The sequence below is a fragment of the Hoplias malabaricus genome, chromosome 7 (assembly GCF_029633855.1).
Source record: "Hoplias malabaricus isolate fHopMal1 chromosome 7, fHopMal1.hap1, whole genome shotgun sequence".
Classification (NCBI taxonomy): domain Eukaryota; kingdom Metazoa; phylum Chordata; class Actinopteri; order Characiformes; family Erythrinidae; genus Hoplias; species Hoplias malabaricus.
Genome location: NC_089806.1, coordinates 1680571 through 1752659, shown reverse-complemented (window position 1 = coordinate 1752659; position 72089 = coordinate 1680571). Strand labels below are relative to the sequence as shown.

The 72089-nt window shown below is 40.2% G+C and overlaps 2 protein-coding genes and 1 pseudogene across 2 annotated transcripts; all 3 read right to left on the bottom strand.

The window, feature by feature from the left end:
* Nucleotides 1-7457: 7457 nt before the first annotated feature.
* On the bottom strand, nt 7458-33278 carry LOC136701962 (NLR family CARD domain-containing protein 3-like). Its single transcript, XM_066676766.1, has 11 exons — nt 33235-33278; nt 31299-31448; nt 30114-30230; nt 28566-28620; nt 27643-27835; nt 22726-24484; nt 21479-21652; nt 21074-21247; nt 19106-19279; nt 18659-18705; nt 7458-7999 (listed from the first exon to the last, which is right to left on the bottom strand). The coding sequence occupies exons 1-11, from the start codon at nt 33276-33278 to the stop codon at nt 7458-7460; spliced, it is 3429 nt and encodes a 1142-aa protein (XP_066532863.1).
* A 3489-nt stretch (nt 33279-36767) lies between these two features.
* LOC136701657 (NACHT, LRR and PYD domains-containing protein 12-like) lies at nt 36768-65436 on the bottom strand (annotated as a pseudogene).
* LOC136701651 (stonustoxin subunit beta-like) lies at nt 48303-52971 on the bottom strand. Its single transcript, XM_066676293.1, has 2 exons — nt 51652-52971; nt 48303-50994 (listed from the first exon to the last, which is right to left on the bottom strand). The coding sequence occupies exons 1-2, from the start codon at nt 51671-51673 to the stop codon at nt 50438-50440; spliced, it is 579 nt and encodes a 192-aa protein (XP_066532390.1). The 5' UTR covers nt 51674-52971; the 3' UTR covers nt 48303-50437.
* Nucleotides 65437-72089: the final 6653 nt, after the last annotated feature.

Genomic DNA, 72089 nt, shown 5'->3' with positions numbered 1-72089 from the left:
TATTTATAGGAGCTCTTTTAGGGCACTTGATAACACCAGCCCACTCAGCTTTAAAGGGTTCTGTATACTTCACACACACACACACACACACACACACACACACACCAGACCTGCATGTGTGCCTGTGTGATGTGTGTGAGCTGCAGATTAAGGAATCAAAAGCTGCAGCATCATGAAGAAAGAATAAGCCTCAGGCTGCAGAGAAGCTCACGTTCCAGTGACACTGAATGGAGCCAGGCGTCTCCTCATCTACAACACACTCCATCATCTGCACTGACCTCCACGGACTCAAGAGATTAATACGGGAAAAAGATGATGATGGTGTTGTTGAGGAATTTCAGCTCAACTGATGTCCCCTCACGCTGACTGTCCCCTGTTTAAACGTGTGGTGTAAGGAGGTCTGTCTCTGTCTCTGAAGAGCCTTTGGGGTCTCATCCATTCATCCATTCATATTCTATTATAGCTCTTACCTAGTCACTCACACACACACACACACACACACGCACGCACACACCTGTGGGTAGTTTCACACAGTCATACCACCTACCAATGTGTACACAGACACAGGGAGAACACACCGCACTCCTCACAGACAGTCACCTGGAGGAAACTCACGCAGACACAGGGAGAACACACCACACTCCTCATAGATAGTCACCCGAAGAGAGGAGCCCACCCTGGACCCAGAGCCCTTTCCGCTGTGTGGAAGAGACACAAGGAATATTTTGCATTAAATAAATAAACAAATCTACTAGTTGAAGGCAAGACAACACACGCTTCTCTTTCTGTCTCACTCTCTCTTGCTCTCAGACTCACACACACACACACACACAAATCAAGTTCATCAAGGACTTGCAAGAAAAAAAACAGGAAATTATAATAACAAATAACTATCTACAAAAGCAGTGGCTTCAATAAGAGTTTTATTTTTAGCTGAAAATACAAAAAGAGCTCCCACAGCCAAGTACACACACACACTCACATACACACACACACACACACACACACACACACACACACACACACAAACACACAACCAAATACACACTTCTCACAGTTTTCACAGAGAATCTGAATAAAGAAGAAGACATCAGCTGATAAAATAAGAGTTTGCCTTTTTAGTCTGAACACAAATAGAACCCATAATGTTCATGTCTCCTTTCATTAGCTCCTACACTACAGTTTTCAGACTCTATCTCCTCCTCCAGCACCTGGACACATCCGGCTCAGACCCTCCCCCCCAACACTGAGAACCTGGGAATAGGAACCGGGGACATTTAACTGGTGCAGTTCATACCAAAGAGTTGTACTGCTTTAGAGGGGGTAATTTTCTGTGTACATTACTGTTCTTATGTGTGTAAGATGTGATGGGATAATTTCCTTGGCATTGTACCAGTCTCATGTCAGTCGTTCCCCGGGTGTCATGCCGTTCTCGTGTGGGTCGTTCCCCGGGTGTCATGCCGGTTTCGTGTGAGTCGTTTCCCGGGTTTCGTGCCGGTCTCATGTGGGTTGTTTCCCGGGTGTCGTGCCAGTCTCGTGTGGGTCGTTCCCCGGGTGTCATGCCGTTCTCGTGTGGGTCGTTCCCCGGGTGTCATGCCGTTCTCGTGTGGGTTATTCCCCGGGTGTCATGCCGTTCTCGTGTGGGTTGTTGCCCGGGTGTTGTGCCGGTCTCGTGTGGGTCGTTTCCCGGATGTCGTCCCGGTCTCGTGTGGGTTGTTTCCCGGGTGTCATGCCGGTCTCGTGTGGGTCGTTCCCCAGGTGTTGTGCTGGTCTTGTGTGGATCATTTCCTGGGTGTTGTTCCGCTTGTGTTAGTCGTTTCCTGGGTGTTGTTCCGCTCATGTGGGTCATTTCCTGGGTGTCATGCCGGTCTCGTGTGGATCGTTCCTCGGGTGTTGTTCCGGTCTCGTGAGGGTCATTTCCTGGGTGTTGTTCCACTCGTGTGGGTCGTTTCCTGGGTGCTGTTCTGCTCATGTGGGTCATTTCAGTGTGTACTGTGACAGACTGAGGATATTATGAACAGCTGAGAGCTACAGTAATATAAAGTCAGTTGGTTTAATGTAAATCTGTCTTCCAGCTTTTAATAGAACATATCACTATTGTAACCCTTTCATGCTCCACTGTGGATTAAAAATGAAAGTTTTTTTAATGGATGTACAGCCATGGGTGTTTATTTAATGCAGAAAGCCATCTCTGGTCTTGTGGTGAAAAGTTGTGCAAAAGAGTCGAGTGAATGAGCAACTCACTGTACATTTGCTTTTCTAATACTGCTACTACTACTGCCACTAATTATTTTTATTAATCATTGTTCCACATCCTGCGTGGTCCAGGCCTAGGCTTAGTCCCTGTTTGAGAAACCGAGGAAATGTTGAAATCACAGGTCTCTAATATTTAGTAATTAAACCCACAGAGTTGATGATAAGTGATGTTTTTTCACAGCCATCCAATTAGAAGTGAAATCCTGGACCGAGCAGCAATCTGTTGATTAGCCAATCAGCTGCTGAGCCTCGTCTCCCTGCTCCTAATGAAGCAGGACTGACTGGATCTGATTGGAAACTCCTTTACTGTAGAACTCAGGGAGTTAATGAGACTCTGCCGCTGAGATTTCCAGCTCAGGATTATTTCTGGATTATTACTCAGCAGTGTGTCAGTGCGCTGGGAGTTTACTGCCATTCCTCAGCTGCGCCAGACTTTTAACACCACTTTAAAGAGAGAGAGATCAGAAAAAAAAACCTCACACTCTCTCCCCCAGCCTCCTCTGAACTGAGGGGCATTAATCAGGAGTGTGTTCTTCTCTCGGGAACAGCCTCTGATCTTTGGGGAAGGCTTTACAGCAGATGTCTGAACATTGCTGTGAGGATTCGATTGTATGAAGTCACATAAACATTAACGAGGTCAGGGGCTGATGGTGGAGGGTTAGTTCTGAATTAAACACACTGCTTTAACCTCTCCCAGTGGCACTGGCTGGAGCTCCATCACTCCAGAGAATACAGTTCCATAGTCCCATCACAGGGGTGCAAAAACCCTTCTGACAGACTAGTGTCATTAAGAGTATCCCAGTTTGTTCCCGATGTTTCTATAGAGATTAAACACGCAGTGACCACAGAGGGTCAATTAAAGCTGCAGGACTTCCTTGTTGTATTTACAGCATTGGTCTGAATATAGACCAACATCGTCTTACAGAAGCTTACACAACAGTTAAGGGTTTGTCTTCTTTTCCTGTAAATCTTACTGCACTGGGGATAAAAATGGTGTGTTTCTGACAGTAGATACATCTGTTAAATCACACTTAACCAAACCCAGAATATTATCATTGAATTATGCTGGTTATGTGCACATATCTACACTGAAAAACAGTAAAATAATGTTCTTAAATATACCATTATTCGTCATGATACACTGCACTACACACACACAAACACACTTAGACTGTGAATACACACATGGCAGCGGGGAGCAGTTGTGGGTTCAGTGTTTTGCTCAAGGGCCCCTCAGCCATGGACTGAAGGAGGAGAACAGTGCTGTTCCTTCACTGCCACTGCTCCCAGTTTTCCTGCGGATCATGGAAGTCAGTGGGAATTGTAGGAACTCAGCCTCTTCTGTAACCATCAGACCAGAGCTGCCTCAGGTACACAGTACAGTGGAAATCAGGGTTTTAATGCGTATAAACCTTTAACATTTACACGTATATGTACGTTAACCATGGTAACAATGTTAATGCCATTTTCAAATATGATGGTAGTGTTTTTTATTATTTTAAACAATATATTTCATATAAGTATGTAGTTCGACATTATTTAACATAAATAAAACCAGTCTTCACTGACTCCTGTCTTTACGGGTGCCCCCAGATCTCAGATTCCTCTCCACAGAAAACATACTGAACCTTAATTTAACCTTAAGCTGCTTTGTGAAAACATCAGTTGTAAAAAGCTCTATATAAATACATTTTGATTTGATTTAGATAATAAAGTCTTTAAAATTAGAACACCTCCATCCGGTAAAAAAAGGGCGAGAGAAAGAGAGAGAGAAATAAAGTGAGTCTGGTTGAGTAAAGAGCAGAAGAAAACTCTAAATGAATGAAGCTCTTTCAGTTTAACTCACACCGAGTCTGAAAAGAGAAAACCATCTGCTCCGGAAGCAGCCGTGAGAGACAAGGGTTTTCTGCACACAGCTGGAGGAGAGGGGGCTAATTTCATCACTTCATCATTATCACTCTCTCAAAAGCTTTTCACACTCCATTTAAAAAGGTTTGAGGCGGATTTAAAGGGCCAGAGGTGTCCAGTTACTAACACACACCTGATTCCAGAGGCGACCTGTAAGGGCAGGGTTTATCTTCTGCAGTAATATACAGCACTGTATTCATGTCCCTAGATTAATGCTGTGGTTTTTATTAAGCACTTACTGCAGATTCACTGGAACCCATAAGGAGCTGCAGTTCATCTTCTGTCCACCAGATGTAGGTGTTTTATTAAACTGCCAGTAATGGAGCTCTTTTCAAAACAATTCAGAGAGCCCCATCTCGTCATCTCTAGTTTTTAGAGGACATTTCTGGTCCCACCAAGCGTTCATGAACACACAATTACATAATTTCCTTATGGCGCTGTTTGACAATTATATTTTATTTCTACTAAAATAATAAACATTACATCACATAAGTGTGTGGTTAATTGATGTAAGTGACATGTAAACTTGTATTTGCACTGTACGCTAATTTTAAATGATAATATATACACCATTAAGCTGTGCCCTGAGCTCCACATTTACATGGATAAAGGAAAAGAAAATACAGTAAGCCACAGAATAAACTAGTTTCTTTAATAAGACTCTAACACCGAGGACAAGAAAAGTGTGAGTCCCATCTTCTACTTGGAATATTTTACATAGAGTTTAACCACTAGATCATCAGCAAAAACACACTAATTCATGTGTTATCATTTTTCTCACAAACTACATTATTCATTAACATTCTCTCTCTCTTTCTCTCTCTCTCTCTCTGTTCCTCGTTTTTCTATTCTCTGTTGTGTTCCTCCACAGCGGTTCTGAAACACATCATACACATTCCACATTTATCAAAACACAGGGTGAACTCTGATCTTCAGAATAAACTTTGACCATTTGTAATCACCTGTGAGTGACAGTGGAAAAGGAAAAAACTAAAGTGCACTGTTAGTAAAACCGACTGATAACAGAGGACTATTGACTACAGAGGTGTACTGCTTATTCACACTTTCTGCAGAAATCAAGGGCGTTAAACAGAGTGTATCCTGCTTTGTTGGAGAAACTGTCTCTACTGTCTAGAGGAGGCTTTCTAAATTGTGGATCATTGCTGTGTGGACTTTATTGCATTTAACAACAAGAGCATTAAATCAGGGGGTTGAATGATCACCAATATGTTTGTGTTTATCTGCTCCTGAGAGTCCTAGTCTATTCACAGCATTTCTCTATAGGGAATGAACACACTCGGTGTGTGCTTTTACTGTAGATGAACGCATTTAATAAAAGCGTGTCCACAAACATATTTCCTGAAAAAAAGACAACCGGGTCACTGACTGAATCACAGACTAACCCTCTCTACATACAGCCTCTGTCTTAAAAACCAAACAGACCGAAACAAAAAGCTAAGCAAAGAGCTAAACAGAAACATAGAGAGCAGAACAAAAGCTAGACATAGGGCTAACAGAGAGAGACCTAAAGAACAGCGTAAACAGAGACTTGGGACAATAAACTGAGCAAAGTGGATGAGGCCCAGGTACATGGAACCAATAATATATTAACCCTAAGCCAACACAAAACACCTGTGAGTAATCAGGACAGGTGACAGGGGTGTGGTTAACCAACAGGAGGAGCAGGAGAGTATATGGGGGAAAGAAGGGAAAGAAAACAAAGAAACATGACACCAAAGCTACGAAAGAACCAAGGAAAACAAGACAAGACAAGACAAGACAACAAAGGAGGGGCTGAACTTCACACCTGAAACAGTTACTTACAGTGAACTCCTTGTTCAACCAGACAGCCTAGTAACTAACAGAGTCTAAGTCAAAGTAAATTAAAACCCACAGCCTAACTTACTACAAGCAGAAAGACAAATCTGCACAGAACCCCGTGTTACTGGGGACAACAGTCACAGCAGCAGACTTCTCAGCCCTTTCAGCTTACTGTGTTTCCACTGCCATAACTCATACTGCCTCCCAGTGTTACCTGTCATAGGCTTAGGATCAGACCCACTGCCAGCAACAAATCATTAAAGGGAACACAGACGATTTGGGAGAAGACCTGTTTCCAGTGCACCGACAGACTGGAAAGCTAATAAATCGTGAGGACATTTTCTCTGAAATTTATAAAATGTAAAAAGAACCTCACTTTTAAGGAAGTATTATTAAAATATTATCATGTACCTAATGGATTCTGGTCACCTGTGCTTCATTCCTCACAGGTGATATTCACTCTGCCCTGATTGAAATGCCCCCTCACTTGGTTCATCAACATGAACACTCCACTGTCACCCATCATCTCAGCCACTCCCCTCACCAGTGCACATGCTTCCCCACCATTGTAGATAATCACTCCAGTTTCTAGTGATTTATCCCTTGCCAGTACAAATATCAGCAGGGCCTCTGTTTGTGATTTGACCGTCATTCCAAGTGTGCTGCCATCACAGAGTGTCACTTTAGCCCTGTGCATCTTATCCTGCAAGTACACATGTTTTCTTGGCCTTCATTATGCCACCAGACTTTCCTCATAGTTCTTGCCACATCCCACTGGTGCTGTCTCTTCACTCTGCCTCTACCATTGCTCTGGTGGGCACCACTCTGCTGGATCAGTGTCTCACTGGTGGCTCATTCCTCAGTCTGTCACAGCAGTCCCCCTCTGGACGGATATGGGGACCACCACTGAGACTTGGCTTGGCTTCTCCCACTGAACATGGATCTTGCATCATGCTAGTTTTGCTTTCTTCCAGGCATCTTTCCTGTCTTCTTCCAATGCTATAGAGAACAGTGTTTTAGCATTGCTCCAGCTTAGCAGCAATAGTGAACATAGTGAACAAAGTAACAAGTTCAGTTTAGGTCTGCTGTATGCAGGATGCTGGGAGATGCCCTCAGCTCACATTAAAGCTCAGAAAGTAATTGTTAGACTAATTACAATTTGACGTATCAGTTTTCTACTTTAAATCTATTAAACACACACTGTCTGTTCTTGAGTCATGGTGATAAAAAGATTGTTTTCACTTTAATAGCTCTCCCACACTACAACACTGAACAGTTTTTACTGACATACATTTTAGAGACAACACATTTGTGTACCACAGAGAAAGTTAATTTCTCTCATAAATGCTTAAATAGATTAAACTGAGCAACAATGAAATGTAGTTTATTAAGACATCTACAAATAAATTAATGTTTCTTATACACACACAAATCAGTGTTTATGCTAAAGCTGAGGGCATGTGTGTGAGAGTCTACTCTATCTTACACAGCTGCACTGATGAATCAGATAAATAAACTCTAAACCCAGCGTAGAGGGGCTCAGTGAATGTGGAGGTGAGGGTGTGTAAGTGTGTGAGTGTGTGTGTGTGTGGTGAGATGGTGTAGAAGGACAGAGTGCCGGACCCCCAGTCCAGATACACTCCGACTCTGTTAGAGTGAAAGGGGGGGTGTATCACAGTGTCCTTATTATTGTGTCTGACTCTGTAACTGTTCTCAGAGCAGCTCAGACTCCAGGAGAGTTCATTAAATCCAAACAGACACTCACTACCAGGATTTTTCCTCCTGATTCCTCTGTATGACACTGATATATCAGCCCCCCTCCCACTCCACTCCACCTCCCAGTAACAGCGTCCAGTTAAACTCTCCACACTCAGAACTTGCCAACACCCATCAAATCTCTCCGGATGATCTCGATACGGCTGAGTCTCCTTCACACTCTCCACCTTCCTGTTTCCCTCAGACAGAAAGATAGCAGTGTGTGCTGTGTTTGGATCCAGAGTCAGATCACAGTAATCTGTACAAACACAAACACATACATATGAATACATCTTTCTGATTTATATTTTTCTGTTTTTGGGTTGATTTGTGTATGTGTAAATATTTTGTGCCTGTGATTAAATGTTTGTAGGTACAGTTTTGTGTTTGTTCGGAGTGTATTAGAGTGTGTGATTTGTTTGTGTGCAGCTGTGGTCTAATGGTTAGAGAAATGGTCTTGAGACCAGAAGATAGATGACTTGAATCCTTTGGATAGTCAGGAAAATTGTGGTAGGGAAAGTGAAGGAACACTTTCCTCCCCTCCCTCAATTCCCCTTCAAGTGCTGTCTGAGTACTGTCATCCTAGAATCAGAAGTCATGATCAGAAGTCTCTAGTGGTCCAGAATGTGTTTGTGTGTGTGTGTATACTGCCACAGATGGGTAAAATATTCAGTTTGTTGAGGCAAAATGTTTGTTGGACATTGTGTATGTGTGTGTGTATACTCATGTTTCTGAAATGTCTGGATACTTATTTATTTATTCATTGTCTGTAAGCACTTATCCAGTTCAGGGCGGCGGTGTGATCCTACCCAGAATCTCTGGGTGCATGGTGGTAACACTCCCTGAAGTGGGCACCAGTCCTTCACAGGGAAACACACACTCACACAAATTGACCTACAAATGTATTTTTGGAGCATGTGAGAAATCCAGAGCACACAGAAGAAAACCCATGCGGACACAGGAAGAACACTGTGTATTTTTATGCATGTGTTATATGATGTATTTGTGTATGAGTGTATTTATTTGCTTGTGTTTGTGTTTGTGTGTTTATGTGTACCAATCTCATTTCCAGGAACAGGGGGGCAAAATCTAATGTAAACATGCAATGAGTTTGATGCCTGCAACTCTTCCCAAAAAAGTTGGGATGCAAAAACAAAAGAGTGGTGAAGTTGTGTAATTCTACAAAGAGGGGAAGAGCTAAAGAGGAGCATCTCTAATGATGATATGAGGAGTGAGCATTAGTGTGTATACAGAGCGTGTGTATCTTGATCATTTGTGAACATACTGTTTATACTGAATGACATATGTACATCTTTTTCTGGAAAAGCCTTGCTTATTTTAGTAGTGTGTGGGTGTACATATTTTATTTGTGTTTGTGTGTATGCGCATATATGTACACATCATACAGACAAAAATGTTTGTGTACATGTGCATGTTTATCTGTAATGCACACTGGGTAGTGTTGTAGAAAACAATTTTATTACTTTGTGTTTGTTGACAAATATCCTTAAATGATGATTAGTTAAATTAGCATACTCATTGTGTGAAATCCTGTACCCTATATGCATGTATATGAATGACTAACCAGTATTTACATTATTAATTACTTACACATGTAGTTAAACATTTTTGCTTGATTCTGCACTACTAACTCATATGATAATTACTCCTAAAAACATATTATAAGCTAACTTCACTATATGGCATGATAACTTGATATTTACACACAGTTTTAATTCTTAACGTCTAACCTTGAACAGATGTGCACTCCAGGATTGTAACACACTGACATCATAGTGTTGGGCATGGAGGCGCTGATCTGTAGCTTCTTCTTGTGGCCTTGAAGTGTATTTCTAACTCCCTAAATTTTAGTCTCTAGGGAAAAAAAGTGCTGAGAAGAGAGGCCCATTGTAAGCCTGACCAGATAATGAATGTCTTCAGGGTAACAACAGGCACCTGAATATTGCACGTGAAGAGCTGAGTACTAACACGTGAAATCATGCATATTAATATACGCTAATCAGCCAGAAACGCCTCACCACCAGGCTATACGTCATCATGGGTATAACTTTTTGAGTCAGATGATGGGAGGTCAGAATTTTCACTTGGGAGGGGTATTAGACTGTTCTCAATGTGTGAATTCTCCTGGATCCAGTATTTTGGTAAATAAATACTTTGATTTGCTTTGAACTTCACTCGACTGGTGTCTGCGACTCTCTCATAACGGACATGCCTCCCCCGAAGAGGGAGAGTGTATTTTGGACCTTTTTGTTATTTTCTCATTAGTTGGTAAATTTTAAATACTTTGAGAATGGTCCAAAGAAACATTTTTATCTTCAAATTGGTGACCCCGACGTGCGGGAGGTCCAGACGGCGGACAACTTCGGACTCCTTTCCACTCGCGGCCGCAATATAATAAGGTGGGTGTGCAGACCCTGTTTTATTCAAATTCTGCATATTGGACATTTTAAATTGGAGTGGTGTGGAGCCCCGAAGGTGGTCCGGAGTGGGGTATTGAGCAAATCAATTTATTTTGAATATGTTTTTATAATTTTTTATTGGTTTATACATTTGGGGTTGCTTGGTTATGGAATAGATGGATGTTGTGCCCATCATGGTATTTTAAATTTAATTTATAATGGTATAGATGGATGTTGTGCCCATCTGAGACAGAGTGGTGGCGTCCTCAGCTCGGAACCTGACGAGGTTTCGTGTTAATTGCCTGGTCTAAGGGTAGGCCGTGAGAGTTCGTCTCCTCAGAAGTATATTCATATTCGCGGATGCTGTACCCGCGAGCGGAAGCTGTTCCCGCACATTTATATTTTCGGATGCTGTTCCCGAGTTTGATACTGAGCGGAAGCTGTTCCCGCCAGAGTTTGTGGTGTATTTTAATGAAATTTGACTGTGTATTTTGTGTGTTATTTTTTGGGGCTGTTTGCATGACTGTTGTGTACGTTTGTGCTCGCTAGAGGACAAGAGGAGTGTCTTGCTGTCTATGTGTATGTGTCAGCTGAGTGTGTGTCTCTCTCCCCCTCCCTTTTCCCATCTTCTGTAACTATGTCTGTGTGTTAGCTGAAAGAATTTTTTTGGAAAAAAAAAAAAAAAAAAAAAAAAAAAAAGGGAGAAAGTGGGGGACTGATCAACCACCTTTTCTTCTGCGGTTGCTTTTGAGTGTGGGTGTGTGGAGATTTCTCCATGGGCTGTAAAGAGCCATAAATTTTACGTGAGTGTGTTTAGAGAAAAAGGGGGGTAAGGACATCTCTGTTTTTAGAGTGTCAGAGAGAGAGTGTGTTTAATGAGAACGGAAAATGTCATAAAGAGAGATTTAGAAATTAATAGGGAAAGAAATTTGTAATGGTATAAATTATGAGCTTCGTTCAAGGACAGTTATTTAAAGAATATGAACCTCAATAAAATGAGGGGTTTGTTTATCTATGACAATGAGCCTGAACGGAAGACGTTTTAAAACAAAATATATAAAGTTAATTAAATGAGCTTTCTTGGAGACTATACATTAAGAAAATATAGACAATGAGCTCCAGAAAGACGTTTTTAGAGGTTGAGAATAGGTGAAAGGAGAGCAAGGTGTAAAGCTGAGTAATTAATATGATAAATTGGGGAAACTGTAAGGTTTAAGTATGGGAATTAAAGGGAAAATTGTTAATTGAACACTTGCTCTAATTTTGAATATGGTTTCTTTGATATTGTATTTTTTAACTATGGTAGTTTGTCTAAAAATTTATTTTCTGCCACGGTTTGAATTTTTCGTTCATCATAACATATTTTGTAACTTGCTTGCTATTTCTCCAGTTCATAATATTTTGCTTTAACTTGTTATAATATATCTTGTGATTTCACTGTGGTTTGTGGACTGTTGTTTTTGTTCCTAATATATAGTCGTTGGTTTAATTCTGTGTTGAGAGATACTAGTCCTGCTTTTCTTGCTTTTTCCATTTCCTACTAATTTTATTTCATACATTGGCGTGTTATTTCATTCTGACTAATAGGCTTTTTTGGTCCGTGGGTCGGTTTCATACTTTATGTAAATTAGGCTTGACTTGCTTTTAAATTCAATACTGTGTTTGAAGACAAACTTATGTTTTCTATCCACCTGTGAAATTATTCACAGAGCTGAGGTGGTCCTGCTTTTATTGGCTGTGTTTCAGAACCTGACTTTAAAACTTAGATTTTTTTCTCTTCTTTTCTATATATCGTCCGAGGTTGCGAGGGTGCTGGGAAACTGTTTTGGTTCACTCTGTATTATGATGAAACCTAGCGGTAATAATTGATTTGCAAAAGAGCGAAGACTATTTAAGGTAAGGTCGAATTTTTTAATCAGCTTCTTACAGATACTATGGCTACTCCTAGAGACTTGCATAATGAATTAAACGCCATTTACGGCGTGGGGAATTGGGAATGGAAACCGTTTGTACAACAAATTGAAATTATTACTGAGGGATTAAAACTGGGAGAAATACATTTGAAAAAGCGGGATATTGTGCACAAAAGTGTGCTACAGAGATTTGAAACGTGGGCTAAAAATAAACACAGGGGAGAAAACTTATTTAATCACCGGTATTAATCAGTTGAAGAGAGAAAAAGAGCAAATATTAAGTCAGGCTGAAGTAGAGGTTAGTAAGGCTAGCCTTTTCCAAAGAGCTAAGGCAAAGAAAAGCTTGACCACAGCTAAGAAGGACATAGCGGAGCTTACAGCTATCACAATTGCGTTTCTGAGCATGACTACACAGCTTGTTACACTGAAAACACCAGGTCCGTCACAGCCGACGACAGCCTCGCCTACTGCCGAGAACGCGGAAGTGGAAAGTGAGTATACAAAACACAAGGGGGAGGTGCCTATTGCCCCGCCTCCGCCATACAACTTAGGCCACGTCCCACCAGCTGACACCATCCTGCCTGTCTTCAGTGTAGACTCGGGCACAGTGAGTTTACAGAGTCACACACACAAACGCAGACACAGAAGGGAGGGGCTGGGCTCTGTGAGCAGGCAACACACGGAGACACAAACACAAACGCACACACAGAAGATCCATTTAAATTCCGGAGGCCACGAGAGTCAATTTTAATTGCACACAAATATTAACACCGACTGTTCTGACATTATAGATACCACGGGAAATTATATAGAACAGGATAAACCGCGCCTTCACCATAAACAAACACTGACAACACCATTTAAGGACCAGATGCCACAAAAAACTAAACAAAACATTAGGATTAAAGCAGATTTAGAGGGCCATGTCACAACTGATGATGACTCTGACCATGATGACGGACATACAGCAAATGATGAGGACAGTGCAAACGGACGATGTGGTGATAGACGGATGACTGATTTGAACAATACATTGCGTATCATGGAAAACCTCATATTAGAAGAAAAGAGACAATTGGAATTAAAACAACAGACTTTAGAACGCACATGCACACCTCTGACAAAACTGACATTTTGAGAAGAAGCACTAGACACCGACACCCGCCTGAGAGGTTTGGGACTGACACTAACGTCGGCACTATGTTTCCATTAGTGGCCACTAGTACAGGAACATATACATATGTACCATTAAAAATTAGATAATAAAGACAAGGAGACAGTTAAGTTACAAAGAGAACTACTAACTGTTCAACTAGCAGAAGCCAGGAAATTTATTAATGACAATAAAAAGCAAACAAAGTCTGACACCATGATGCCTATGACTGCAGTACCACAACCAAACTTTCAACCACCACAAACATACATGAACACACAAACATATATGCCAACCCAAACAGGGCCATCACAAAACCCACCATATAATTATGGACTAATTCCATATTTGCCATATCAGCCCTACTCATGGGGCAGGGGGCGGGGTAATGGTAGGTGGAGGGGCAGGGTCCACCACCAGACCGGGGCGTGCCTAAGATGTGGAGCTTTGGATCACTGGGCAGCACAATGGAAGGCATCACTCTTTACTGACACCAGCTATCCACACCAGGCACTACACCCACAGGCGGCACCAAAACCGGAACTATCACATCTTCCTGCTGGCCAATACAGCATGGAGCCATGGGGTGGACATTGACGGGGCCCAGAGGAGCACCAGGACAGCAGGGCCAGGGCAGAACCCATGCTGTCATTAACTGTGGGGGCCTCCAAAATCACTTTTCTGGCAGACACGGGAGCCACATTGTCAGCCATCAACACAGTATTACCCGCACACCTGATGAGACCTCAGCAGGATGAGTCGGTAGACATTTACTGGGGTTTAGTGACTGGACAGACGGTCTAGTCACCACCACTAATTGACTTGTTACAACAGTGGTCGCCTTGGATTACAGCCATGGCACTTTATGTTCCTCCGCCGACCCATTCCGTGTCACCCTGTTCTATGATGTAGGGGGAGATTTAACTTACTATGAATCTTTTCAAACAGAATTAGAGGGTACAGTGTGGTCGGTTGACACCACAGGGATTTATGTGGGTCTTGAAGGGGTGGCATCTCCTGTTTCACTAACACCACAACAACATTATTGGAAAAAACTGTCTGACAAGGCGGCACCACACATTTCACTAGCTCTCCATCAGAGACAAGAGGCCAAGCAGTTGGGCCCTATGGTAAAAAGAGCAAATGAGGCCACGGATTGGGTCCGGACCCAGCTGCCCGGTGTCATGTTTTCCAAGTCCACACAGACATATCACATCACTGATAACTCACCCATCCTAGTCACATTGCACCATCAATTGCTGCCTAGACACCATGGTTGTGAGGACTCTGATTATCTACAGACGGAGGTATTATTAGTATCACTACCTGACACATTGTGGTCCACAGGACCAGATGATGTATGATAGACTAATCAGACACTTGTCTATTTTTGTATGAATATTACACAACCAATTTGGATTGCCCAATATAAACAAAAAACCAGAGACTGTGTAAGACATGTTAGCATTTTTAGGACTGACTGGTTACAGCAGACAATACATTCCTGACTTTGTCGGATGTACACAACCTCTTAGAGACATGGTGAAATCTCTAGGGATGAGAAATTTGTCTGGTAAGCTCACTTGGACGGTGGAGTCTGAACAGGCGTTTATAGATGTTAAACAAGCCTTATCCGTTGCAGTTGACTTAGCCAGACCTGACTATTCATTACCTTTTTACTTGGATGTTTCTGAAACAGACACTGTGATAAATGGTGTACTGTTTCAGAAAAAGGGGGAAGGTAGAGCAGTACTAATGTACTTAAGTGTCCCATTGGACCTTATAGAGAGGAGACAACCACAGTGCACAAGACATGTAGCAGGACTGACCAAATTAGTCCAGAAAACAGCACATCTGGTAGCAGGATACCCATTGCGCATTTTAACCACACACGGAGTAGTAGCGTACATAAACTCACAGATGTTCACACTCACTCCATTGCGACAGAGACGCATTCACAAAGCATTGACTGCACCCAACATCACTTACACACATGAAGGAGTTAATATGGCAGATGGGATGTTGGAAGGTCCACCACATGAGTGTGAGGAACAGGTAGAAAGGCAAGGAAAAGTAAGACCAGACTTACAAGCCACACCCATTCCAGGGTCATGGAATTTATGGACAGATGGGTGTGGGTACAGGGCAGATACAGGTGAAGTCAGAGCAGGATATGCAGTAGTTCAGGAAGCAAAGGGGGAAACACATGAGTTTCAGACAGTCATAGCAGAGGAAGTGAAACAAAATCCATCAGCACAGAAGGCAGAACTGCTAGCAGTAATTTCAGCACTAGAAGTGGCAGAAGGAAGGGACGTTACTATTTATAGTGACTCAGCGTACGTAGTCACAGCTGCGCACGTAGATATTCCACACTGGAGGCAGGCGGGATATGTCACAAGCACAGGGAAACCAGTTAAACACAAGACAGAACTGATGCGATTAGAAGCAGCTATACACAAACCAAACAAGGTAGCGATTGTGAAGTGTAAAGGACACCAAAAGGGAGACACAATAATAATCAGGGGGAATGAAGCTGCAGATGAGGCAGCAAAAAGAGCAGCAGGATACACGGAACCCAACAACATGCTTGTGTTGGACTCCAGTGTACCCTGGGAACCGATTCCCACAGGACAAGAGCTTAGACACATACAGGATCAGGCAAGTCCAGAAGAAAAGTCAGTATGGCTAGCAAAGGGGGCTAGCCCAAACAGTCAGGTGTGGACGTCACAAGAAGGACAAGTAGTTTTACCAATGTCATTAGCAGAAGCGGTCCTAGAAGAAGCACACTCAGTGGCACACGTAGGTAGAGAACAGACACTGGAAAATCTAAAACAATGGTGGCACCCATACATGTCAGCATTAGTGGTTGATTACATCACTAAATGTCAGATTTGTAACACTCAGAATGTAGCAAAAGCATTTAAACTAGCTTCAGGAAGGTTTCCATTGCCAGATTATCATGGACATGAGATTCAAATGGATTACACAGATATGATTGACCCCATTAGGAGATATAGATATCTCCTGGTCGTTGTAGATAGATTCTCGGGGTGGGTGGAGGCACTCCCCACTCTGAGGGAAGATGCAAAATCAGTCTGTAAGTTTCTGATTAATTGTTGGATTCCGAACCATGGGTTTCCTAGGAAAATTATTATTATTATTATTTTTTTTTTTCTCAGATAACGGGAGTCAATTCACGAGTAAAACACTGCAGTGGGTGGAGCAGTCATTGGGGCTGCGCCATAGCTATGGTTGTGTGTATCATCCTGCCTCACAAGGTCAGGTGGAGAGGATGAATCAAAATTTGAAATCCAAATTAGCAAAGATCGAACTGGCCACGGGCATGAATTGGCTTGAGGCCCTTCCAATTGTTTTAATTAGTGTCCGTAGTTAAGTGAACAGAAATACAGGGTTCACTCCTTTTGAATTAGGGAGGGGCATACCTTTTCAAGGCCCCTCCAGCGCGCTTGCGTCCCCCCAGAAACTACCTCAAGCAGAGTACCGACAGCTATATGAAGAACTAAAAGCTGTTTGTAAAGATTTCTCTATACAGGTGCAAGAAAGGAGAGAAGGAGAAGAAACGGAGGGGAAGGATCCAGAAGTGACAGTCTCACCCTGGGTCCTCCTGAAGGTCATCAAGCGGAAGTGGTACAAACCTCGCTGGACAGGACCCTACCAGGTGACAGAGAGAACCAGTTGTGCAGTCCAGCTGAAGGGTAAAGGCTTATAGTGGTATCACCTCACACAGTGCAGAGCCGCACCGACACCTAACATCAAACATTCACTGAAGGAAAACAACACCTCAGAAGAGGCTGATCAAGCAGCCTCAACCAACATAGGGGCAGAATAATCCCCTGAGGCAGGGGCACGACAAGGAAAGTCTATCCTTGCCCCCAGCGCAGATCCCTACCAACGGATGAAGAATACACTTTAACACATACACATATAGGGCTCATTGTAATCTCTTAGTCCAGAGAGTGAGTGGTAGGACAGAGGTGTCCACTCCCAACAGGAGTGGTGTAATTGCCCGCTACCACCACAATCTGCCATCACGCTCTACCTAAGTCACTCGCCAAACCGGGGGTGACCTAGGCAGACCAATCTAACATTAATTGTTTACCATTTATCTAAATGTATTGACCTGTCAGTTGGACAGGTCAAAAGGGGGAATTGTTGTAGAAAACAATTTTATTACTTTGTGTTTGTTGACAAATATCCTTAAATGATGATTAGTTAAATTAGCATTTATAACTACATACTCATTGTGTGAAATCCTGTACCCTATATGCATGTATATGAATGACTAACCAGTATTTACATTATTAATTACTTACACATGTAGTTAAACATTTTTGCTTGATTCTGCACTACTAACTCATATGATAATTACTCCTAAAAACATATTATAAGCTAACTTCACTATATGGCATGATAACTTGATATTTACACACAGTTTTAATTCTTAACGTCTAACCTTGAACAGATGTGCACTCCAGGATTGTAACACACTGACATCATAGTGTTGGGCATGGAGGCGCTGATCTGTAGCTTCTTCTTGTGGCCTTGAAGTGTATTTCTAACTCCCTAAATTTTAGTCTCTAGGGAAAAAAAGTGCTGAGAAGAGAGGCCCATTGTAAGCCTGACCAGATAATGAATGTCTTCAGGGTAACAACAGGCACCTGAATATTGCACGTGAAGAGCTGAGTACTAACACGTGAAATCATGCATATTAATATACGCTAATCAGCCAGAAATGCCTCACCACCAGGCTATACGTCATCATGGGTATAACTTTTTGAGTCAGATGATGGGAGGTCAGAATTTTCACTTGGGAGGGGTATTAGACTGTTCTCAATGTGTGAATTCTCCTGGATCCAGTATTTTGGTAAATAAATACTTTGATTTGCTTTGAACTTCACTCGACTGGTGTCTGCGACTCTCTCGTAACGGACATGCCTCCCCCGAAGAGGGAGAGTGTATTTTGGACCTTTTTGTTATTTTCTCATTAGTTGGTAAATTTTAAATACTTTGAGAATGGTCCAAAGAAACATTTTTATCTTCAGTAGACATATAAATAAATACAATAAAGTAATATTCTCTTTTCCATATTATTACGACTAGTTCGACAATTACAAATACTTTTCTGATTATTGTTCTGCACACATTAATTGCATCTTTCACCAAGTTCTTTAGTGCTCAGGACCTTTTACATTTAGTCCTGTGCTGCAAGATACTGTGACAGGAACTGTGAGTCCTGCAGGAGTCTCATTGGAATGCAGACCTCTACAGCACTGAGGACAATCCACCACCCAAAATCATACCTGCTCTGTGTGGGTCCTGATTACTGAAGAAAAGGTGAAAGGAACTACAGTTTGTAAATGTAGAACTACATTGTGTGTGTGTGTGTGTGTGTGCGTGTGTGTGTGTCTTACATTTCTTTAGTCCTGGTTTCATTCTGATGATTCCTCCATGATCATTTCTAAGCATAACACACATTTAGAAACACATTAAACTCCACATGAACCTGAAACTATCCTTACAGTCAAATATATTTTACACCTTCCAACACAAACACGTGTTTTTTAATCACAACATTATCACATTATCTGTCCATTACACACTCTATAACAACAACAAAAATAGTTATGTATCTATAAAAAAATGTGTTTAAAGCACATTAAACTAGAGTGGTGATGGAACTTAATAAAAATAACAACCTTATCCTATAGACATATATGTCTACAAGAATACATTACAACGCTTTATAAATATTTATTAAATATAGTTAGGATATAAATAAAAATGAACCTGACAAGAATATGCATCACTATGGTCAGGCAGTGTGTATTCGTGTGTGAGTGTGGGTGTGTGAGTCTCACTGTAGTTTCTCCAGTGCACAGTGTGGATCCTGCAGTAGATCAGAAAGCAGCTTCACTCCAGACTCTCCTGGGTGATTGTAGCTCAGATCCAGTTCTCTCAGGTGGGAGGGGTTTGATTTCAGAGCTGATGCCAGAGAAGAACAGCCTTCATCTGTAGTCATACACCCAGATAATCTTCAGAAGAAAAAGGGAAAGAGATGATCAAATGGATTTTATGCAGGGAAAATAATAAAGATAGAAAAGCAAAGTTTATTTATATAGCACATTTTATAAAAAAAAATAATTAATCAAATATAAAAAAGGCTTTTGTATGGATATTTACAATCAAATAAATAATTAAACATGAGATTGACATTTTCCATCATCCTAAGTGATGGCAAGCACCTCTAAGCTTTAAATCTATTCTTGGAATACCCGGTGCTAGCAAATTGTAGAACCTCCAAGAATTGATAAAGCTTAAGAGAATATTTGTTCAAGTAATTTCCAGCCTCTGAGTAAGACAGAGCAATAAAACATCACACTTTTGCTGAATAAATAACAATCATACATGAATATCTTATTTCTAATATTTTTTTCTGTTTGTTGAGCGGCTCTGTGGCACAACCTGCCACTGCCTGTTTTCCTCTTATCCCTAATGATGGTGTGCAGTATGTGATTCATGATGGAGTGCAGTTTGTATGGTGTCCTACTCTCAGTCATAACCACAGTGTGCAGCTCCACACCAACCCCTGACAACACACACATGACCAGCTAGTCCAGTTGCATCTTGTGTCCTATTAATGCCTCCTCCTCAGCACATCACAGCATAAAAAAGAGAGCTGGCAACCACAGACAGAAAATCTGCAGAGCTTCCTACAGCTGTTAAAGGAAAAATAGCTGGCTGTTCCTCTTCCTGTAAAGGATGTCTGCGTTAGCTGACCAGTCTAACATACCCCCAATTAGCACCCCAATATTCTAACGATCTCCACTTCAGTCCCCTTAATAGAGACTGGCTATGTGAGTGACCCAGCCCTATAAAGATCCACCACCATCTCCTTGGTATTGGAAGTGTTAAGTTTTAGTTTTCAGGTGTCCTAAAACATCCATAGCATTCACAATCTTAGAGTTATAGTTTTAAAGGGCACTTTCAGAAGAAATAAATTTTTGCCGTGTTGTTACAAACATATTCTCCATAAACAGCTCCTCAATGGTTTCAGTAATAAACATACCTGGTTTGAGTACCTAGAGAGGTTTCATTTTTAAAAAAACAGAAGAGGTCACAGATCCCTAGATCTTTCACAGGAACTGAATAAATAAAGCAGCTGAAATGCAGCACATACCAAACTATTAATTCATTCATTCATTATCTGTAACCGCTTATCCAGTTCAGGGTCACGGTGGGTCTAGAGCCTACCTGGAATCATTGGGCACAAGGCGGGAATACACCCTGGAGGGGGTGCCAGTCCTTCACAGGGCAACACAGACACATACACACATTCACACCTAAGGACCAAACTCCTCACAAGCAGTAACCTGGAGCGGGAATCAAACCCACAACGTCCAGGCCCCTGGAGCTAAGAGACTGCGACACTACCTGCTGCACCACCGTGCCACCCTATACCAAACTATGTTTAAAGTAAATCGACAAATAAAAAACATTGCTGCTAAACCAATCACAAAATACAATGACATTATAGCATTGTTACTTATTACTACATGTTAAAAATATATTCTGATTGTAAGCTTTAGGAGATATGATAAAGATTTTAGAAGTTCCAATGGCTTCAAAATAAAATATTTTTTTTTGGATCACAATTCAGGGCATAGTTATTAAATGAGACATAAATAATTATATTAGACCAAATTAAACATGCATGAATAATAACAAACATAATTTGCAACTAAAACACTAAATGCAAACAATAGTATTTTAAATATCAACTGTAGTGTACTATAGAATTTAATAAGAAACTAAAAAGAAAATTTTACCTGAGAGTCTCCAGTTTACAGTGTGAACTCTTCAGTCCAGCAGAGAGCAGCTCCACTCCTGAATCCTGCAGGTCATTGTTACTGAGGTCCAGCTCTTTCAGGGGGCAGTTTACTGACTGTAGAGCTGACCCCAGACTTTCACAAGATTTCCCCCGCAGTTTACAGGTGGCTAGCCTGGAAAAGAACAATAGGATAATATATTTTACCCGAAAATGATTTACAAATATATAAAAAATATAAATATATGCGGATATAACAAAATATAAAAACACTTTTGTCTAGCCGATTATGTTGTGAGCTAGTTCATATTTCTGGACCCACTATGAATAATTATAGTGCTTGTGTTTTAAGTGAACCCTTATTAACTACTTGTTTATTCAGAGAATAATATACATAAACCTTTACCTGAGAGTTTCCAGTTTACAGAGTGAACTCTTAATTCCAGCACAGAGTAGCTCCACTCCTGAATCCTGCAGGTCATTGTTACTGAGCTCCAGCTCTTTCAGGGAGGAGTTTACTGACTGCAGAGCTGATCTTAGAGCTATACAGGACTTTATGGTGAGATTACAGCCCCTGAGTCTATAAAAAGTACAAACAGCATATTACATATTTAAATCAGGACAATAAGAGAGGAGTTATATAAGTGTTACTTTCATTTTGCATTATAAGTATGACATAGATATTCTCAGTACAGCAATAAAAACAAGACACTTTGGTTAAGTAATCTTGATTCAATTCATATGTTTTAGCTGTTAAATTTAAGTCAGACACCTCCCTTCCAAAAATAAATAAAATAAAATAAATTAGGAAAGTATATCACTCCACTTCCTGTTAAGGCATATTTAGGCTTACTCACAACAGGGTGAGCAACAGTGTGAGAATTTGTGACTGAAAATTAAAACCTGCAACTCTGTTTGTGCGTTATATAATGGTTTTCTTCTTTTTATTCTTAGTTTACTTGTAAATAGCACTTTCCTTGTAAATATATTTTCATTTCCATTTTTTGGATATACAGAATATTTTTCAGTTGGATTTCTGATGGTATTATCTCTTATTGATAATTAAAAAAAACACACCAACAAGATGTTGGAATTTAATTAGACTTTCTATGTGGAAATGTAATAATGATTTTTGTAGTTGATTATAAATTAAAGGACCTAGTACCCTGTTGGGCCACCTTTAGCATGGATGCACACCAGCAGTTGGGCTGTAACTAAATGCAGAATATTCAATAGTTGTAGCTGGGTGCATTATAATTTTGTCCATGAGTGTAAACACATCATTATGCCCATCCATTCATGCTGGACCATTGTTGTAAAAAAGTGGGCTTGATGATAATGGCCTGATATTACTTCTAACACTGAAAGATGCGTATTTGGAAAATGTATTTAAAAATGTAGCTGGGTTAACGGATTGTAGGAGACATGTCCACAGCACATAGCAGCATTTTAGCAGAGTCTGTTTACTCAAAATGATCAGACAGGGTAATGTTAATAAGTGCTTATATAGTAACCTGGAAGATGATTTCAGCAACATTTAATTATTTAGAAAATTGAACCAAACCAAATATTACAGTAAAATACATATCACAAAAGGAGAGGAAGTTTAGTAATAAATACAAAAGTTCAATTAAAGTTGAATTAAATACTCACATTGCTTTGCTGGCTGCTTTGATCACTGGCAAGAGTCTGAGAAAACATCTCTCTGATGGATTATATTTCCTTAGTTCAAATTCATCTATATTTTCTTCTGAATTCAGCAACAGAAACATCACAGCTGCCCACTGATCAGAAGAGAAAATGACTCCACTGAATGAATCTCCTCTGTTCAGGTATTTCTGTACTTCCTGCACTAGAGAGTGATCATTCAGTTCATTCAGACAGTGGAACAGATTGATGGTTTTCTCTGGAGAATGATTCTCCCTGATCTTCTCCTTGATGTACTGGATGGTATTATTTTTGCTGTGAGATTTGCTTCCTTTTTGAGTCAGTATACCTCGTAAGAGAGTCTGATTGGACTCCAGTGAAAGACCCAGAAGGAACCGGAGGAAAAGGTCCATGTGTCCATTCTCACTCTGTAAGGCCTTATCCACTGCAGACTTCAGGAAATCTGACATGGTGGATCCTCTGAAGATCCCAGCGAGATCAGTGGAACTCTCTTCATCTCTGCTGATGGATGAGAGTAATGCGTATAAAGCAGCCAGAAACTCTTGGACACTCAGGTGGACAAAGCTGAACACCTTCCCCAGGCATAGCCCAAACTCCTCTCTGAAGATCTGGGTACAGACCCCTGAGTACACTGACACTTCTTTGACATCAATGCCACACTCTCTCAGGTCATCCTCATAGAAGATCAGATTGCCTTTCTCCAGCTGTTGGAACGCAAGTTTTCCCAGAGCCAGGATAATCTCTTTAGTTTTCTTAGGATCAACCTCCTGTTTTTCCTGGTACTTTTGTTCCTTGTGTTTGATCTGAAAGATCAGGAAGTGTGTGAACATTTGAGTCAGAGTCTTGGGGGTCTCTCCACCCTCTGCTCCACCCAAAACTCTCTCTAGGACCGTAGTTGAGATCCAGCAGAAGACAGGGATATGGCACATGATGTAGAGGCTTCTGGAGGACTTGATGTGGGAGATGATTTTATTGGCCAGGCTCTGGTCACTGATCCTCTTCCTGAAGTACTCCTCTTTCTGAGGGTCACTGAACCCTCGTATCTCTGTAACCAGTGCAACACACTGAGGAGGGATCTGATTGGCTGCCGCTGGTCGAGAGGTGATCCAGAGGAGAGCAGAGGGAAGCAGATTCCCCTTGATTAGGTTTGTTAGCAGCACGTCCACTGAGGCTGGCTGTCTTACATCCCACAATCCCTCATTGTTCTGGAAATCTAGAGGAAGTCGACACTCGTCCAGACCGTCAAAGATGAACAGGACTCTGTAGAGATCATAGTCTCTTGGTTTTAATTCTTTTGTGTCTCTGAAAAACTGATGAAGAAGCTCCATTAGACTGAGCTTTTTCTCCTTCATCAGGTTCAGCTCTCTGAAAGGAAGTGGAAATATGAAGAGGACATCCTGGTTTTCTTTTCCTTCAGCCCAGTCCAGAATGAACTTCTGCACAGAGACTGTTTTTCCAATTCCAGCCACTCCTTTAGTCAGCACAGATCTGATGGCTTTATCTTTAAAGAGTTCACTGCATTTGATGGATTTCTCCTGTGCTGCTGGTCTCCTGGACACTGTCTCAATCTGTCTGACTTCATGTTCAGTATTGACCTCTCCACTCCCTCCCTCTGTGATGTACAGCTCTGTATAGATCTCGCTCAAAAAAGCTGAGCGTCCAGAAATAGAAATTCCTTCATTAATTTTCTGGAACTTTTCTTTTAGGGTTGACTTCAGCATTTGATGAGAAGAAGGAGGCAGTTCTAATAAAAAGAGGAAATATTAATTCATTCAGTGTCTGTAACCTCTTAATCAGTGTTGTAGTTGTTCCTGTCCCTAACCGGAATCACTGGGCACAAGGCGGGAACAAACCCTGGAGTGTGTACCAGTCCTTCATAAGGCAACATACACTCATACATTCACTCACACACTCACACCTATGGACACTCTTGAGTCACAAATCCACCTACTAACGTGTGTTTTTGGACTGTGGAAGGAAACCGGAGCACTTGGAGTAAACCCACACAGATACAGGGAGAACACATCATACTCCTCACAGACAGTCATTCGGAACTGGGCTCAAACTCACAACCCCAGACAAAAATATAAATATGGTAAAAGTAAAAGGATTTTGTTTTTCTTAAAATTAGTAGCTGTGTTTTGAGCCAGTGTAAAGAACAAAATTTATTTCCAGATATACTACTTGTTGAGGGGAGGTGTGGAAAGAATTAAACCAAAATATTTCAATACACACACTCACTAGTATAATGGGATTAATTTTTATTGTTTTTATTTTTAGAAAATAAACTCACACTGCTCAGATAAATGTTTTTTAAATCTTTGCTAGTACAGGCCACACCCCTAAAGCCTGAAACTGGGAGGTGAACTTAGAAGTTTTTGGGAAGTAGTTCAGGGTGGTTTAAGAAGCTATACCCCAAAAAATGACAGAAATGCTAATCATTAAGTGCTACAGAATGGACAGGTGAGACAGCAAGACAGAAGAGGCAGCTCATCTCATGGGAGCAAACTCTGAAAGAAAAAAATCTGAGAGGTGCTGAGGAGCTCAAGCATGGTTTCAAGTTAGAACTTTGACTCAAGGATGGCAGAAATGCCTAGATGGCGAAAAACAGGTGTCAGAGGAGAGGCAGCATGTGAGAGTGTGAATTGAATTTGAGGAAGACATCCAGGAAAGTGGTGGTGTTGGGTGCCTGGAGTGACAGACAGGAGGCTGTGTCCATGGAAAAAGCATGAGCTGGAATTTAGGGGCTAGAGGCAGTGTGGCTGCAAAAGTCAGGTTGAAGGCCCACAGCTACTGGAGGAGACAATGCGAACTGTACCATAGAAGGCAGGGTGGGATGTGGTTGATAGAGGAGAGATATGGATGAAGGTTTTCAGTGGCACAAGCTGGAAAGGTAGAAGTGGGGAGCAGCGTAGCTGCCCAGAGTAGAGGATGGGATGAAGGTACACAACAGTACCTGGGGACACTGAGAGCTGAAAAAGTAGAAGTTCGGAGTGGTGAAGCTGTAAATAAGATCCAGCAGGAGTGAACGTTAGCCGCACAGTGGACACAGGGTGTTGCTTGTTTGTGAAGGTAAGGGCATAAGAATGAAGGTCCACAGCAGCACCTGAAAAGAAAGCATGAGCTAGGAAGCGGGAGAGTGTGAGCAACACAGCAGCAGAGGAGATATGTTGGGACAAGGGTCCACAGCAGCACCTTAAAAGAGAAAGTGAGAGTTGTAAAGTTAGAGGCTGGGTATGGCATGGCTGCAAAGTGAAGGGGTTGGGATGAACATCCACAAAGCTCACAAGCTGTTAAGAGTTAGAAGCTGGGAGAATGAGGGGAGAGCGGGATGATAAGATGAGAGCGAATCTATGGTGAGGAAGCCATGCAGTGAGGGGACTCTGTCAAGTGAGGAGACTTAATGGATGCAATGCTGTCAATCAAGACAGTGTTCCAAGGGAAGAATGTACCGATTCAGAATGAATGCTTAAACGTGCTGCCTGTTTTCTCTTTCAGTATTTCCTAAATGCAATCATTTTGGTGGGCACTGTAGGTGAACTAGTGCCGTGGTAATGTGCAGAAATATTGCAGATTACAAGCCATTTGTAATGCAGTTGTGGTAAAAATATTAGTTTCAAAACAGCCCTCTAAGGCATCAACGTGCGAGGAAGATAAGAGAGATAAGAAAGACTCTTTAAGGGTCTGTTGAGTTGGGAGAGAGGAGGTTGTGACATTGTCACATTGCTGCACAGGGTCTGTCATATTATATATGACATTTATTTAAATAATGATGAATGCATACAGATACATCTCAATGAATTAGAATATCATCAAACAAATAATGTATTAATTCAATTCAAAAACTGAAACTCATATATACTGTAGATTGATTAGAAACAGTGATCCATTTCAAGTGTTTATTTCTATTTTTGTTCATGATTATATCTTATATGATTAAAACCCAAAAGTTATTACCTCCGAAAATTAGAATAATCAAGACAAAACACATGCAAAGGTTTCCTAAGCCTTTAAAATGTTCCCTTAGTCTGGTTCAGTAAGCTACACAATCATTGAGAAGACTGCTGACTCGATAGATGTCCAGAAGGCAGCCACTGACACCCTCCTGCGGTATTCAAGCATATTAATGGAAAGTTGAGTGGAAGAAAAAAGTGTGGTAAAAAAAAAGGATTTTAGAGCACTTCATGCTTCCCTCTGCTGACAAGCTTTATGGAGATGTGGATTTCATGTTCCAGCAGGACTTGACACTGGTCCACAATGGCAAAAGTACCAATACCTTGTTTAATAGCCACAGTATCACTGCGCTTGAATGGCCAGCAAACTCACCCATCATAAACCCCATGGAGAATCTAAGGAGTATTGTCCAGAGGAAGATGAGAGACACCAGACCCAACAACACAGATGAGCTGTAGGCCGATTTCAAAGCAACCTAGGTTTCCATAACACCTCAGCAGTGCCACAGCCTGATCACCTTCACGCCACGCCACAATGATGCAGTAATTCGTTCAAAAGGAGTTCAGACCAAGTCTTGAGTTCATATACTGTACTTTTCAGTAGACCAACATTTCTGTATTTAATATGAACTTATAATATATAATATTCTAATTTTCTGCGATAATGACTTAGGTGGTTTCTGCAAGCCACAATCATCAACATTCAAAAAATAATTGCTTGAAATAGATCACTTTATTTGTAATGAATCTATCTAATATATTAATTGAATTACTAACTTTTTTGATGATGTTCTAATTTATTGATATTCACATGTACATAGTTTACCTTATTGTTAAATATAGCATTTTAGAAAACAGTGGTATAACAAGTTTATTCACCTAATGAAATTAGATCTGTGATGAGTTTTATTAACTATTTAAATAGTAAAGAGAGGACCCTAAGTCTTACTGCTCTGCAGTGTGTGAGCGAGGTGTGTGTGGTTCATGTTCTTCAGGACATTCAGTGTGATATTCATCACTCCGTCTCTAACACAATCCTCCTCCTCCTCTCTCTCAGAGCATGCTGGGTAATCCTCACTCAGCAGCTTCATAAACCTCTTCAGATGATTCTTCACCACTGAGATCACTCTCTGCTCCAGCTCCTGTTTTATAGATAAATATTAAAATAAATATTAGCCTGTTACCAGCCTGAAGTTTTAACAACATCAACATCTTCACCAACAACAATAATGATCACAATAATAATAATAATAATTATTATTATTATTATTAGTATTAGTAGTAGTATCATTAATGTTATTTAATAGTATTTGCAAATTGTATTTATGATTTATAATTTATGGTATTTTATGAAGTAATGCCCAGAATCACTCAAGTTAAATAAGTGAAGTTATGCTAATAACATAATTTTGGGAGTAGGACCACGCCCGAACTCCTCCTCTCAGCTCTATGTATACCCTGCAAATTCACGTCATTTCCGCGTCAGACGAACTCGCCTCATTTAGTTCAGGAGACGAATCTCGACTCGACTGCTTCACGACGTCTGCTCGCACCTCCGCGCTGGGGCATTCCTGCTGATCCCCATATTCGGAGCCGTGTTCAGCCTTTATCAAGCCCACTGAGCCTCCTGTTTTAAACTCGCTCCCGCCTCCACCCCGTGTCCACCCTTTTCTCATATTCATTTATCCAAAGGGGGGGGGGGGGGGGGGTGGTCCGATTTCATACGCATTCATAAGCCGCCCTGAACTCTTCCCCAAAAGACTTCTGAGTTCGCCTCCCCGTTTCAGCCTCTACGGGTGTGGTCCGTACTAGCAAAAAATATTCTAAACTCAAACATGCAGCAGATAATGTAAGATATAATATGATACACACCTTAAATATTAACTCCAGATTTCTCCTTGTAGGACCTTTATTCTTCTTCTGGACTCTGTCAGAAAACAGAAGACTTTAGGAAATACATTGTGGAACAACTACACAGCTCAGAAATACATTTCCAGATTTTACATCCTTTTCATTTATAGATTCACTACTCTCCATCCTGTTTGTTATAATAAATTTATAATGAATTTTATAAATACAGTTTATAAACAAGAGTCTTTTATGTGAGAAATTATGAGAGAAATCTATGTAATTTTTACACTCATCCACATCAGGACTGATTCTGAGCTCGTTTGTGGAAGGGGCTCATTATCTCTTGTTGCTTCCACATACACAACAGCTCCATTTGATTCCATACATCAATTTTCTGTGTGTAAACTGTGAGGAAGCTTCACCCATTTGTTGCTTTTCATTTTGTTCTGTGGATACAAACTCTCAAGCAGTAAGGAATAGGTATTTTGTAATACATGGCATTTCTCTCTGCAGGAGCCCTAAGGGGCCGTTCACTTGTGAGATTTTTATCAAAAACAACTTTCAAACTTGACCAAACCTACCGAACCCAGGGAGCAAGCTGATTAGGGTCTAGTCAAAATCTCTAATGTGAAAACTAGAGCCTTAGCACAGTTGTGTTTTTCCTGCTCTAACACCTCTCTCTCCTGCTGAGATTAATCAGGAGACAGTGAGGAACATTTCTCTACATCATTCACACTCTAATCTTTACCTCACATCAACAGAACTCTTCTCCTTTCTAAAGTTTTCTGGAACACCCTTTGAACGGTCACTCTTCATGGACACAGAGCTGGGGTCAGGTGAGACTGGTCTCTTCGTGGACACAGAACTGGGGTCAGGTGAGTCTTGTCTCTGTCTCTCACTGAAACAAAACACTGATCTTAGACATACCAGCAGCCAGCAGCCGTGCAACCAGCAAATGCCTGGTGTGAACCCAGTACCAGATCATTTAACACTGAGCGTGGACCAGTGGTACACAATTGATGTGAAGAGTTTTAAACATCTGATGAAGTACATTTCAATCTACAAACTCATTTTCAGAAATATTGGAATGCTTTACAAAATGTAAATATAAACCGAATGCAGCGATGTACAAATCATTTAAACCCTAGCTGTGTTTCAATTCTGACTTTCATTTGCCCTTGACCACACCCACTCAGATACAGGATTTTAATGATCTACATATAATTGCCTTATGGTTTTATTTACATTGTTCACTGTGTCTCAAAATTTTTAGAAATTATATTTGTAATAGACTCTCTTTCAGTAAGGAACAGGTATTTTGTAATACATGGAATTTCTCTCTGAAGGAGCCCTGTATACAAGAGACCGTTCACTTGTGAGATTTTTATCAAAAACAGCTTTCAAACTTGACCAAACCTAGTGAAGCCAGGGAGCAAGCTGATTAGGGTCTAGTCAAAATCTCTAGTGTGAAAACTAGAGCCTTAGCATAGTTTAGTTTTTTTCCTGCTCTAACACCTCTCACTCCTGCTGAGATTATTTTCTCCACATCATTCACACTCTAATCTTTACCTCACATCAGCAGAACACTTCTGCTTTCTAAAGTTTTCTGGAACACCCATTGACCAGTCACTCTTCGTGGACACAGAGCTGGGGTCAGGTGAGTCTGGTCTCTTCGTGGACACAGAGCTGGGGTCAGGTGAGTCCTGTCTCTGTCTCTCACTGAAACGAAACACTGATCTTAGACATACAGCAGGAAAAAAATGGATTTAAACAGAGTTTCTGAAGGTGAAGGTTAATAAAAACTGCACATTTAAATTTACATTTACATGCTGCAGTCTGGGAGGGCACTCCTGGTAAATTCTTATGTCTTGTTGATTTTCTGAGTGAAAGTAAATGCATCATCCACTACAGTGAACACATTTAAACATTTTTTATGTTGGCAATTATATAACAAGATATTGCAGGGTTCTCACAGTGATCCCATAATACAACATGTAGACATGATGTACAGACCTGATGATGTAGTTTATTTGGGGGGGGGGTACAGGATTGAGGTTTCAGTGCATAGTATTATCCCTAACAATATTTGCAAAAGCATTCATGTATACTGTGCTACCACCAAATGCCTGGGTTGAACCCAGTACCAGATCATTTAACACTGAGCGTAGACCAGTGGTACACAATTGATGTGAAGAGTTTTAAACATCTGATGAAGTACTTTTCAATCTACAAACTCATTTTCAGAAATATTGGAATGCTTTACAAAATGTAAATATAAACCGAATGCAGCGATGTACAAATCATTTAAACCCTAGCTGTGTTTCAATTCTGACTTTCATTTGCCCTTGACCACACCCACTCAGATACAGGATTTTAATGATCTACACATCATTGCCTTATGTTTTTATTTAAATTGTTCACTGTGTCTCAAAATTTTTAGAAATTATATTTGTAATAGACTCTCTAGCAGTAAGGAACAGGTATTTTGTAATACATGGCATTTCTCTCTGAAGGAGCCCTGTATACAAGAGAACGTTCACTTGTGAGATTTTTATCAAAAACAGCTTTCAAACTTGACCAAACCTAGTGAAGCCAGGGAGCAAGCTGATTAGGGTCTAGTCAAAATCTCTAATGTGAAAACTAGAGCCTTAGCACAGTTGTGTTTTTCCTGCTCTAACACCTCTCTCTCCTGCTGAGATTAATCAGGAGACAGTGAGGAACATTTCTCTACATCATTCACACTCTAATCTTTACCTCACATCAGCAGAACTCTTCTGCTTTCTAAAGTTTTCTGGAACACCCATTGACCAGTCACTCTTCATGGACACAGAGCTGGGGTCAGGTGAGTCTGGTCTCTTTGTGGACACAGAGCTGGGGTCAGGTGAGTCCTGTCTCTGTCTCTCACTGAAACAAAACACTGATCTTAGACATACAGCAGGAAAAAAATGGATTTAAACAGAGTTTCTGAAGGTGAAGGTTAATAAAAACTGCACATTTAAATTTACATTTATATGCTGCAGTCTGGGAGGGCACTCCTGGTAAATTCTTATGTCTTGTTGATTTTCTGAGTGAAAGTAAATGAATCATCCACTACAGTGAACACGTTTAAACATTTTTTATGTTGGCAATTATATAACAAGATATTGCAGGGTTCTCACAGTGATCCCATAATACAACATGTAGACATGACGTACAGACCTGATGATGTAGTTTATTTGGGGGGGTACAGGATTGAGGTTTCAGTGTATAGTGTTATCCCTAACAATAGTTGCAAAAGCATTCATGTATACTGTGCTACCAGCAAATGCCTGGTGTGAACCCAGTACCAGATCATTTAACACTGAGCGTGGACCAGTGGTACACAATTGATGTGAAGAGTTTTAAACATCTGATGAAGTACATTTCAATCTACAAACCCATTTTCAGAAATGTTGGGATGTTTTAAAAAATGTAAATATAAACTGAGTGCAGTGATGTACAAATCATTTAAACCCTAGCTGTGTTTCAATTCTGATTTTCATTTGTCCTTGACCACACCCACTGACCACTTGGAAGTGAATATAGTAACAGACTGAGCACAGTCACGTCACAGAAATGGCAACTCAGAATACAAGGGGAGGAGGGGGCAAACACAAACATACATCCTGCTGAATGTATGTAGGTGTGAGTGTGTGAGTGAATGTGTGAATGTGTGTGTTGCCCATGTGTGACTGGCACCCCCTCCAGGGTGTGTTCCCGCCTTGCACCCAATGATTCCAAGTAAGCTCTGGACCTATCGCGACCCTGAACTGGATAAGTGGTTACAGATAATGAATGAATGAATGAATTAATATCATTATTATTAGAGGAGATTAGTGGGCATAACATGTGTGACTTCCACATCTTTTAACTAAATATAGGATTTTAATGATCTGCACATAATTTTCTTGTGTATTTATTTACATTTTTCACTCTGTCCCAAAATTTTTAGAAGTTAAGTTTGTAATAGAATTTAGATTAGTCAAACTCAAAAACACACATTCTCTGTAGAGGAAGTGCCACCAATTTTCCCTTAGAAAGTCATAAGTTACATTTGTCCAAACAGTTTCATTCTTTACTGATGCTTCTACAGTTGTTAGTTCAGTTTGTTGGTCTCTTGCTCCTTGCTCAGTCCAAACAACACATTTTATATGAAGTGTGAGACTTTGTGATGTCCTTTTCATTCTATACATTTTTATTTATTTATATCAGATACCAGTTCACTTCTCCTAATAACTAGTTTGTATGTGTGTGTTTATTGCCTTGGATAGATTAGTTGCAGAGTCTAAATTTTATTGTACTGTCCAATGACCATAAAAACACATTTCATGAAGTGTGATATTGCAGTTTGGAGCAGCACAGTTATTATTTTTTCTTCTTCTATTTCTTATTACTCACCTGAACTCAACAGACATCAGACAACAGACATTCCTGAATTTTATCAAATGATCCATTGGTCATTTTTCACTGATATACTGCTGGGTTCTCTAGAGCCAATTTTCTTTAATTGGAACAGTCTAGAACCAAACTTTTATTTAAAATGTTCTAAGTACATTTTAGATTCATATTAAAGATGTTCTCCACACATCCTCCACAGGTTCCTGCTCATTGTTGTAGACCAGAAAACTTTGTTTTTGCATAAATCTACATCAGATTTAAACATGATTCCCACCTCTCAGTTCCCGGTTCTTCAGAGAGACTCAGTGTGGAGTCCATGCCTGTCCCTTCAGATTAAACCAGATCCTGTAAACACATACACGCATACACAGTGAGATATATATGCATACATAGAATGAGAATGTGTATGTGTGTGTGTGTGTGTGTGTGTGAGAGAGAGAGAGAGAGAGAGAGAGAATTAATTTAATTTCCATGACTTTAGGGGATATTACATGGACTTGTATTAATTTCATTCACACTTAAACTTAACTCTTACATTAATATTCAGTCTTACCCTTACATCAGCACTGCCCAGTCCTGACTCTGAAGGTCTAACACCCTTCACAGTTTAGCTCCAACTCTATTCAAACAAACTGATCCAGCTAATGAAGGCCTCAGAAGCATATGGATATTACTGGATCCAGTATTGTTTACTGGATTAAAAAGTTATTTAATCTCTGAGTTAGAAAATCAGTAATTACCTTTGTATGTCTCTCCAAAATCTATTTGTGATCTCTTCTCAAACTGGAATTGCAGAGTTAGTGTTCAAAGGTTAAAGAGGGTGGAGTTATGTTTTATTCAATCTGAGCGCCCTCTTCCCTCATGAGAGGAGACAAACCATTCTGAGCAAAAACTACACCCAGCAATTTTTTTAAAATTGAAAGGCTAAAGATATGTCATGATTAGACATGTTCCTGATTTTCAGACAGAAGATTAAATTCACAGATATGGAACCAATTTACTCAGCTCTGTATACATTTCTATTGGTCATTACTTCATGCCTCAGCTCCACAGAATTTATAATAAAGTGAATTCATGATGCTGAACAGGACTCTGTTCAAACTCTACCCATTAGAGCACAGCTTTATATTTCACCTGGAGAAAAAACACTTTCTTTGTATTTAAATTTGAATAACATGTAAATACAGAGATACAGGGATTATCTGACACCAACTAAACTTTGTGCCGTACAGCTGCAAAACCATAAAATCCCTATGGAGATGTTGTAAAAGAAAGGGATAACAGAAGTGAATTGACCCTGAATCCCTTGTAGATCAGATTGTGATTCAGAATCTTTTGACTGATTTTGCCAGAGTTCATTTCTTAGATCTACACCATGTGTTGCTGTCGCAGAAGTTTGTGCTGCTCTCTTAATTTTTGAAGCATCTTCCCAGACAAATTGTTTATCATATTTGGTGGCGTTATGCAATCATGCTGTGATTATATTTGCAGTTGTAACCTTGGGTCTGGCCATGTTTAAGTGATAGCAACAGCTACTGTTCAAACCAGTGATTGCGCTGAATGGGAAATATGGTGTGGTCATGTGATCTGTCTGGCTGGTCAGGGAAAAGTGCATATTGTTGGAAATGGAAGCTGTATAAAACAGTAGTGTTTTTACCATTTGAAAATTTTTACCAGCTCCAGGGACCTGGAGGTTGTGGGTTCCGGGTGGCCTCGCTCCGGGTGGCCTCGCTCCGGGTGACTGTCTGTGAGGCTGCCTATGAGGAGTGTGGTGCGTTCTCCCCGTGTCTGCGTGGGTTTCCTCCAGGTGCTCCGGTTTCCTCCCACAATCCAAAAACACACAATGGTAGGTGGATTGGCGACTCAAAAGTGTCTATAGATGTGAGAGTGTGAGTGAAGTGTGTGTCTGTAAAGGATTGCCACCCTCTCCAGAGTGTGTTCCTGCCTTGGTGTGTGGACCAACCGCAACCCTGAATTGGATAAGCGGTTACAGAAAATGAATGAATGAATTCATGTGACTGTCTGTGAGGAGTGTGGTGTGTTCTACCTGTGTCTGTGTGAGTTCTGGTTTCCTCCCACAGCCCAAATTACTCCCAAGGGTACAATTTGGCAGCTATATGCAAGTTTACTACACAATAGCAACCTACATACACTATATAACATATACACTCACCTATCTTAGTAACAAAGTGGAATTGATTGGGAATGACAGAGACAGGCCATGAAGTGATAGGCCATGTGAAATGACAGATCAGGGTTGCTGGATCCTGGGGCACATAGTGAGCAGAGGTCACATACTTTCTGCAGAGTCAGTCGCTACAACCCTCCAAACTTCATGTGGCCTTCAGATTAGCTCAAGAACAGTGGGTAGAGAGCTTCATGGAAAGGGTTTCCATGGTCAAGCAGCTGCATCCAAACCTTACATCACCCAGTGCAATGCAAAGCATTGGATGGTGTGCTGTAAAGTCACTCATATGCATGTGAAGGCAGACGGGTGTATCCATTTGGCATTATAGTGTATATGTTATGTATATGTCATATTCATTAAATTACAATAGACCTTTTATCATAGCAATTATAAATTTTGTGAGAAAATTACTAGCGAGTGAAATTAATTTCATTATCATTGTCTGGTGCCTGGCAGCATGGTGGTGCAGCAGGTCGTGTCACAGTCACACAGTTCCAGGGACCTAGGATAGTGGGTTTGAGTCCAGCTCCGGGTGACTGTCTGTTGGTGTGTTCTCCCTGTGTCCGTGTGGGTTTCCTCTGGGTGCTCTGGTTTCCTCCCATGGACATAAAACATGCTGGTAGGTGGATTGGTGACTCAAAACCAGAGGCGATTGCTCTAAGACTGCAAGGGAAGCTCAGCTTCCCCTAAAATGTAAAAAAATAAGTGATCATATATATACTGTTGTGTGTACATGTCATTGAATAAATATGCACTGCAACACGCTCAACTTTTGTTCAGAATCAACTTCTTATCACTGGTAAAGACCAGCGGCTTTCCTCTCAATCATTCCCACACTTCACAGTGATTTAGCGTCCACAGAGTTCAATAGCGAAGCAGCGAAACGAGACGAGTCATTGGATAAATGCTGGGCTTTGTCTCGCCCATCGGATGCTCAGCGTCTCTGGGGGTCTATGGGACAGTGGGCTGGCCTCGGCTGGCCCAGATGCTCAGCTTCTGCATGATGATTGGATGATCTGTCTGAGGCTGAATCCCTTTTTGATTGACAGTGAAATGAGCGAATCAGCGATCCTTTGGTGTAAAGATCTGTGGGAGCATTACATTTTCATTCTGTTCTGAGTTGAACCGAAGACTTTCTTAAAACTCTTAGTGGCATTTTCTTTGTTAAAAACGACTAGCGACAAATCGAGCTTCTATTTCTGGTGGGTTTTTTTGTAGCCTTCTGAGTTCTATCGCAGTTTCTGGCCAGTGGGTGCTGCTGAGCCCCTCCACCATCAAAAAGCACTCACAGGGGGACACACTTCACATGGGCCAAGCAGTTTAAGCAGCCTAGCTCTGCTGGCCATTGAGAGGACACTAGTCAAGTCCCTGGAAAAGACGCCTTGTTAGTACAACAGGGTCACAGATCATTTTCTTGAAAAATGAATGGAGGGTAGAATTTACGTATAAATAAACCAACACACTTTATGATGTAGGCTGAAATTGAGCTTCCCCTCCTTGAAAGACCAGCATGCGCCACTGCTCAAAACTGCCCGTAGGTGTGAGAGTGAAGGACTGCCACCCCCTCCAGGGTGTGTTCAGCCATATAAAAAATTGCCATGCAATAATACAGAGCCACTGAGCCATTTATTAATGAGGAGTAGTAGGAATAATAAGGCTCAATGCAGTTGGAAATACTGGTTACATTAAGCTGTTACACGTTTGAATCAGGCGATGACCACAAATAGAGCAAACAGGCACAGCCTACTGGTCATGTGACAAGTGGAAAGCGACAAGTTCAATGCATAGATAAACATTTACAGTGGTAACAATCAGGAATATCCAGAGAGCATACATCCAGAAAGGTATGAACAGCATGCAACAAGATCCCAGCATTAGTGTATGCCAACTACAATTAATGTATTAATTTATAATATTAGAGACATATTAGCATAAACATATGTAAATGCAACAGTGTCATGAAAAAACAACACACTGTACTCACATTGGCATAATTGTATAAAGAAAGACAACTGCACTGTTAACCTGAATAAGTTTATAAGGTTTACTTTACGTGTCTACTACTTCTTTTAATGTTTGATACAGCTAAGAATATGCATTTCTGGTACTCAATATTATTAGGTTCTTTTAACATAACCTAATATTCACAAGGCACCACATGCTCACACCTATGGACACTCTTCCATGGCCAGTCCACACACCAGTTTTTGGACTCCTACCAAACTCCTCAAGGCAGTAACCCAATGCAGGTCTCAAACAACTCCAGGACTCTGGAACCATGTGAAAGTAATGTGGCACTGAAATGAAAACATGAACCTGTCCACATGACATTCACTAAATGCAATGAACCTTAGAATATCAGCCATCTTAGCTGAAAATTGCTGCACACTGGTTCTATGGCTGTGACTTCAGATGTCTTGCAGCATAAACTCATAACATTTAAGTTCAGTTAAATCTCTCAATTCCAGCTATTTTGACTTAAAACCACAAACAGGATTTTGTTAAACAAATTGTTAAACAGTTTAACAATTAAAATGTTAAACTCAAAAATATGAGATTGTTGAAGATAAGTGAATTAATAAATTAAGTCCAATTTTCTAAATATTTTAAGTTTAATAAATTATAATGACTCAATCCTGTTAATTATTTTGAATATTAAGGTTTACTCTGTGTAAAAGATATTTACATGCATACAATAGGAGCAGCCTTACTTGTGTCGACTGCAGACTACCTTTCTCAGTCAAATGCATGATGTAGGCATCCAAGTCCAGGAAATTTCCCCACAATCATGCATTATATGTTATACACCACTACAAGATAAAGTCAGTAGGGCTAATCTCAGAATAGAAGTAACAGTATACAAACTCCAGTCACACTGCTGTGTCTGATCCACACTCTGTGAGTGTAATGTGTTAATTAATTAGACATTTCCTCAGTTATATACTCAAGATTTATTGTAGGGATATATGTACTGACATCCTGTGGTAAAATGACATTACCACTGCTCCCACATAATACTATATGGTTTGTAGTGCTTTAAATGTGTACCACAGAAATAGTTATTTTCTCTCATAATGTCAGTGGCAGTGATATTTAATTCACAGACAAATAAAATTCTATTGCTGCAAAGAAAAGATGCAACCATTTCACTCTTGTCCTAAATCAGAGGGCATGGGTGAGTATTCTATTTCACACAGATGCACAGAGGAGTCATAAAAAATCCTAAACCCAGCGTAGAGGGGCTCAGTGAATTTGGAGGTGAATGTGTGTAAGTGTGTGAGTGTGTGTGTGTGAGGTGAGATGGTGTAGAAGGACAGAGTGCCGGACTCCCAGTCCAGATACACTCCGACTCTGTTAGAGTGAGAGGGGGGGTGTATCTCAGTTTCCTGATGATTGTGTCTGACACTGTAACTTTTAGAAGAGCAGCTTAGACTCCAGGAGAATTCATTCAAGCCAAACACACACTCTTCATTGTCTCCTTTCTTCTTTATCCCTCTGTATGACACTGATATATCAGCTCTCCACCCGCTCCACTCCACCTCCCAGTAACAGCGTCCAGTTAAACTCTCCACACTCAGAACCTGCTCCCAGCGATTAAATCTCTCCGGATGATCTGGATACAGGTGATCCTTCCAAACACTTTCCGCTGCCCTGTTTCCCTCAGATAGAGACAGACGGGTGTGTGCTGTGTTTGGATCCAGAGTGAGATCACAGACATCTGGACACAAACAACACAAAAAATGTACTATATTCTTGTCTGACCAGTGTACTTGGTGTGATTTTGTGTTTGTGTCTGATAATTTTGTATGTATTAAGTGTGCAAGTGCATAAGTGTGTGTGTGTGTTTGTATTTTACATTTCTTTAGTCCTAATCTCATTCTTCTGATTCCTCCATGCTGGAATCTAGGGATCAAACACACACTTTTATAAACATATCTATCTGTAACTCTTTTACAGCATACAATACAAACAGACAAACACTTGTGTTTCATAATTACACCATATTAATATTTTGTAAAATATTCAGCTAACTGTAATATCAGTTTGACAGCCTGTGTGTGCTGTTTTTTTGTGCTTTAAGGACCAAAAATCTTAAAGAACTTAGATTTACTTTTGTTTACTGAGGTTAAGTGTAGGTGTCATGTGAAATACAGTAAGCATTATTTCCATTATAGGTCCTCACAAGTATAGCAAAATGCATATGTGCATGTGTGTAACTCACTGTAGTTTCTCCAGTGCACAGTGTGTATCCTGCAGTAGATCAGAGAGCAGCATCACTCCGGACTCTCCTGGGTGATTGTAGCTCAGATCCAGTTCTCTCAGGTGGGAGGGGTTTGATTTCAGAGCTGAAGCCAGAGAAGAACAGCCTTCATCTGTAATCATACATCCAGACAATCTGCAGAAAGGAGGAAAACAGGAAAATCATTTACATAGAGAAAGAATAGCTGTATTACAGAATAAACACATTCATTCATTCATTATCTGTGATCACTTATCCAGTTCAGGGTCATGGTGGGTCCAGAGCCTACCTTGAATCATTGGGTGCAAGGCAGGAATACACATTGGAGGGGGTGCCAGTCCTTCACAGGGCAACACTCACACTTTTGAGTCTCTAATCCACCTACCAAAATGTGTTTTTGGACTTTGGGAGAAAACCAGAGCACCCTGAGAACACACCAACTCCTCACAGACAGTCACCTGGAGCAGGAATCAAACCCACAACCTCCCTGGAGCTGTGTGACTGTAAAAATACTTGTAATGCGTACAGCAATTCTTTCATTCATTAATTGTTTGTAACTGCTTATCCAGTTCAGTGTCACAGTGGGTCTGAAGTCTACCCAGAACCACTGGATGCAAGGCAGGGACACACCCTGGAGGGGGTGCCAGTCTATTGCAAGGTAGACATTCCACCTACCAACATGTGTTTTTGGACCATGGGAGAAAATTAATAGATAATTTAAGAACTAATGTCTGAATTTACAGAGTTTTACCTGAGAGTCTCCAGTTTACAGACTGAAATCTTCAGTCCAGCAGAGAGCAGCTTCACTCCTGAATCCTGCAGGTCATTATTACTGAGATCCAGCTCTTTCAGGGAGGGGTTTAGTGATTGTAGAACAGATCCCAGAATTTCACAGGATTTTCTCCCAAGGGTACAAATAGCTAGTCTAGATAGATTAAATGTTAAGTAAATGTTTTTATAAAAGTGCACACAACAAATTTCATATTCATATTATATCAAATTATAAACTGGCCACTTTTTAGAAAGGCAGTAGTGTTCTATAGCTATTAATACAAATCATTTTACCTAAGAGTCTCCAGTTTACAGAGCAAACTTTTAAGTCCAGCCGAGAGAAGCTCCACTCCTGAATCTTGCAGGTCATTGTTACTGAGGTCCAGCACCTTCAGAGATTTTAACGATTGTAGAGCTGATCCCAGAGCTTCACAGGATTTCCCACCAACTTTACAGGCAGATAGACTAGCAAGGTAAACATATTGAACCTGATTATGTCTCCATGTATAGTGACCCTGTGACAAACTAACCTTACAAGCTGATAGAATGCATCAGCATGCCAACCCCTGTACATAGCCCACAACTAGGGTCTTCACTTGCCCACTGTCTAAGATTTTGTTGTGTTGGAAGGGTGTCATAAATTGCTCCTAACAAAAATCTAATACTTGCCTCCTTTGTCTACAACTCGTCAGGAAATCTACTGCTTCTCTAGATTCACCCATCAAAGCCACTGGCCTTATTTTGCCTATGACACTGATGTAACATCCTTTATTGTATGTATTCTAAATAAACAAGTATTATTTCATCATATTTTTATATATAATAATTATTATAATAATTTTATTGAGCAGCACGGTGGTGCAGCAGGTAGTGTCACAGTCACACAGCTCAAGGGACCTGGAGGTTGTGGGTTCGATTCCCACTCCGGGTGACTGTCTGTGAGGAGTTGGTGTGTTCTCCCCGTGTCCACGTGGGTTTCCTCCCACAGTCCAAAAACACATGTTGGTAGGTGGATTGGCGACTCAAGAGTGTCTGTGTGAGTGAATGTGTGTGTCTGTGTTGCCCTGTGAAGGACTGGTGCCCCCCCTCCAGGGTGTGTTCCCGCCTTGCGCCCAATGATTCAAGGTAGGCTCTGGACCCACCGTGACCCTGAACTGGATAAGTGGTTACAGATAATGAATGAATGAATAATTGTTATTAATTATCAGCAGCTGAGAAAACTGCCAAAGTACCAAAACATTTTTTATTTGTTGGGATATAATTCCTGAAAGTCTGGGCATGCTGTGACTGTCAGAGCTTTATCAGTCATACATCCCAGAACTTAGATTATCAAGAAAAATCTGTCAGTCTGATACTACAAATCTATTTTGTCACAGTAATATGCCATGTAATAAATTAGCATAAAAAATGCTTATGTTTTCAACTAACAGAGACCTCACACTAACAATATGTGTCAAGATATCTGATGTGAGAGTATGATTTCAAGGCTATACATTGAGAAATATTTAAAAAAAAAGCAGGCACTAGGTAAAATTTTTGTCAAAACATGACCAATTTATAGAAAAATTGATTTATCGGTCAGCATGAAAACCTCAAGTGATTACATATTTGAGTAGCAAAGGATCTTTAAAAAATAAAAGAACATATTGATAATGGCTATGCCACATAATTACTGTTTAAATGCAACTGAAAGAGGCACTGAAAAAATAGCAAAATAGCTATATAAATAGGGTTCTTAGAGTTAAATTCCTCAACTAAACTCCAGTAACCCTCTCCCATACAATGCCAAGCTAATTAAACATTGCAGCACCCCTAGCCAATTCCTTACTGGCATGCAACCTCTCCCTGCCTACAATCCTCTTAGAGTTCCTGATTACTACATCCATTGCCATTGTAAACGGTAATGGTGAAAACATACATCCAGCCATTATGCCTCTTTCTAATTGCTGGCATGATGTAACAAATTCCCCTATATTAAAACAAAACTGAATATCCTCATAGTATGCTTTAACCAGTCAAGTAACCTTATCTGGCACCTGGAAGAATTTGAAAGCATTCCTCATATGTTTGTGTCACTGAGCCAAATGCATTAGCTAAATATAGGAACATTACATAAAAATCCCTACTCTCTTTCTTTGCTGTCTTAATCTGATGCCAGATCATGCAGCTATGTTCCAAACATCCTGCAAAACCAGAAACTCCTGCCTTTTGAACTGATGTATCCGGTTAATTTGTTTGCTTTCAAATAAGCATGCCATTACACTGAAGAAAATCTTACCCTCCACATTAAGGAAACTTATGGGCCAAAACTGTTCTATACTCACAGCATCTTTCTTCTTAGGGTTAAGGATACTGCCTGCCCTTCTCTATTCTTTTGGAATGAACACCGATCATCAACTTCCACAAAAACTTCAAGACCTTAGGTGCATACTTGTACAGCCGATATAGCACACCATTAAGCCCTCGAGCAGAACCCACATTTGCATTTAACACCACATCTTGAACCTCACTCTATTCTGGTGGGCTAAGCTCCATTTGCCACTCAATTTCCCATGTCAACTCTTTCTCCTTTGCCTCATCTTTGTCTGTATACCCACCATTGAAATGCTCTTCTAATTCCCTCTTTCCAACTCCCAGATTTCTCCTTACCAAATAAAGACTTCACAAAATTAAATGGATTCCTAAAGAATGCTGTCCTGCATGTTCCTTCTTTGTCCTCCTTTTCCTCAAGTTCTCTGCTCTTCTTAACACTGCCAGCCTACCCTTCAGCTTTCTTTAGTACCTTAATATTGTTTCTTTCCTCTTCCCCTACTCACCTCCACTGCTTTCTAAGAGCCCTTAACTCCTGAATTAGTTAATCTATTTCTATTTGCCATCTTGACTTCACTCTGCCTTGTCTCCTTTGTTTTTTCTGCAATGTACCAAACCTTGCCATTTCATATTCATAATTCACTTTCACTTTACCTAAACTAGTCAATTTCTTCTCTGCTGATCCCTTCAACCTAGCCAATATACCTTTCAAATCATCACTTCAACCCTACCTTATTTACAGCAGCTGGCTAATATACCTTTATTCTCTGCCCTGTTCCTTTGTCTTTTGCCCCTTGTTTCACCCTCTCCTGCTCTCCACCATCCCTCTGGTAAACATTCAATGTATAAATGATATAATTAACCCACAAGATTTACAAATGGATGGTAAACTGGTATATAGGAAATTATTTACACAACAAACTGCAAGCTATTTTTTGTCTTTAACTACAACTGAGGTGAAAATAATAAAATGTATTGAAGATATTTATAACCATTAAAATGAATTATGCTGTTTGTATCATAAAATAGATTTTATAAACTACATACAGAAAATGTTCTGTATTTTACCTGAGAGTCTCCAGTTTACAGAGTGATCTCTTCATTCCTGCAGAAATCAGCTCCACTCCTGAGTCCTGCAAGTCATTGCAACTGAGGTCCAATTGTTTCAGGGAGGAATTTACTGACTGTAGCGCTAAAACCAGGGTTTCACAAGATTTTATAGTGAGACCACAACCAGATAGTCAATACAAAACAAAGAACCATTATTTCAGTAGAATTGGAATGGAGCAATCCTGTGCTACTTTCTCTGTGTATCCAGAAAACAGCATATTGAATGATTGTAGGTTGATATTTGCTTCTCACGTTAAAGGATGTGTTAAAATGTATTAATTATTTGATAGTTGGTAAATTCTTATCCAGGTTAGGGTTTCAGTGGGTGCAGAGACTACCCAAAATCACTGGGCCCAAGGCATCTTCGACAAGGAACCAGTCTATCCACCAACCAATGTGTGTTTTTGGACCATGGGAGGAAATCGGGGCGCATGGAGGAAACCCACACAGACATAAGGATAGCACACCACACTTCTCAGACATCCACCAGAGCACCCAGAACAGGCCTAATTCCTCACAAATTCCTGGAGCTGTGTGACAGTGACTGCTTAATAATTAAATATATATATATATATATTTTATATATATTTTTAATATATTTTGCTTGTACTGACCATGCTGGTAAAGACTGAAACATAAAGATAATCTTCTTGGGGAGGAGTTCAGGGTGGTGTTAGTATGTGTTTGAAGCCAGCCATTGCCAACCCACCCACCCACCCCCATTTGATAGCTGAATACAAGAAAACGAGTGGAGACAGAAGCGTCGGGGGACACTGCCTTCACTGGATTGGGAGCGGCGTGGGGCGCCGCCTTCACTGGATCGGGAGCGGCGTGGGGCGCCGCCTTCACTGGATCGGGAGCGGCGTGGGGCGCCGCCTTCACTGGATCGGGAGCGGCGTGGGGCGCCGCCTTCACTGGATCGGGAGCGGCGTGGATTGCCGCCTTCACTGGATCGGGAGCGGCGTGGATTGCCGCCTTCACTGGATCAGGAGCGGCGTGGATTGCCGCCTTCACTGGATCAGGAGCGGCGTGGATTGCCGCCTTCACTGGATCAGGAGCGGCGTGGATTGCCGCCTTCACTGGATCAGGAGCGGCGTGGATTGCCGCCTTCACTGGATCAGGAGCGGCGTGGATTGCCGCCTTCACTGGATCAGGAGCGGCGTGGATTGCCGCCTTCACTGGATCAGGAGTGACTGGGTTGACCGCCATCACAAGAACAGGAACAACGGATGCCACTTTCACTGGATCAGGAGCAGCTGGAGGCGCCACTGACACTGGAGCAGCAGCACTAAGCAGTCCTGCAACGACGTCCATGGAGGCAGGGGTTCTTGCAATGACGTCCACGGAGGCAGGGACTTGGGCTGCTCAAAGGGCACGTGCTGCTCAAGGGACAGGTGCTGGAGTTGAGAGTTTGAGAGGTCCAATGGGCACATTCATGAGGGAGTCCATGAAATCCTTTGACCAATGATCCTCATGAAATACACCCCTGTTAGCCTCACCTCTTCTGCCCTGAGGTTCGAGGCTAACAGCACCAACCCTCAGCGCCCCCCCCAAAATCTTCCCCAGGCGTGAAGGGGCAGTCCTTCGGCAAGGGGAAAACTCCAGCACGCTGCTTCCGCCCAACTCTGTTGTTTATGAGGTGTGGAGGACTCCTTAGCCTCCACAACATACCCCGCTGGAGTGCCAGGACCCGAACTGAATGGAGTGCGCCTAATCGCACACCTAGCAAATGGATTCATTGCTACATCCATTTTTAGCTGGTCGGTTCTTCTGTCACGGTTGGGCAGAACAGACAAGGGAGGTGGACGTAAATGCAAGGAAACAGGACCAAAAAGAAAAACAAGGGTGGCACGGTGGCGCAGTAGGTAGTGTTGCAGTCACACAGCTCCAGGGGCCTGGAGGTTGTGCTTTCGATTCCTGCTCCGGGTGACTGTCTGTGAGGAGTTGGTGTGTTCTCCCCGTGTCCACGTGGGTTTCCTCCGGGTGCTCCAGTTTCCTCCCACAGTCCAAAAACACACATTGGTAGGTGGATTGGTGACTCAAAAGTGTGTGTGTGTGAGTGAATGTGTGAGTGTGTGTGTCTGCGTTGCCCTGTGAAGGACTGGTGCCCCCTCCAGGGTGTATTCCTGCCTTGCGCCCAATGATTCCAGGTAGGCTCTGGACCCATCGCGACCCTGAACTGGATAAGCGGTTACAGATAATGAATGAATGAATGAATGAAAAAACAAAACAAGCACAAGCAAGGAGTTTCCCAACTAACCACACAAACAAAACAGGAACAGACAGACAACCAAGAACAGGGGTAGACATGGGAGATGCAGAGAAAGAGAAACACACATCTACACACACAAGCGCTGACAAGGGAACACTGAAACAAAGGGACTATATATACACAGAGCACTGACAAGGAACACCTGGGGATAATAACGAGAGGGCAGGACTACAAAGCAGACACTGACGAGAGGGTGGAGCTAAGGCGGGATTAGGACTGAGACAAGAACAACAACCAGAGCCATGTGCTACATGAGCACATGGTGAGGAAAACAGACAGGACGTTTTACCTGAACAGCTTGGAAATACATTTCTACATTTTACATCCTGTTAATTTAAGGATTCATTACCATCCACTCTGTTTAATATCATAAATCTATAATAAATTTTACAGCACACAGTTTTCATCTGAAACTTTTTATGAAGAAGACAGTGTTGGTGCTCTACATTAATGTAAACAAGCCCCAGCAGAGCTTAGTCACACTCTAATATTCACCTCACATCAGTACAAGTCTCTTCCATCCTGATTGAAATTGGAGGGTCCATAGACTGGTCACTCTTCATGGACACATAATCGGGGTAAGGTGAGTTTGGTCTCTTCATGGACACAGATCTGGGGTCAGATGAGTCTGGTCTCTTCATGGACACAGAGCTGGGGTCAGGTGAGTCTAAATGCTGTCTCTCACTGATCTCAGAAAAATAAAAGTGGAATTTAAACAGAGGTTCTTCAGGAAAGATGGTTAAAGTGCTTCCTGTAGTTTTTCCCTCCATTTGGTGTTCAGAATCACTGAAGTTTAGAGTAAAATATTGTTTCATTTCATACTTTGGATTTTCATCCTCCTTCTGTAACAACTTTAATGCTCAGATATTTTACCTGAGAACACCAGAACTCTGGTCTCTGAAGTTTATGATGGCATCCTTTGACTGATCACTCCTCATGGACACCTGGCTGAGATCTGGTGAGTTTGATCTTTTATTTTGCACCAGTCTAGAACAGAGGCAATATCACACACAATCTTCCTAAGTTATCCACCAATTAACTCGCTGCATGTTCTACACATTTCCACACACACACTGAACATGTGCTCTACACATGATCTCCATATGTTCTAAACATTTGATGAATTTCATAGATGTGTAATTGGCTATTGATCTCCTTCTCTGAACCAATATAGACAAAACCATTGTCAGAAAGTTTCTTCACATGGTCTATACACATTCTACAGAGGTTCTTGCTCACTGCTGTAGATCAGAATATTTTTACTAATTTTACAGAAATCTATATCTGATTTAAACATGACTCTCACCGCTCTGCTTCCTGTTTCTTCGAGACATTCAGTGCAGAGTCCATGATTCTTCCTTCAGTTTAAAGGTAATCCTGTAAAACACACACACATACACACAATCTGAAAATGACACTTTCACTTTAAAAAGCGGTTTGGGCTGGTTTAGTTCAGCACAACAGGAAGTGCAAGAAGACTGTTCACAGGTTGAGAGGGGTGGAGTGATGTTTTACTTGACCAATCAGAATGTTATCTTCCTTCATGACAGGAGCATATGCATTTGAATTGGTTCTGGACCAAAAATACACACAGCATTGTTTCTAGAGTGAAAACCAAAAGATAGATCATGACTAGTGGATGTTGCTGCATTTAAAATAAATTGACTGATATAGATACACTGATTGATTTATTGATTGATTGATTGATTGAATGAATGATTAACAAAATGCATTTAGCATCTGCAAGAAATACACATAGAGGATTTGGTGTAAAGTGACCATTTGGTGTTATTTTTGCAACCTGCTTTCTCAGTGTTGTGTCACTGAGAATGATCCACTATCAAAAACATACTTGCCCTGAGGGGGTGCTGTCCATTAAAGAACAAGCTGAAGTATTTAAACAAAGTATGTAGACTTGCAAATATAATGCAGTTGGCAAAAATATGTGACACCTATATGGTCATTTGAACAGGGAAATATGGAAAATAAATTTTACATTATGCCCAATCCATATATTTATATGACTATATATTAATATCAGTAATATCAGTATCATTACATTTTTAATAGCACAGGACCATGAATTTAAGGATTAGGTTTGCCTTACTTTATATGCACCTTTCATGAGATCTACATTTCAGTCTCTGAATTCTTAGGAAATCAAAAACATGGTTTGACCAAGCCATATTAAAATAATGACATATTATTATTCTGGAGGATGGCCCATGGCATAGGTGGTATACGTGAATGCTCAGGGTGCCGTCCTGCCACAACTGAAGTAGTGAAAATATGAATGACACTAAATACAGTAAATACAACCAGCCAATAGGTGAAAAATTCCAAGCCATCTGATGCCCAAGGGAGAAGAAAAGGGGAGAAGAAGGCTATCAGAGCCAAGCATTTTTATTTCAGAAATCAATAATCAAGATATGTTGTCAAAACAAGCGGGGTCAAACACAGATGGAAAAAAAATAATAATTAGGGAGGGATAATTCACTGCACTGTACATGACAAACAAGCAAACTGGTCTAAATACACTCAAAAACAGGTGCACAGGGTTAGTAATCCCATAAGTCTGATCTCTGAAGAGTGTTGTGAATGGTTGGTTTAAGACTGAGTTGCACAAATGCATTCTGGGAATCACAGTTCTCAGAATTTCTTAGAGGACAGATATAAATAGAACATGTGACAGTAGGAAATGCATGCAGACATGGGGACAGTGCTGGGAGGTGAATGTGCTAACCACCAAGTCATCATGGCACCAAAATAATATATGTATAGAACAATTCTACACATTGCACTTGTTTCTGTAATATAGTTATAGTTATAGTTTTTTTGCTTTATTCTTATTTGTATTCATAAATATAATTATGTATGTCCTGCTTATATGACTATAGTATTAATATGGGTCTAAACAGTCCTATGTAATTGGACAGCACAAGGGAGTAATGTCATCAGTACAACACTAGGGCAGATCAGCAGGAGCAGTTCAACAGCATTTATCAGCTGAGAATATAGGACGAAAAAGACAAAAGAAATATGGAAGAGTATGGTTAAACAGACTCTGATGGAAGACTAACAGCAAATATAGCTAAAACAGTATAATAAAAATAGACAATGAATGCAGAACAAGACTGGGTTAATACTGACACTGGTAAATGTATATTGATCAATATGAAAACTGAAACATTCATTCATTCATTCATTCATTATCTGTAACCGCTTATCCAATTCAGGGTCGCGGTGGGTCCAGAGCCTACCTGGAATCATTGGGCGCAAGGCGGGAATACACCCTGGAGGGGGCGCCAGTCCTTCACAGGGCAACACAGACACACATTTTCACTCACACACTCACACCTACGGACACTTTTGAGTCACCAATCCACCTACCAACGTGTGTTTTTGGACTGTGGGAGGAAACCGGAGCACCCAGAGGAAACCCATGCGGACACGGGGAGAACACACCAACTCCTCACAGACAGTCACCTGGAGTGGGAATCGAACCCATTGTGTATGAGTAACACAATATGTTGATGAAAAAAAAATGAGCATGTGGAGTCTAAGACATTAGCCATTCACCCTACAGTCTGAAACTAGAACCAAGTGATTTTTACCTGTCACCAAACATGAAGAAAGATCTCAGTGGAAATTCTCTTGAATAAGACTAGAATTATAAATGGTATATAATATGTTTATTAATGGTTAATAATTAGATTGGAAACACAATAAATGTCATTAATAACCATTTATCACACATAGATAAAAAAATGCCACAGTGATATTTTTATGCAAAATAGTGAACCCACATCAATCTACACAGTTAACCCTCAAATCTCTGGCTCATCTACCATGGCTGTCCCCATATATAGTGTGCGTATGTGTGTCTGTGTATTTAGGGCTGCAAAGTGGAGCAGCATGTAGTGTCTCTGTCACAGCTTGTGCCCAGTGATTCTGGGTAAGCTCCAGACACTGCCTGGAGACCCTGAACTGGAATAGCGGTCTCAGACAATCAGTGAATGTGACAAAACAGAGCTGAGGACAGACAACAGACATACAGGTTAAGCCAACCACCTGTTTGCATCACTGAGATATGAATGTTATTGAGACTTTGTCTTTTCCCAAATTATACAAAAGCTTTGGAAAAAACAAGAGTTTGTCATAACAACTTAATTACAATTAAAATATAACAATTATCACTTTCAATTGCCAAAAGCAACACTTCTGATCTAAGTTTAGCCGATTTAACAAATACAAATGTAGTTATAGCAGAAAGGCTAAAATCATTCTTAGTTATTCTGCCACTTCAGCAACTACAACTGAAAAAAAAATCTCTTCCAGAATTTTAACACTCAACACAAACCCAAAATACCTATTTTAAAATGTACTATCAGTTGTAATTAAAAATGTTTTAAGTATAGTAAACTCTTAACTTAGACTAGTTCACATGCCCAAATCTTTTAAACTAGTTATTATTAAACCTTTGATTAAAAAAAAATATTGATCCTAGAGATCTGTCCAATTATAGACTTATTTCCTACATGCCATTTCTCTAAGAGCTTTAAAAATTAATTCTGTGGCCTAACAGATCAACTCAGCATAGTCTTCCGAAACCCAAGAAGACATACTGAGGACTCAGAATAATAAACCCTAAACCCAGCATAAAGAGGTTTAATAAAAATGGAGGTGAATGTGTGTAAGTGTGTGAGTGTGTGTGTATGAGGTGAGATGCTGTAGAATGACAGAGTGCCAGACCACCAGTCCAGATACACTCCGACTCTGTTAGAGTGACATTTGAGGTCAGGTATCTTAGAGACCTGATTACGGTGTCTCACCCAGTATCTGTTCCCAGAGCAGATCAGAGTCCAAGAGAATTTGTTAAATCCAAACACACACTCGGTACTGTGTCCTTTCCTCCTGATTCCTCTGTACGACACTGAGATAACAGCACCCTCAGACCACTCTAACTCCCAGTAACAGCGTCCAGTTAAACTCTCCACACTTAGAACCTGCCAACACCCATCAAATCTCTCTGGATGATCTGGATATTGTTGTGTCTCTCTCACCCATTCCACTTTCCTTTTTCCCTCAGACAGAGAGAGAGAAGGGTGTGCTGTGTTTGGATCCAGAGTGAGATCACAGTAATCTGTATACAAACATGTATAGACACATGTTTACATTCACATGAAGACACAAGCACACTTACATACAGAATGTATACAAATACACAAACACAAAGTATTTTCATCTGATGTGCATTTGTTTGAGTCGATTTTGTGTGCATTAGTGTTAATATATGTTTGTGTGTGGGCATATTATTGTGCCATTATGTGTTTTTATATGATTGTGCCTTTATATGTGTGTGGTCTGTGAGTATAATGATTCCTCAAATGCATATATGCTCTAATTTTAACATAGGATATATATATATATATATATATATATATATATATATATATATATATATATATATATATATATATATATATATATATATAGAACAACCTCCAAAAAAAGGCTACAAACACGGATCACCTCCAGACAACAGCCTATAAACATGGGTCACCTCCAAACCAGAGGCAACAAACAAATGGATCCCATTGTTTAATAAAGCATGGGAGTAGACAGGTGACAAATGGGAGTGTGCCAGGATACAGGTTACAAGTTAAGCTTTACACCTCCAGCTGATTACCCCAGATGAAGCCTCTGAAATGTTTCCAGGGATCCCCCGTCTATAGCAATAGTGTGCATGATATGATAACACACACATTCACAAACGTATGTGTGTGTGTGTCTGTCTTACATTTCTTCAGTCCTGGTCTCATTCTGCTGATTCCTCCGTGCTGGACTCTAAAGATCAAACACACACATTTATAAACTCATTAAAGTCCACATCAAATTGAAACTTCAATATGAGCTCATTTTTTAAATAATAACAATAATAATAATAATAATAAAATATTTATAATCAAACAGTATAACATATTTAACAACAATTACACTATTTACTGATTAAAAGCACCTCAACATAAAGATATTAACATTTAAAATTTGAAATTCAGCTAGAAAGATTTTAAATATGGATAGTTTTTTTTTACATAAACTGATCTCGATGGCTGTGAGGAGTTGGTGTGTTCTCCCTGTGTCTGCGTGGGTTTCCTCCGGGTGCTCCGGTTTCCTCCCACAGTCCAAAAGCACACATTGGTAGGTGGATTGGTGACTCAAAAGTGTCCATAGGTGTGAGTGTGTGAGTGAATGTGTGAGTGTGTGTGTTGCCCTGTGAAGGACTGGCTCCCCCTCCAGGGTGTATTCCCGCCTTGCACCCAATGATTCCAGGTAGGCTCTGGACCCACCGTGACCCTGAACTGGATAAGCGGTTACAGATAATGAATGAATGAATAAATGAATGAATGAGTGAATGAATGAATGATCTCCATGGTTTAAAGCATGATGACGTTCTTACACTGAACAATCAGGCTGTGCTTCTACTGATTCTCTCTCAACTTTCAAAAAAGCTTCTACTTTTAAATCTGAGGACTGATGGACAGTTTAATCAATGTTAAAGAATAGACTATGATTGATCATGCTGTACAAAATGGAAGAGTATTAAATGTAGAAAAGAAGCTCGGTTGGCTTAATATTACACATGGAAAAGAGTAAGAACAGATATACATTTATTCAGTAGCAAAACTGTGATTATTACTGGATGACTTAATCTGAGTGACTTTTGACACATGAAATGTTTGCTCACTATTTCTGGACTCTTGGTCAGATTCCACCAATGATTATATTTCCATTAAAAGTAAAACATTAGATATGTATAGATAGGATTTAAACTTAAATAACTATTATTTTATTAAAATTATTTATTTTAATATTTTATTTGATTATATTATTGGGTTATTTTATTTGATTTTTGTAAATGTAATTTAAATTGAATACCGTTATTTAGTGTTTGCTGAGAGGGTTCAACCCACTGACTATGTCCCAAATGTTACCCATGATTAGAACTGCATATAAATATTTAGAATAACATTTAGGATTTCTATAAAGTAAGTAACTGACTGGAATAAGGACACTCAGACAGTGGGATGAATATGTATATCTCTGTGTTTCTCCAGTGAACAGTGTGAATTTGGCAATTAATCAGAAAGTACTGTGTGTGTGTGTGTGTGTGTGTGTGTGAGAGAGAGAGAGAGAGAGAGAGAGAGAGAGAGAGAGAGAGAGAGACTGTAATTTCTCCAGGGCACAGTCTGGATCCTGAAGTAGATCAGAGAGTAGTTTTACTCCGGACTCTCCTGGGTGATTGTAGCTCAGATCCAGTTCTCTCAGATGAGAGGGGTTTGATTTCAGAGCTGATGCTAGAGAAGTACAGCCTTCATCTGTAATCATACACCCAGATAATCTGCAGATAGGAGGGAAACAGATTACATTAACACAGAGCAGAACAGCTGAAGTACCGTACAAATAAATCTGTTAGCAAATTCTGTTAAAAAATTAACCAGTACTGGAACCAAATAGGTAAGGGAAATTTATTCATAAAGCACCTTTCATACATAATGACAATTCAGAGCACACTACAGACATGTAGACTCATCAATTTTACCAACTGTGTAAAAGCTATCAAAATCTGGATGTTGCAAATTGTTTGGGGCTGAACATAAGACCTAATTGGTGGTCTGGAACATGTGTCCAAATAGTGCAGTTACCTCTTGATTGTAAAGGGTTGAAGTCTGTGATGTGAGAAATATCTGGGTGTGACCTTTGACCCTCACTTCAAATTTATTTCTCATATCAAGAATCTTCTTCAATCCTGCATTCTTCCACTCAGAACCATCAGTTACATTTAAACATTTACTGCTACTTTTGGACAGTGAAAAACCTATTTGTATCCTCCTGGTTGGACTACCTTAATCATCTGCAGCTTGTCCAAAAACAGCATGCATTCTTTTCACTAGGACAAAATGTACATCATTTCTGGCCTCTTTGCACTGACTGTCTGTGAATTATAGAATAGATTTAGAAAGTTTTGCTGAACTTTTGTGTCCACTGGATAGGTTGGGGAATTTAGTCTTCAAACCGAGGATTATTAGCAGTCCCTCAAATTAAACCAGATAAAGGGGGTGGGGGGGGTCAGGCCTTAGCAGCTTAATTGATTTCAATAAATGAGGGCATATTCCTGCATATCACAAATGAGAATTTAAAAAACTTCTGAAAATGACTCTATAGAAAATTTTACCTGAGCATCAATAGTTTGCACAGTACACTCTTCAAGCCAGCCGAGAGCACTTCCACTCCTGAATCCTTCATGTCATTGTTACTGAAGTCCAGGATTTTTAGGGGGTTTACAGATTGAAAAACTGATCCGAGAATTTCACAGGATTTCCCACCAAGGTGACAGGCAGCTAGTCTGGAAAAGTGGAAATGTTCATTCACGGTGGGTCCAGAGCCTACCTGGAATCACTGGGTGCAAGGCAAGAATACACTCGGGAGAGGGTGCCAGTCCTTCACAGGGTGACACAGAGATTCACTCATACACTCACACCTACAGACACTTTTGAGTTGCCAATCCACCTACCAACGTGTGTTTTTGGACCGTAGGAGGAAACTGGAGCACCTGGAGGATACCCACGTGGACACACAGGGAAAACACACCAAACTCCTCACAGACAGTCACCCGGGGACTCGAACCCTCAACCTCCAGGTCCCTGGAGCTGTGTGACTGTGACAATACTTGCTGCGCCACTGTGCCACCCAAGTGGAAATGTAATTTACTCAAATACGTATTTCTGAATGCAGTAACAAATAAAACTGATGCTCATATATGCACATAAATAATAAAATGACTTTTGTTTGTGTGTAAATATTCTGGAAATTATTGAAAAAGGTCTAATCAATAATATCTAGAGTTATAACATCTTAATTATTCCTTAGTTCTTAGTTAATTTGCAATGAAACTGCAGAAATTCTACCTGAGAGTCTCCAGTTTACAGTGTGAACTCTTCAGTGCAGCAGAGAGCAGCTCCACTCCTGAATCCTGCAGGTCATTGTTACTGAGGTCCAGCTCTTTCAGGGAGCAGTTTACTGACTGTAAAGCTAATCCCAGAGTTTCACAGGAGTTTATGGTGAGATTACAGCCAGCAAGTCTGTAAAAACAGAGTAAATACAGCCAGTGTTTATATTTAAAATACAAGAAAATTATTTTAAATTAATTGATACTCTCCGTGGACAAATTTGCTTTGTAGAAAATTGGGTCTGTCAGAAATAAACATGGGTTCACCACTCTGTGAAATTTTGAACCGAAAAATACTGAAGCACTTCAAGAATAAAGTTTTTCAACGTAATACAAATTTAAAAAAATGTAAATGTGCAATTATTTTTCATTGTACAACATATATCGTAATGTATCCAGCATTTAACCCATTTGTGTCAGTGAAAACACTCTCTAACTCTCTATTCTCTAACTCTTCGACCACAGCTCCACCTGTATATGGCAATAATTTGGGGTATCATCATATTTAAAAATATCATTAAATATTTCACAGAATCCAGAGAAAACTCTATACACATTGGCCAAGGCCAAATAACAATATTGCCTAGCTGTGAATTTCTGAAAGCAACATAGTACCTCCTTAAAAACACACATTTCTGGGTTTTAAACACTATACAAGAATGCAAGTTAAACTTCAGAAATGTGAAGAAGAGCCATATATAAACAGCATCCACAAATGTTGCAACCCTCTCTGGGCCTGAACTGAATTAAATTGGAACGAGGCATAGGGGAAAAATTTCAGTGTGGGATTACAACAAATTAAAATTTGAATTTAAGAAATCAGGGATATCATTTATTAAATTTCTTAAATATATTTGTGACAACCAAACTTTTAATAGGTTCCCAGTTCAAAGGCCATTATCTATTGTAATATGGGGGTGCATTATGGCACATGACATAGGTGACTTGCAGATTTAATGCAGAACAATATATACAGGTTTTGGAGGAATAAGCTGCTTATTTTAGTAAGACAAGGCTAATCCACATTGTACATGGATTACAACAGTATGTCTCCATAGTAAAAGAGGCCAGATGATCATTTTCATTCATTCATTCATTATCTGTAACTGCTTATCCAGTTCAGGGTCATGGTGGGTCAAGGTCCCTGGAGCTGTGTGGCTGCGACACTTCCTGCTGCGCCACCATGCCACCCTTGGATGATCATGTTCCTACACTAATTTCACACATTGAAAAATAATTTGTGCATTTTGAAATGATAAACATATTATTGGTGACTCCAAGGTGTTGAACATCTGAAATCTTACAGCAAGAAGCACAAATGGGGAAACTACATTTGTTTTCTCCTCAGTTCCCAAACATTTATATTGTTGTTCAATGTAGATGTGTTGTAAATCTGTGGTAAACATGACCCTATCCCATATTTAGACTCCAGATTTAGATTCCTGATTTTTGCTCAGAATGGAAAATTGTCTTTAAAAAATAGGGTTTCAAATTTGTGTTACATTCAGTTTTAAATAAGTGTGAATATTGAACAGTGCTTGGAGATCTGTGTTTGTATACATGTAAATCTATTTTTTTGTGTACAATGTAAGCGTGGGTGTATGTGTGCGGGGGGTATATTGTAGTTTCTCCAGTGTACAGTATGGATCTGCATTAGATCAGAAAACTGTGTGTGTGTGTGTGTGTGTGTGTGTGTGTGACTTACCGTAGTTTCTCCAGTGCACAGTGTGGATCCTTCAGTAGATCAGAGAGCAGCTTCACTCCGGCCTCTCCTGGGTGATTGTAGGTGATATCCAGTTCTCTCAGGAGGAAAGGGATTGATTTCAGAGCTGAGACCAGAGAACAACAGCCTTCATCTGTTATCATACACCCAGACAATCTAAAAAAATAGGAAAACACAAAGCTTGGGTTCCACTGAGACAAACTGTAACTCTAGTAAATTAATAAACATAGCAACCAGAGAAAAGCACTTATTACCAAAATCAATGTATAACACAAACAAGCGCGCTAATTCAGGTACAATTAGCAGCCACAAACCCTGCCTCACTGCCAAGTAACTCTCAAAAACCTGATTATAACACTTTGTCAACAAAACCTATCATTAACTAACACCACAACACATGAAAAAGGGCAACATATACTTACAACGCCAACTTGTGTCCCCATGTCTCTCTACTATGTAAATTCAATTCAGTATTAACTCTTGTATAGCTGCTCATTCTCTCTCTCTCTCTCTCTCTCTCTCTCTCTCTCTCTCTCTTTCCTCCTATTTGCTCTATCTGCCATAATTTGTCCATATCAGGAATACAGAGCTAGGTTCTTCTTGTAGCTAGTTAACCACTCACCCTTGCGCTTTATGCCATAAAGCGTCATGCATTTCTCACAAGAGTGCCTGCCCTGGGATTCAGAAGTGGCTTAGTCCAGTAAACTAGCATTGAACCTGGCCTAGCAGCCACAGAGACTCTATTTTCCCTATTACAGCTCTGTAGAACATCAAAATCATTTAGAAGCAACAATTTTAGTGTTCCATAAACATTTGATCAAAACATAGTTTTACCTGAAAGTCTCCAAGTTACAGAATGAACTCTTCAGTCCAACAGAGAACAGCTCCACTCCTGAATCCCGCAGGTCATTGTTACTGAGGTCCAGCTCTTTCAGGGAGGGGTTTACTGACTCTAGAACTAATCTCAGAATTTCACAGGATTTTTTCCCAAGTTTACAGGTAGCTAGTCTGCAAAGTTAGAAATATTACCCAAGATAATACAATTTACACAAATAAGGATTTCCTAAGGCAAGACTTTTATATTTTCATGCCATTATACCAACACAGTCTAAAAATAATATTTTACTTTTAAATGTTACTTTGCTGATTATACTGAGAGAGAATACAGAATCATTTGCACAGTAAAGTGTACCATTTGTATATTAATTTTAATTGTAATAAAAAGTATGTAAAACTAATTATTACATTTGACCTCAATGCATATTCAGAATAATATTTAATAGTGTAATCTATTTGTAGTAGTGGGTTGTTTTTTAAAAAATTATAATGATTTTAATAGATTAGCTTTTATTGCACAAAACATGTATTATTTTCTACAAGACCCTGAAATTTTGGAAAGTGGAATCAGTGGGCTATGCCCAATTTCATAATGACTTAACTGTGATGGGCCTTTTTCATTTAACTGTGCTCTACATTAAACATGCTTTTTTTTCCCATTCACAGAGAGGTTTGGACCTGATTCAATTTGAGGGTTAATATAACATTTAACTACTTGCTCATTTACAAAGTAATCTACATAAAGTTTTACCTGAGAGTCTCCAGTTTACAGAGTGAACTCTTCAATCCAGCAGAGAGCAGCTCCACTCCTGAATCCTGCAGGTCATTGTTACTGAGGTCCAGCTCCTTCAGGGAGGAGTTTACTGACTGTAGAGCTGATCCCAGCGTCTCACAGGAGTTCTTCGTCAGATTACAGTCAGACAGTCTAATTAACAGAATAAAAAAGCACCACTTTTAATCACCATTTTTCAGATTGTAGCTTATTTACTTATCACATAGAATATTATTGATTAAATCCATTATTTATTAAATGTTTACATAGCACTTAGTTTATGAGAAATAAATGTAAACATGTGCTTTTTATATAACTTGTTAATTGCAATATAATTTAGATTTCTCTGACTTAAAAGAGTTTTGATTTTTTAGTAAAGAGGGGGAGGGGGGTAGACTCACTGTAGTTTCTCCAGTGCACAGTGTGGATCCTGCAGTAGATCAGAGAGCTGTTTCACTCCGGACTCTCCTAGGTGATTGCAGGTAAGATCGAGCTCTCTCAGACAGGTGGGGTTTGATTTCAGAGCTGAGACCAGAAAAAAACAGCCTTCATCTGTAATCATACATTCAGACAGCCTAAAGAAAGAAAGAAATATTGATAATTAACATCAAGTTACAACTTCAAAAGAAGCATCCAAGTTTACAAAGTAGAAGTCATGTTCAGCATTTCTTAAGAATTTGTCAAAAAATATATGTGATATAAGCACCACTAAACCAAATTAACCTTGCATGAATTTTAACATTAATATTGTGCTGTTGTGTAAAATAGAAACTACATCTGGATTAATTTAACATTTTACCTGAGAGTCTCCAATTTACAGAGTGAACTCTTCAGTCCAGCAGAGAGCAGCTCCACTCCTGAATCCTGCAGGTCATTGTTACTGAGATCCAGCTCTTTCAGGGAGGAGTTTACAGACTGTAGAACTGATCCCAGAGTTTCACATGAGTTCTTGGTGAGATTACAGCCAGCAAGTCTATAAGACAGCATATTAACAGCACAAATAAATCAGAATTATAATAATGGAATGGTGATACTCTCCATGGACTACTTTCAATCTGCCCCTAGAAAAAAGTTCATAGTGTGGTTTCATATTTCCTTCTCACATTGAAAGCTGTTGTATAGCAAAAATATGTTAAAAAGATAAGATCATTCATAATGATGCTGGGTTTTATTTGGAGTAAAAAATACATAAGACACATTTTTGTAATATATTTTAAAAAAATGTTTACATTCCTATAACTGTCATATGAAAATTATCATTCTCTTTTTCTAGCTGCAGGGCTGTAGAAAATTCATCCAAGTATTTAATTCAAAATGAATTAAAAAAATATAAGGTATATTACAATGATTTTTACCCTGATTTTTTTTAATGATTTAGTTGTCTGTAAATAAATCATACCAAATCTAAAACAGTGAAGTAAATGTCATGCAATAAGCATACATATTTGAAACTTAAATCTAAAAGAAATATATAATTGAAATACATTGCTTTTCTAGATGCATTGATCACTGGCCACAGTCTCAGAATGCCTTCCTCCAATGGCTTATACTTCCTCAGGTCAAACTCATCTAGGTCTTCAGAATTCAGCAACACAAATGCCACAGCTGACCATTGATCAGGAGAGAGTTTAGTTTGACTGAGAGAATCTCCTCTGTTCAGATATTTCTGGACTTCCTGCACTAGAGATTGATCATTCAGTTCATTCAGGCAATGGAACAGATTGATGATTTTCTTTGGAGAGGGATTCTCCCTGATCTTCTCTTTGATGTACTGGACTGTTTCTTCTTTGCTGTGGGATCTACTTTCTGTCTGTGTCAGTATTCCTTGTAAGAGAGTCTGATTGGGCTCCATTGAGAGACCCAGAAAGAATTGGAGGAAAAGGTCAAGGTGTCCATTCTCACTATGTAAGGCCTTGTCCACTGCAGACTTCAGGAACTGTGATATTGTCATCTTTCTGAAGAAATTCATTCTAAAGTATCCTTGGTAAAGCACATTTCTGTTGTTGAAGATGAAGGAGAAGAATACATATAAAGCAGCCAGAAACTCCTGAACACTCAGGTGGACAAAGCTGAACACCTTCCCCAGGTGCAGCCCAAACTCCTCTCTGAAGATCTGGGTACAGACTCCTGAGTACACTGACACTTCTCTGACATCAATGCCACACTCTCTCAGGTCGTCCTCGTAGAAGATCAGATTGCCTTTCTCCAGCTGTTGAAAAGCTAACTTTCCTAGAGCCAGGATAATCTCTGTAGTTTTCTTAACATCACATTTTCCCTGGTACTTTTGTTCCTTGTGTTTGACCTGAAAGATCAGGAAGTGTGTGAACATTTGAGTCAGAGTCTTGGGGGTCTCTCCACTCTCTGCTCCATACAAAACTCTCTCTAGAACCGTGGTTGAGATCCAGCAGAAGACAGGGATGTGGCACATGGTGTAGAGGCTTCTGGAGGACTTGATGTGGGAGATGATTTGATTGGCCAGGTTCTGGTCACTGATCCTCTTCCTAAAGTACTCCTCTTTCTGAGGGTCACTGAACCCTCGTATCTCTGTTACCTGGTCAACATACTCAGGAGGGATCTGATTGGCAGCAGCTGGTCGAGAGGTGATCCAGAGGAGAGCAGAGGGAAGCAGATTCCCCTTGATGAGGTTTGTCAGCAGCACATCCACTGAAGCTGACTGTCTTACATCCCATAATCCCTCATTGTTCTGGAAATCTAGAGGAAGTCGACACTCGTCCAGACCATCAAATATGAACAGGACTCTGTAGAGATCATAGTCTCTTGGTTTTAATTTTTTGTGTCTCTGAAAAACTGATGAAGAAGCTCCATCAGACTGAACCTTTTCTCCTTCATCAGGTTCAGCTCTCTGAAAGGAAGGGGAAATATGAAGAGGACATCCTGGTTTTCTTTTCCTTCAGCCCAGTCCAGAATGAACTTCTGCACAGAGACTGTTTTTCCAATTCCAGCCACTCCTTTAGTCAGCACAATTCTGATGGCTTTATCTTTAAAGAGTTGGCTGCATTTGATGGGTTTCTCCTGTGCTGCTGGTCTCCTGGACACTGTCTCAATCTGTCTGACCTCATGTTCAGTATTGACCTCTCCACTCCCGCCCTCTGTGATGTACAGATCTGTGTAGATCTCACTCAGAAGAGCTGAGCTTCCATGATTAGAGACCCCTTCACTAATTTTCTGGAACTTTTCCTCCAGGTTTGATTTCAGCTGTTGATTAGAAGGAGGAACCAGTTCTAATTGAAAAAAAAAGGAAATACCATGATTAAAAAGCATTGTAAATTCTTTCACTCAGTTTTTGTTAACCATGAAAACAATGATAATACTTCAAATTAAACCTAAAAGTCTTTCAGCTTCAATTTCTAAAAATAACTAATTCAAAAAGATTTATGCCAAAGATAACATTGCTGAAAACAAATGATTCTTTGAACATGCACTGAAAAATGACACTTTGTATTTACTTTTTTTTAATATGGTTGCAACAAATTAAATAATGTATATTCAAATATAACATCTGAGAAACATGTGTTAATTAAATTCAATGTGTCCTGTGATGAATATGATACATATTACCTAATCATGATATTTTGATCTGTTTCTATTAGGAAAGACAGGGTCCTGAAGTCTTACTGATCTGCAGTGTGTGAGCGAGGTGTGTGTGGTTCATGTTCCTCAGGATGTTCAGTGTGATCTTCATCACTCCATCTCTAACACCATCCTCCTCCTCCTCCTCCTCCTCTCTTTCAGAGCGTGCTGAGTAATCCACACTCAGCAGCTTCATAAACCTCTTCAGATGATTCTTCACCACAGAGACCACTCTCTGCTCCAGCTCCTGATTAAAATATGGGTATTAATTTATGGATATATAAAAATGAATTATTTTATTTGATGATGAAGCTGCCAATTTAAAAATTGTAAATTAGCTCTGATTAATTGTGATTTATAACAGTTTTCTTAACATTGAAAATTTTAATCATGCATATTTAAATGTAAAAAAAAAAACCTCAATATAATATCAACACAATAGAATGATATTTACATTCAAATATTTTGATTAAATAAATATTTATATTTCAATTATCAGCTTAATTTCTAATCAGTCAGCAATATTAATGCAAAATATGGAAAATAATGAAAGAATCCTCTAAGTTTAGATTGTTGAATATTTTTTCATGCCATAGTAAAAATTAGTTTAGTTCTCCTTTACATTTAGCCAGTTACTGATAAAGACCAGCTTATTTACATTTAAAGTGGACAAAGTATCTCTCTTCTTTTTGATGTTATGGCCTAAAAATGGAACAAACCTCTCATAAGCATTGCAGCGGTTGACAGGTATTTGTTTGCCATGCATGTTGTAGTACAATGAATATGGTTTAATTTTTCTCATAAAAGATTTGACTTTGATCTTCAGAAATTTCCCCAGGACCCTTCCAGTGTACACAAGCTTCAGGTTCAACCCCCAAGATGACTAAATAAGGGGTCATAAAAACACACGTCAGTCTCTGTTTATGGCACAAGGTCTCCAGGGGCAAGAAAGGAAATCAGCTTCAAAAGCCCCAAAGTCATAAGAATATATAAATGAAACTTTTTCCCTCTGTGGAATGGCTTATTAAAGACTTTTCAAAATAACCATTTTTAATTCCCATTGGTTTATAAAAGGACATGTTTTATAAACCAATGGGAATTGGGAATTGTTTCACATGGTATACATGATGTAAAATTACTTCCAGTTGGACAGTAAAACTGAATTACAATTATGTGGTTAAAAGGACATTTTTAATCATGAACAACAGCATCACTACATAGTAGCTGTCTGTTATATTTTAGATAGCCATTTGGTTAAGAATTGTGTAAATCATTATGTTTAGTCAGAAAAATTTGTGTGAATATATAATTTGTGTAGGAGGATTTTATAAGTAATATTGTTGGTGATGATTGCAAAGGCATGATTCATAAATGTAACAATTTTGGTCAATCACTTATAAAGGAAACAAAGTCTTTGTCTTGTCAAATGTTGTAAATATGACATGTAATATCATCACTTCAGGGAAGTTTCAGTCTGAAAACCCAATAGAAACCTTAAATCAGTTTTAAGAACCAGAGATGGATTCTCATCCTTCAGTCCCTCAAGGCCAAACAGGCCTCCAAGGTATTAGTCATCACTAATCAGTACTAGTTTTTAATTGTATTAAGCATAAATGAAGTAGTAGACACTTAAAGTAACTGTGTATGCATACCTTTGACATGTGAGTATATGAAATTAAAAATTTTATTCTCCAAATTTATCCGGGTTTACAATGTACCTTTATGTACACTGAGGATCCAGGGGGAGATTGAGCAAGAATATACATAGGAAAAGACTTCAAACATGGAATAAGGTAGCACACACAAAGGGAAAGCACAAGTATAGTACGAGAAAGCACAAATACATAGAAAAATACACATGGAAAGCATGCACACAGAGAAAACACACAAACACACAGAGAGCATACACATATACATAGATAACACAGGCAGAGAAAGAGAGGACACATATACACACAGATAACATGTAAAGAAAGATTAGACACACTCACACAGAAAACACTGGAAGAGAAAAGGAGACAGGGGTTCAGATTTTACCTCATAAAAAAGTGAAACTGTCCTCTTTTTTCATGTGCAATTGATGGACCGTGATTGTAGTGTCTGAATATATTGCAACATTTAACCTGAACACTTTCAAATCCACAGTTGCAAAATGAAACTGTGACCATTCTTTGCAGACTGAGTTCACATGGATATAGCCTTGGGGTGCAACACTGTCACTGTCAAGTGCACACTATCAGTGCCAATGTCAGGAAAAGGTCAGCACACACTTCTGTGTAGTTTTGCTTTTCAGTTTTACTCACAGTTAGTACAAAGAATCGCAGATTCCATATCATTGTCTGATCCAACACCACACACATTAACACACTACCCTCACCGATACTCCAGACCATTGACGAGCAGGGTGAAGTCATAATAAACTATTCACACAAACAGATAGACTACTGTCTGTTATTGCAGAACTATAAAGTGAGAGAATGGACAGTGAGTGTAGGTACTAATCCAGTGATTGTTCAGTGTATAGGGGTGTGTGTCTTTGTGGAAAATGAGAAAGTTAATTTTGGTTATGGTTTTATGTAAACTTGCCACATCAGTTTATTTGGAATGTGCTGCTGGCATAAAAAATTCAAAAAGTGAAACTATTTTTTTTAATATGATCAGTTTTAAACTAATGGAATATTGTCTTTTGTATTTCTTTCTGCTTTTATAATGATATTGTATTAGCCCAGAATCACTGCTCAGTGACACAAGATCACACCAGTTTTATAAACATGTTGTAAACTAAAATATTCTGCAGATAATCTTCCGCAGTGTGTTAAACGAATATGATACACACCTTGAATATGAGCTCCAAGTTTCTCCTGGTTAGATCTGAAGTCTCCTGGAATCTGTCAGAAAACACAAGACTTTCTAAAATGTTTTGTTGAATACAAGAACAGCTCAGAAATTCCAGATTTTACATCCTGTTCATTTAAAGATTCTCCACTGTATTATATTGATAAATCTATAATGAATTTGATATCACACATCTCAGCCACAGCATTATTTAATGTCTTTCTGCTCTAACAAACCTCTCTCTCTTGTTGAGAATAATCAGGACACGGTGAGGAACATTTCTCCACACCTTTCACACTCTAATCTTTACCTGACATCAGCAGAACTCTTCTCCTTTCTGATTGTAGGTGGAACACCCATTGACTTGTCACTCTTCATGGACACAGAGCCGGGGTCAGGCGAGTCCGGTCTCTTCCTGTACACGCAGCCAGTGTCAGGTGAGTCCTGTCTCTTTGTGGACATAGGGCCGGGGTCAGGCGAGTCCTGTCTCTTCCTGGACATAGGGCCGGGGGCAGGTGACTCCTGTCTCTTCCATTCGATCAGTCTACATCACAAACATATAATTTATGTTCTCAGCATATTCTTTTCATGTTCCATATATTCTCAACAGGCTCCTGCTCACTGCTCTAGGTCAGAACACACTGATTTTGCACAAATCTATGTAAGATTTAAACATGATTCTCACCGCTCAGGTTCTTGTTCCTTAGAGGAGCACATTGTGGAGTCCATGACACTTCTTTCAGATTAAACCCTCGCCCTGTAAAAACACACATAAAAACAAACACACACACACACACACACACACACACACAAACACACACACACACACACACACACAGGGTTTCTGCTCTCAGTGGGTCTGAAATATATCTTAAATCATTCAAGTTAAAAATGATTAAGTATTTCTGTGCCTCTTTCAGAATGCTATGACCTCTTCACAAACTGTACTTTCATTTCCTCTTTTAAAAGCAGTTTGAACAGGAAGGAGTGATGTTTACTTGACCAATGAGACGGCTATGTTCTCTCATGACAGGAGCAAACCTGTTCATTGTTTCTAGAGTGAAAGGCTAAAGATACGTCCTGAGTAGTGTCTGTTACTACATTTCAGACGCAAGATCAAATGCAATGTTATGGAATTAATACAAATGAGCTATGTATAAAGTTTTCTATTGATCATTACTTCATGCCCAGCAGGACTCTAATAATTAGAGAATAGGTTCATGTTTCACAGGAAGCTTCTGTGGGATGTTGGATGTTGGTGAAACAGTCATGGCCCAGAGGTAAATATTAACACGTCTACACAGAGCAGACTGAGAGGATACTGTACTCGCACAAACATATTTGTATCTTTGCCCCTTCACCTTGTCAGAGCTGTGCTGAAATGGAACTAGATATATCCTCAGCCGGTTTGGATTCAGATCACGGCTAGTTGTGAACAGACAGACCTGGTCTTAAAGACACAGACTTTAAACAGGCATTGTTCACTAGGACTGCCTCTGATTATCTTCAGGGTGATGGCACCTTTTCCAAAATCATGCTGACTATGGTGGTGTCTTGTCTGTGGAAGTATATAAACACACTCTTAGGATCCACATTTCACTGTATAACTATGTAAATGTAGAAAAAAACATCACATAATGGGTACTTTTCTGTGAGCAATGTAGATATCCACAGAAACCATAAGGTTAGATTATGTCGTAATTAAAGGTTGTTCAGATTGTTAATATACATTTCTCAATACATTAAACAGTACATGGGGGTAGCCCTGGCCTAATGGTTAGAGACCTGAGGATGGCTGCCCCTCTGCTCTGGGTGTGTGTTCACAGACCTTAGTGCACTAGTGTGTGTTTGTGTTCACTGCCACAGAGGGTTAAATGCGAAAGCCACATTTTGTTGTACAATGACAAATAAATGCACATTATCGTTATTATTAGTATCAATGTACTTATCACACATTTCCCCAAACTATTAGGTGTTGAAATAAGTTATATTTAGATTTAATTCTGTAATTTTAAATGCAGACATTATCATATATACGTGAACTGTTGTGACTTATTAAAAATGACAGTTGTCTTTGAATTGAACAATAAAGTCCTAAAAATGAAGAATTTATATGTTGTGTTGTGTTCACAATCTCTAAAATACACTTCTGTAAATTGTGTAAACCCAAACTCACACAGACCTTTGGATACAATGTTATCCTCAAGAACAGACCAAATCCATCACAATTTTCTGCTGTGCTTTTTACCTGATGGAGCTCATAACGAATGCAGCGCCCAATTAATGCTTCACACACCATTTTCACACTGCTTCATTTTTAGATCTCATTCTGCTCACTTTGTCCCCAACTTTCGTTTCCTCTGTAAACTCTGCTGATCACTGCTAGTAAGATTTCCTTTTTAAGGATGTAGTTGTAAAGTGGATCACTCAGCTATTTTAAGATATTGATAAAAACACCTCCACTTTTCTAGACAGAAGCACTATGAGAGCAGTTTGGCTGTAAGCAATACTCTATTACCCCCAGTGTCATGGAGCATTAATAACATTAACATATATTTGCAAAACTTAGCCTATAGTACCAGCTGTAAAACAGTTAGTTTGATAGGGGTTTGAAGGGGTTTAAAATACCCGCCTGTAACGTTATTCTTATTTACACTCAGTGACTCCTCCAGTCATGTAAGGCCTCCCTGCCCAGTGCATGATGAGTAATCATAGTGGACAAGTTGTGTGGTCAGCAGAAGTAAATAAAGGGCCATCAGTGCTGAGTGTGTGTGTGTGTTTTGTTGAGGGTTGTACCTGTCCTGTAAACTCCCTGCGTCAACTGGGCACAGTGACATGTGTCACACCACATGATCATCCAGAAACTTTCGGTTGACAAAAAGAGGAACAGTAGAGAGCCTCTCTACTTCTGCAGAACTACAAAACATACCACGCACGGATTGTTTACTTCAGGTTTTAACATAAACAAGTGAATAAGGTAAATAACATAAATAAGTGAATATGTTCTCTCTGAATACCCAGCAGTCATTCTAATTAGTGACACCCTCAACAGCACTCGCTATCAACAGTGAGCACAGTATTTCAGCTACAACAGTGGAGCTAAAGGTACCACTCTACCACACAGCTGCAGGGGCTCAGGGACCTCTCCTCAGATCACTGTGGCCTGTGAGGAGTGTTTTCCCTGTGTCTGCGTGGATTTCCTCTGGAAGCTCCGGTTTTCTCCCTCCTGAATGTGTGACTGGGTGAGTGTGTGAAACTGTCCACAGGTGTGAGTGTGTGAGTGACTGGTTGAGCGTGTGAGTGACTGGGTGAGTGTGTGAAACTCTCTAAAGGTGTGAGTGTGTGTGTGACTGGGAGAGTGTGTGAAACTCTCCACAGGTGTGAGTGTGTGAGTGACTGGGTGAGTGTGTGAGTGACTGGGTGAGTGTGTGAAACTCTCTAAAAGTGTGAGTGTGTGTGTGACTGGGAGAGTGTGTAAAACTCTCCACAGATGTGAGTGTGTGAGTGACTGGGTGAGTGTGTGAGTGACTGGGTGAGTGTGTGAAACTCTCTAAAGTTGTGAGTGTGTGTGTGACTGGGAGAGTGTTTGAAACTCTCCATACGTGTGAGTGTGTGAGTGACTGGGTGAGTGTGTGAAACTCTCCACAGGTGTGTATGAGTGAGTGAGTGAGTGACTGGGTGAGTGAGTGATACTCTCCACAGGTGTGAGTGACTGGGTGAGTGTGTGAAACCTCTAAAAGTGTGAGTGTGTGTGTGAGTGGGTGAGTGTGTGAAACTCTCCACAGGTGTGAGTGACTGGGTGAGTGTGTGAAACTCTTTAAAAGTGTGAGTGACTGGGTGAGTGTGTGAAACTCTCCACAGATGTGTATGAGTGAGTGGTGAGTGAGTGAGTGACGGATTGGTGCCTCCAGTCCCTCTGTGAAAACTTTGATCAGGATAAAACTATTTGAGACTCTGAAAAAACCCTAATTAATAAATTAATTACGCAATGAACCCAAAACGTCTGTCCTCTCGCAGAAAGTGATTAGATATTTGATCATAAGCAAACCCTGCCTTTAAAAGTGAGAGAACAGCGCCACCCGGTGCTTGTCTGCACACATGACAACACTATGTCCCAGTGTGGGGTCTGTGCTTAGAACACTTTGTGTGGAACATTTTCCTGTGGCTTTTTAATCATCCCAGGTTCAGGATGTAGGGTGGGATTATGGGATTTTTGTGTCTCTTCTGCAGGTGAAGTAGGCCAGCCTCGCCTGAACTCTACTACCCACAATCCCTCATAGTGGAGTGTACAGTAGTGAAGGGGAACACTTCACACACACACACACACACACACAGGCAGATACACACTTTAATCTCCTCCCTTTCATCTGTCTTTTGTTCACAGCCTCATTCCAGGACAGATTATTATACACTGGACATTGGGATTAAACTCACTTCTGCTGGGGTTTATTTTCTAGAGATATTTAAAGTAAATGTATGTCAGATTTCTCATGCTTTTGTGTCTCTGTGATTAATGAATCCACTCCAGTGTAAAGAAGGCTATTACAGATTTAGAAAAAGTGAAAAGTCATATTGTGGACTCTGTGGGAATCAGAAATACAGAATGTTTATTCTAAATAAAATCACTTTAAAGCAGTATTTATTAAAGTACAACTCCGTTCTCTGATTGTGTCTTTCTGAGGATAATAAAGTGCACACTTGAACGCTAGTGGCTGTGTCTCCCTGTATGAGCCAATGTGTCTGTGCGTGTGTATGTGTGTGTAAAACACTGCAACAGCAATGTTTATCCACAGGCTCCACAAATGGAGACCCTCCAGGGTCAGTGATGGCCCCAGAGTCTATCTGCTCTGTATATAACTCACTGTGGAGCCCATACGTTTTCCTCCCTGTACACATTCGCCAGGGTCCACTAATAGCCTGTGTTTCATCCGCTCAGAGCCTGTGTTCACGTTGAACCAAGCACCAGATGATGTTAAACACACATGGCCCCTGCTGCTTCCTGCTGGCTGGGTGATTCCTTTCTTGTTTTAATCATGTAATTTAATTTAGGTCACTCTTATTGAAATCTTCCATTCCACCTTAAAAGGCTACAGTGTTCACCATTCTCAATGATAATAATCTGCCAAATGTATTTAAAGCTGAGCTGAGATCCTACTCTCCAGAGAACCCAGTTCCCCTGCTCCACAGCTCACTGCTAAATGGTGTTTGTGAATCTGATTCATGACACAGTTCATTCCACCAGACACTTATTGTGAAATCACTACTGTTCCTGGTGAAGGGTTGTTAAAGTACAGTTGCTTACTCCATGAGTTCTTCAGATTGCATTCTTATTAAGTGTGAGGTTCTATGTCTCCTGCCGAGACCTGAACAAATCCATCATGGCAGGGTTTACTCCGTCTGAGACATTAGTGGCTCTACCTCTCCTTCTGAGGGAATGTTCTTCATTTAACTCTTGTCTCTTCTCAGTGTTTCTCCCCTGGTTCAGAGGGAGGTGATCCTGCTGAGACTTGGTTCCTCCTGTCATTTTGATGAACACAGCTTTGCTTTTGGGCCTTGGTTTTTCTGAGAGAGGTTCTCTCCGTGGTTCCTCTTTTCGCTCTGAGAGAGGTTCTCTTTCTGAGTGCTGTTACTCTCAGTGGTTCTGTTCCACTTCTTGTTTTGTAGAAGGTTTTTATTCTGAGGTTTTCAGTGGTTCTTCTTCTGAAGGATGTTTTCCTTAAAGTTATTTATCAAATACAAACCTCCAGAGGTCTCTGTTAGTCAGGGATTGGTCTGTTTTACTTTCATTTAAAAACTGTTGTAAAGAGTCACCGTGTAAAAACAATACTGAGAAAAAGAGGAAGAAGTAGAAAATTGAAAAAGAAAAAAGAAAAAGAAAAAGAATTGTGCTAATTATTAATAATTTTTTTTTTTAATTTGAGACTAAGTGGAGGGAATTATTCAAAGCACTGTGTAATCTGCCTTTGCCCTAAACTCCACATAATCCCATTTTTGGAATAAAATCTGAAGCAGAGAACAAACCTGATCCAATCGGACTCCATCAGGTCATTAATTAAATCAGATCTAATCCAGTTGTGATTTTATCTCTGACACAGAAAGGAAACTAATCACCTTCTAATAGCCTTTTTTTACAAAACACATGCAGCTAACTGCTGACTGAGATGGTAAAGTTGGTAAACACCTCCTGGTAAAGTTCCCATTTCTTGAAATACTTCAGTACGTCTCTAAACTCTGAGGCCACCATAAAGGGTCCTAGATGAAGTTGCTAATCAAACACAGAAACACAAAGCTAACACAGCAGAAGAGTTAGCATGTGTGCTCTGAGCTGTTTAATGAGTACTGACTCACCATAAATCATGCCCTGGGATAAGGGTCGAGCAGACAGCTCTGACTTCAGCTTTGATGCCACAAACACTTAGCATCCAAATAACACTTAGCGTACAAATAATTCTTGCCAATGTTTAACGAGTGTGCTAATCCAGCGCAAGAAATCAACTACAGGGTAGACATTGTCTTTTAATCTTAAATGTAGTCAAGTAGATCAGTGGAGACCAGAGCAGTGTCTGAACCCTGCTTCCTTGGTTTTCGCACTAGAGTACAATGCTAATGTCACTATAGTAGCTAACGTAAGCTAATGCTACTCGTTTGTCCAGACCACCAGCTTTAGGACGGACAGATGACGTCAGAGCCTCAGAAGACTGCATAAGTTAAAGTGATAGGTTTGATGAAGTAGCTTCAGCACACACTGATGTCTGAATAAGGCGCCCAGTCAGAAAAGACCTAATTTAAATAAGTATGAAGTGTAAAAGCAAAGCGACTAAAAACTGGGGGTTCAATTCTAAAGGATGAGTGTATAATGTCCAGGTAGATGTGCTCTGAACTAAATATTCCTCTTCACTCTCTCTCTCTCTCTCTCTCTCTCTCTCTCTCTCTCTGTGTGTGTGTGTGTGTGTGTGTGGCCTGCATATGAACCCCCCACAAACACCACCCACCCACACACACACACCCACACTCACTCACCCACGCACACACACACCCACACTCACCCACGCACACACACACATTTAACTGTGGATTCAACATCTGGAGGATTACAGAGAAATGATCTTGAAAGGAGCTTAATATGGACGACCGTTATTTACCTAAACTGTCCTCTCTCTCTCTCTCTCTCTCTCACACACACACACACACACAGAGAGAGAGAGAGAGAGAGAGAGAGAGAGAGTTAGATTAGGTAAATAATGAGAGAGAGAAACAAACATAGAACCAGACCAGACAGTGTCCCAACGTGGACAGGTAATGTCAGAGATTATAATCTGACAGAGAGTGAGACCGTGTGTGAGAGAGACAGAGAGAATAATGGACAGATATATGGAGAACTGTAACCCAAACAATGGTCTCTCAAGGTCTGAGTTGAGAGGTCCAACTGAGAGAGAGAGAGAGAGAGAGAGAGAGAGAGAAAGAGAGAGA

What these genes read in the sequence shown, in the direction of transcription:
- LOC136701962 (XM_066676766.1), bottom strand. Translation starts at nt 33,278, where the DNA reads ATGGACTCCACACTGAGTCTCTCTGAAGAACCGGGAACTGAGAG. An exon ending in TGTAAACTGGAGACTCTCAG is followed by an intron (nt 19,280 to 21,073) that starts GTAAAATTTTCT and finishes TTTCTTCTGAAG; the next exon opens with ATTATCTGGGTGTATGACTA. An exon ending in GAAACCAGGACTAAAGAAAT is followed by an intron (nt 8,000 to 18,658) that starts GTAAGACACACA and finishes GTGTTTGTACAG; the next exon opens with ATTACTGTGATCTGACTCTG.
- LOC136701651 (XM_066676293.1), bottom strand. Translation starts at nt 51,673, where the DNA reads ATGAGACCAGGACTGAAGAAAT. An exon ending in GAGACCAGGACTGAAGAAAT is followed by an intron (nt 50,995 to 51,651) that starts GTAAGACAGACA and finishes GTTTGTATACAG; the next exon opens with ATTACTGTGATCTCACTCTG.